We start from the raw sequence: 70,920 nt of genomic DNA, 5'->3' as shown, positions 1-70,920 counted from the left end.
GCTAGATGTGGATAATCATGGTACCGTTGCTGAAGAAACATGATGATATCTGGGCTCCGAGGACTGATTGCGATACACCGTCATATCTATGGACGGGGCAACAAAAATGCAGAATTAGACGATGTAGAGAAAGGGGCGAGTAAAATAATAGGCACATTCAGTTTGAGGCACATGTATTGAGGGATAAAGGGGGAAGGTACTACAGTTACTGGTGGGTTGCACAAGATATTAGTGGTTGATCGTAAGTGTACCAGTGGGCTGTACGGGTTACCGAAGGGCTGTACGGGTTACTGATGGGATGTACGGATTACTGATGGGTTGTACTGGCTACATGTTAGTTGTGCGGGTTACTGAAGGGTTGTACGGATTACTGATGGCTTGTACTGGCTACGTGTTAGTTGTGCGGGTTACTGAAGGCTTGTACAGGTTACTGGAGGGTTGTACGGGTTACTGATGAGATTTACGGATTACTGTTGGGATGTACGGATTATGTACGGGATACGGGTGTGTTGTACTGGATACTGATGTGTTGTACGGGATACTGATGTGTTGTACGGGTTACTTATGGGTCGTACAGACGTATAGTATACCAAGCTTTGTTTTTATATTTTAGGAATTGTGTTAAAATGGTAATATTTCGAAACAATTCGTTTTGTGACGGGGTACAGACCAATAGCGTGAACGTTACAACGTTACTTCATATCCAAGCTGGCATACAGTCATGGGAAGCACTCATCATTATTCTATTCTCTGGGATTTTCGCTTCGTTTATGGCCTGGGGCTTCAGTTTTATTAGAAAATACGTTTACAATGATAAAGTGAGTATTTGTTAGATTTTTTCTTTTCTTCTTTAAAGGGATTGTAAAGAGGACTTTGTATGTATATCGAGGACACTGATAGCATCAATTTGCACCATTCCAATTTTCAATCAGACGTCTGTGGTTCCTGTTATTCCACTAAAACTAAGTGTTTGATGACGTCATTAATCGCGAAGGGCCTCATGTGATAGAGCATAATTAATAACGGCATCAAACACCAAGTTTAAGAGGAATTGCAGGAAGCAAAAACGTCTGATTGGAAATTAGACTGGTGCAAATTGATGTCCCCGATACACGCACAAAATTTAGAAACCTTTTTACAATCCACTTTTTTGAAAGTCTAGTTACATAATTTTTAACTACACATTTTGATTTCAAGTATATTGAGAGTCAACAGTATTCAGAGCTAATTAAATGATTCATTTTCATCATTTTTTATCAGTGAATTTTCAGTGTTTATTTTTCGTAAATCGTTTTTTTTAATTTTCGTTAATTATTTTTTCAACTTGTTTTATACACAGTCATCATTATTTTTAATGATTAAGTTTCATTTTTCATGAATGAAGTTTTTACTATTTTTGTATTCAGTATTATTTTTAAGTTTTTTTTTTAATTATATTTTTATGTCTACCAATTTTTTTTTTTTTTTTTTTGACTTTTTCATCCTGTAATTGTAGAATTCGCTGGATACGTCGTTTGATGCAGGTGGTAAGGTGAATGTCGGTTTGACTGCTACGACTATTGTATCCCAGTGGACCTGGGCTGCTACACTACTCCAGTCATCTACTGTGGCCACCAAGGTACCGATTCGTGTTTTTTAATTAAATGAATGATTCAACGAATGAATGAGCGAATGGACTAATGGCGAATGGGTGATTCAATAAATGAATGATTGAATGGATGAATGGGTGACGAAATGAATGAATGAAGAAATAAATGAATGAATGAAAACGAAGGAACGAAGGAACAAATATACGAATGCTTGGCGATTAAACCTATCATGGAATAGATACGATAAATTCAACAAAATATTAATTAATAAATGAATGAGGGAATGAATATCTCAGTCAGTAATGTGCTCGATGTTAAGTTAAAAAAATTCAATGCCTCGAATGTCAACATTCAACTTGAATTCCACTTTCCATGTCATTGTCCTGAAACTTACATCTGGTCTTTAGGGTTAATGAGATATCAAATCGAGTTTAAAGACTGTATAAATAATAGAATTTTATAATGGTGTTTTCCATAAAAAAGAATTCCCTATAGCTTGTGACAATTAGTTTGGTAACTATGTGTTTTGTGTTTTATAAGCCTCATACAATTAGCAGAATAACCCCCAGGCTACACACCCAGTCTCAAAGTCAGATTTGTGAACCGACATTAACCGACATTCAGGTCCAGAGTAACATAATTCTCTCCAAGACATCAGATAAAAGCCATTTCAATCAGTCGATAGCATCACGAAATTCCCAGTGGATAGGTCATGTCTGCTTGTCATCAGATTCAAAACCAGACTGATAATAGTAATAATGCATGTAATAGTAATGATAATGATGACGATGATGATAATTATAATAATGATAATAGTAATAAAACATGTAGTAATAATGATAATGATAACGATGATAATAATGATTATAATGATAATAATAATAATAATGATAATAATTAAAAAAATGATACTAATAATGATAATAGTAATACTAATAATAATAATGATAATAGTAATACTAATAATAATAATGATAATGGCGATGACGATGGTAAATGATGATGATGGTAATAGAAATAATAATGATAAAAGTAATAATACATGTAGTAATAATGATAATGATGATGATGACAATAATGAATAATAATATAGTAATAATAGTAATAATAATAATAATAATGGCGATGACGATGGTAAATGATGACGATGGTAATAGAAATAATAATGATAAAAGTAATAATACATGTAGTAATAATGATAATGATGATGATGATAATAATGATAATAATGATGATAATAATAATGATAATAATAATGGTGATGACGATGGTAAATGATGATGATGGTAATAGAAATAATAATAATAATAGTAATGATAATAATGACAATAATTATAATGATAATAATAATAATAATAATAATAATAACGATGATAAATTCTGATGATGATAATAATGATAATGAAAATAATAATAATAATGGCGATGACGATGATGAGTTTTTAAATCGACCGTTTATGACTCCGAGAGTCAACACAGAATCTCAAATTACCACCCTTCTTTGTGACACCAACGCAATCGATTGATTGAATGTATATCAAGCTAACTAACTGTGTAAGTTTCAAATAGAGATACATAAAGGATTTTGAATTACCTTTCCTTTGAAGCTAGAGATTTAAAGAGAAATTAAGACCAACATCTTAGCATTAAGCTTAAATTAATTCAAAATGATGTGACCCCGCACTCCCTCCAATTAATTAGCTAAATTAGAAGAGAATTACCAGCAGAATTCCAGAGTGACCGATCAAGAAAGGTCAAAAACTCTTTTTTGTCTATCCAGACTGTACATACATGGACATTTATGATTTAAGAAGTAGTTGGTTACAATGTATTGATATTCCAATGGGTGACTAGACACCCCCACATCCTCCCCCTCTCCTCTGTCTTTTGAAATAACTTGATATAATAGTTTAAGAATAGTTGCAGCTTGCACAATCCCGATGAGATAGTTAAAATTCTGCCTGCAACCTCTGACTCTTTTAATAACTTATTTCAGTTGTTTAATTGATAAACGAAATATGAATTAATATTGCACCATGTAGAATCGAGATAGGATATCTTTCAATTTCTGTTTTGTTCTCGCAGTGTCAAATGAATAGCTTACTAGCTTCTGGGTTTAATTCTCAATATAACTATTTATTATACACACATTTGTGTCCGCTACAGCAGTGATTACTTTCTGTTAAACATTAATCCGAGACCCACTGACTCATGTTTGGCTTCTTTGCAATCTGACCATAGAATACATTGGCCCAAAAACAGTTCTCTGTACCTATGAACACCAATTTAAGACTGGTATGGGCTGATATGACCACATGTATAAACAACATCGATTTAACTTACCTAATCGTGCGATGAGATAGCTATGTTTGGTCATATTTTGAACGTGTATTGTGGAAGTGATATTTGTTTGTATAAATGAATCAAGTGCCAACGATCCGAACCGCAAAACAAAACCCGAAATCCAAACAACATCCTTGCAAAACATTAGTAGCAGCTAATGAAATTTTCATATGAGGAAATATATCAATAATAAGTGAGTACGTATTTCACAATAAAAGTGGTATCAGGTGTCTAGAAGAGTAAGCATACCCTGTCTGGATAATTCTACTTTAAACATGTATGAGAGATTGTGCGTATGAAAGTATGACAAATCTGTATGAATCTAACTACCTCGAAATAGGCCAGGTAAGACCTTCACTCGGACTATATGATGAAGCATGTCGATTTGTAAGGAAAGGCGGAATTAAAATATCAAATAATTTTCCCTACGGCCATGATAAGGACTTGATGAACTTTTTATCTTTTTGATTTATGGATTTTATATCTGAAATTAAAGAGAAATTAAATGAAATGAATTGAGCTTAACACCTTTTCTGCACCTTATTGATCTAAACGGGGACGCCATGTAGTGTGCAATGGAGGAAATTTACTCAGGATATCGGCATAAGACTGTTCTTTTTCGATTTCCAACTGTCAATGGATCATTAACTTGTACATCCTGTACCACACAGAAGACACTTTTTCCATGCTAGCCCATCTTACCTGCATCACAGTCCAAGGTATCATCTCGACCTATGCCAGGATAAAGATAGGATAAAGATCGAGATGATCATTAAGCGCATCCTACAACTCTTAGTTGTTTTTGTAAACTGAATCTTCATTGGTAATGAAGGGAAAGAATCCAGGTATTTGACAAACGTAAATTACATGTGAGTAGGGCAAGGGCCATCTTTACAATATCAGACTAGTACGAAGATTGTGAAGATGGGCAAGGGCGTAAAACTCCTCAAAAAAACTTCTTTTCATTTCATTAACAAACTTGTCATTTTGTGTCGTTACAGTATGGAATCGGTGGACCATTTTGGTACGCAGCCGGGGCTTGCATCCAAATCCTATTGTTTTCCATGTTGGCAGTCCAGCTGAAAACTCGAGCCCCAGGGGCCAAAACTTTTTTACAAGTGATACGGGCCCGATTCGGAAAGACTTGTCATAAAGTCTTCTGCTGTTTTGCTTTGGCTACCAATATCATAGTAACATCTATGCTTATGTTAGGTAAGTTTAATTATTAGGCACCCACCTCCACAAGAGCTGCTAGCCCGTGATAAAAAGGAATTGAAACTCATTTTAGGGACAATCAATCAGACGTCCAACACTACGGTAGCCCAATAGTGACTTTATGTCTTTGAATTTCCAAACTAGAATACCAAAATAATAATAAAGCTTTGTAGACTCTGGACTCTACTGTAGTGTTGACAAAAAAAAGATGTTTACTCTCTAAAGGATTTCTAAATTGACAAACCGAAAAAGCACATTTTAAGCTATCCTGAATTGACAATTCTAAATACCAAATAAACGTTATAAGCTATGTGAACTCTCTGGCAATGATTTGACCAACTTAAGGACCTCTGTGGATATTATTTGTAGGAGGAGCTGCAGTGATAACCAGTTTAGTAGAGGGCATGAGTGTGGAGTATGCTACAATGTTAGTAGCTATGATTACTGGCGCTTATACTGTAATCGGGGGACTCGGAGCAACTTTTTATGTCTCCTACTTCAATACAGCTATAATCTACATCGTTACCTTGATATTTCTTACCAAAGTCTACCACGATGACGATGTCAAAAATCCACTCGGTAAGTAACTCTTTGTGATCTTCTCGTGGCCATCTGTAAAATGCTTTAGGAAGACTACATGAAACCAGTCTTCAACGTTTTGGTGGCCAACGGGTTCTAGCCTTAAATTTACCTTAACATTATTAGCCACTTTTCTTGTATCGTGGAAGTTTGTAAATGCGTTCATTGATTGGATTATACGCTGGCGAAAACAGCCAATCAGAGCCCTCGGTTTTTCTTTAAAACAAGTCTTGAAATATATAATGCAAGAAACAAAAATGTAAAAAAATCATACTTTCAAAAATGGAAATATTTCCTAAACGAGCCACCATAAACGTACGACAGATTCGTGATATTTTTCAGGAAGCGTAGAAAAGGTGTATAATCTAGTCTACTGTAATATGGCACCGGAAGGAAACCAAGAAAACAGTTATTTTACCATCATCTCCACTGAAGGTTTGATGTTTGGTATCATCAATATTATAGGTAATTATTTTTCTCTTTCATTCTCGACACAAGATTGATTATGGTGTCAGATTTAGGACTAGAATTCGATTTTGTTAGTATGCTATTTCTCGATGTAAAATTCCAAATTTAAGACAATTTTATTATGTCCCGGGCCAAAAAATCTAATGGTAATATTTTTCGTAAGTGTGAATTTTTACTGTGAGAAGTAGAACACATGCGACAATTTTTTCTTAAACTACACGTTTACCTCATTGTAAAAAACAATACCTTTCGTTTGTAATGCAGTGATTTGATGGGTTAATAACGATTCAAAATCATTTGAAGTGAATGACCAACCAGATGAAACTGATGCTAAAATTATCCATCGATCTGGTTTTCTGAATAAGGTCCTCTATTTATCAATTCTAGGTAATTTTGGGACAGTGTTTGTAGATCAGTCGTATTGGCAGAGTGCTGTAGCTGCCAAGCCTAAACAGGGCGTGGTGGGGTTTCTCTTGGGAGGAATGGCTTGGTTTGCCATACCGTTTACACTGTCCACCACCATGGGGTTGGCTTATGTTGCCTTAAGCACCAGACAAGGTCAACCGCTATTATCTGAAGCCGAAGTCGGTGCTGGTGAGTCTTTTGGTACCATTTTATTGCTTCATACTCTGTAGGACGTAAAACTCCGTTCAATTTCATATTAGAGCTAAATGATTGACAGGATGAACCTAGGTGATCATCCTTGTAAGGTCATTTGTTACTAAGAGGTTTGGTCAAAGGACCATCTGCTGGACAGGATCATCAAAACCTTGCTATACCAAACTCTTTGACAAAGGACCAGTTGGTAGAAGGATTATCGAAACATCATTTGTCATCCTAGTAAGACCTGTGCAAAAACAAAGGACCAGCTGATAGTCAGGATCCTCTAGAACCTAGGTTGTTTATTAATCATATTATTGTGTATTATTAGGTTTAGTACCACCAATAGTGGCGCAGTCATTACTGGGGAAATCGGGTGAATTATTGATGTTAGTGATGATAGTAATGGCCATCACATCCACTGGCTCGTCAGAAGTCATGGCTGTTACATCGATTTTAATTTTTGATGTTTACGCTCTTTATTTGAAGGTATGTTATGACTTAAAGCCTATATATACGACAGCTTTAAAACAACAATAACTGCGCTGTAGTCCTTGCTTAAATGATGTCATAAAGGAATGTGTTACTCTAGTACATAATATGGAGAGCAATAGGGCGTAAAACTCCACTCATTTATTTCTAGCCGTACAGACTGACCAACGACACCAACAGCTGTATTCTATGTGGTAAAAGCCGGGGTAGAATGGCGAACCCTAGAGACAAATGTAAATGTAATAGTATGACACACTGTTCCTCGTGTTACCAGGACGATAAGTAAGTATCTTCACCAATTTGTAAGCTCGCTTACTTTACTGTTGTACAATTTTGGTAAACCGAGTCCCATTTTCAATAAAGAGTGTCTTGATGAGGACTGATAATCAAAAACAATTATCGACAGCATGAGATGAAGCACTGGTGTATTTAGGTAGTGATTTTTGGGACATATCCCATCCTCCGGGCCGTAGCAGATGAAAAATTTATCATACTTGTACTTTCACTTCCAAAATCCAGTTAGGTATATTCCCACATATCGGGCCCCACCTGACCCCCCACTATGACTAGTGCCCTCCAAAATTCGCTAAGGGGCGCCAGATGCTCCAAGGTTCATGGAACTGCAACCTTTCAATATTGCTCTTCTTCTGATTTATTTTAAGAAACAGGGGTGATTGTAAACGAGCCATCAAACCAGACTATAAGTGTACCATCCACGGAAGCTACAGAGTCTATCTAGATTATTTAAATGGTCTCAAAAACTGGTGTCTTGTCATAGTATCCATCTGTATCGTGCCTTTAACTATATTACTCGACATCATCCAGGTGAGTATTTTTTTCAATTTTCCGTAGTTGTAGCATGGTAGCTTTAAATGGCTAAGAATTAGTTCATCCTTTTGCCTTTTCCTTCCGTTTTTGGTCCTTCCCCTGCTCTTTCCTCTCTTCGATTGCTTTATCACTAGTACAACTTTTCAGAAAAGAAAAGGGAAATCCAATCTCGTAGAATTCTTAATACCGAAAACAGTTTTTTTTTCAAATTTGGATTCAGGAACTGCTGCAAGTATGTTAATGTTATCTTCTCGCTGTTGGGTCTTTCAGTCTATCAGTTGATCTTCACAAGTGTTAAGTGGTTTTTATTATATATAATTGATCCAATTTAAATCTTGATGAATTTCTTTGGTGTTGTTCTTTTGATCTTCGTGTGGACTTATTAAAATACTGATACTTTCTTGCAGTCAATTAACTTACAAATGTTTCAAATGTTGAAGGGATATGGTCGTCTAAATATTTGCTTTTCCACCTTTAGACAACTGAATTGAGTTCTATCAGCTGGTAAACTAAATATTTAGACGACTATACAGATAGTTGAAATTGAACTTTATCAGCTGTTAAAGTAAATATTTAGATGACTATACAGATAGCTGAAATTGAGCTCTATCAGCTGATAAAGTAAATATTTAGATGACTATACAGATAGCTGAAAATGAGCTCTATCAGCTGGTAAAGTAAATATTTAGATGACTATACAGATAGCTGAAATTGAGCTCGATCAGCTGGTAAAGTAAATATTTAGATGACTATACAGATAGCTGAAATTGAGCTCTATCAGCTGGTAAAGTAAATATTTAGATGACTATACATATACTGAAACTGAGCTGTACCTTCTGGGAAAGCAATACATTTGTTGACTGTCTCCCTTTTCAACATAAAAACACATTAAGAGCGGTTTAATACTCTCTATTATATATCTTTGAAGTCTTATCACTAATTGGATTGTCATTTACAAGATTCCCTTTGCTCTCGTTTCACATAAAAGTTAAAAGTTGCGTCCCTTTTAAAATCGGATTTAGAAAAGAACAACAACAAAAATGCCTCTACATATATTCTTCTTTTGATATTACTAATGAATTTTCAGCACCAAACAAACTTTTACATCTAATCAGCATTGGATAAATTTTCTATTAAGTGACTCACTTAATGGTTAAGAATTTCACTATCACGTGAAACTTTGACTGACTGTCGTATCAGGAATACGGGTTTTGACAATGTCTTATGGGGGTGTGGTTTGATCACGATGACAGACAGCTAGCGTTAGGTAAGGTTAGGCTTTCGCTTACGGATTAACAATTTATCATACGTCATATCCTGTTTTGCAGTTGAACCTGGGATGGGTGTATCTGTTCATGGGCGTCCTGATCGGAAGTGCTGTGATACCCATATCTTTATCCATGTTCTGGAACCGACTTACAGGAATCGGAATGGTCTGTGGCAGTTTATCTGGCACCATACTGGCGCTAATAGTTTGGATGTCGGTAGCTTCACTATATGAAGGAGGCCTCGGCGATTTTCTCATTAATACAGGTAAATTAACGAAATGTGGACTCTTTTAAATTCCCTGTATGACTTGCCATCCCCTGTTGTTGTACTTTTGGAAGAAGGGTTGTAGCTAAGTCGCTTTGAACGCTTGTAATATAATGACGTCATTTGACATAATACGTAAGTTAAACTTAAGTCCTATATTTAAGGTAAAGAAATCCCAATGTTATGTGGTAATTTAACGTCTATATTAGCTGGTGGTTTAATCACAGTTGTAGTGTCGCTTATCACTAACCGCCATTACGACGCCATGTTGGGCCGGGAGATCTGGGAAACAACACGTGACATCGATAATCCACTCAACCCGTGGACGGAAACATTCGCCAAGTGAGTGAAAAATTTGTTTTGAGTTTCTTTGTTGATGCATTTGCTTTACTATGTGCTAGAGCTAAGACTCGGTATTACTTTTTAATATTCAATTCTGACATCGGGTTCGCTAAAAATGCAACAGAATAGTAGAAGTTTAGACGCCGTCACTACCAGTCGTGAAACCACTTGTCTAAATAAACCTATATCTAACATTCTCTCGGATTGAGTTTGATCACAACCTCGTTCCTTTTTGTTTTATTATACTGAGCCTAAATTGTATAAATTAAAGAAAGCGACATTTCAAAATTGATATCCCAGATCGAATTCCCCCCATCTTGGACATTTTATAATGTCTTTTTTCCAGGGAGTTAAATCTTAGCGGAGCTCATCAGTTAGACAACCGACCCTCCTTAGAAGAAGTCACCAATACTTTTAAATATGCAAGATATTTAGCTGTCGGAGGTTCTCTAACTTTAACCGGCTCCCTGATATTCCTCTGGCCTTCCATAATGGTAGCTGTCGAAGTTATGGACTTATCAGGCTTCTCGAACTGGGTAAGAATGCTATTGGCACTTCTGTAGAGGGCCATGTATACCTTGCATTTACAGGACTGCAAGTTTATCTAAGAAATATTGGTCGTAAAACCATTGTCCCAAGCACAATCTGCTGATCTGTTAACATGTATACTATAGTTGTATGGTCTAATCGCATTCTGACCACAGAAAACTGTCATTGGTCCAAGCACAATCTGCAAGCTAATTATACACGTTTGGTATGTTCTAGTCCCATTCTGACCACAGGAAGCTGTCATTGTGTCACTACGCATGTCTTGTGTTGTTAACATATACAGTATCTTTCCAGGTCGCTTTATCGGATGTTTGGGCATACCTGGCCACCGTCTCTATGATAGTTATACCTCTTATAAACGAAATTTATGATGTCTTTCATGCTTTGAAGTCCAAACAGCAGCGTATTTCAACTCACGACGAACGTCTCATAGACGTAGAAAAACATGTGAAATCTAGAAATAGTTTAAATTCCAGTTCGCCGCGCTTAAAAAAACCTCACGAAGACAATATGTGTATTAATACTATTGAAAAAATAGACAAAACTGACGAAGCGTCACCAGGAAACCCGTCCACAAACAATCATAGTGCTACCTCTTTAAGAATAGACGAAGAAACGAATAGTGAACTTCGTGTGACGTCTGGCTACATTATTCCTGAGGACACGCCCGAGTCCAAAAGGACGAATCAGACCTCGCCAATATTTGATTAATATTTAAGGTTAGGTATAAAGCTGTGAAAGCGACACCGGTTCGACTCTTGGAAGGACTGATCGTGGCTGATGTTTCTTACCTTCAGAAGGATTCGAGCCCACGGTACCTTATGGCCTAACAGACAACAATCCAACTAGCTACCAACTGAGCCATTTCACAGCCATAAAACGACAGTGTTCCAACACAGTGTCCTAATATTCCATATATTATAATTCGTCCACAGATGAAGGTGAACCTAAGGTGGTCCATGATCTCAAGCCTAAGTGTATTATAAGATTATTGATGGTCAGTAAGTAATAAATCAGAGCCAAAGAAATCCGACCAAAATGTGATCTAGCTTTAAATGATAATGTTGCGAATATACGAGGCACGGTGTCAAGTTCGATTACCGATACAGTAAAAACCGTACCTCGTGTATTCACCTCTACACTTTTCAACTTTATCGATAATGCCGCACCGAACACCTCACTGTACACCTCGTTTATTCGCCTCTTTAATCGTATATGTATCGTGAAATAATCACCCTGATAATCTCCTCAATCTTAATTTACCAAAGAGCAGCATGTAAAATGTTCAAAAAATGTTGCAGATTGAGCTGTGCTCAGTGTTAAAATAACTAAATGCCAAAACCCGGAAGATATGTCCAGTGTAGTTAAATAACCGCATTGACTCATCAAGAAGTATACAGTGAACTCCAGAGATATGGTGAATAGAATTGTCTACAGACTGTCTATGAGGACACTTAAACCAGTACAAAATCGGTAACCTTCATCCTTCTTTCCTACGTGGAAAGGGTCACTGTTCTGTAATTTTTTTCAGTTTTTGAATATGACAAGTTCTCGTGAAGTTGATGGTTGATCAGTTATTTCTTTTGAAACGGGCTACTTAATATATTTAGATAAAATGAAATAACGTTTAGTGGAGTTTTACGTTGGCATCTTCTGCAGATGGAAGGGAATATAGAACTTGAAGTTTTGCGCTCTTTTTTTATAAATTGTGTTGTGTATACCTTGTATATAAATAAATATGGTCCAAATCATTTAAGTATGTATGTATGTATGTCTGTATCAATAATCTTAATAAAGCAATGTACATAATATATGTTGAATTATTTTCTAGTTGGCTTTTCGAGCGAAGTCGCTGAAAGTAACGTGACTTAAATAGACGTTTGTCAAAATCAACATTTCTATGCGGCAGTTGGTATTTAAAGGGGCTGCTTATTTACTTAGTATATTTTTAGTTAACAACAAGTCTAACAGAAGAGTTTTAGATTATAGGGTGTAATTGTGGTAAAGGAATTTTTACGAAAGCACAGGCATGTAGGCATAACCCCCAGTTAGAGTATATTGTTTGTGCAGTCGGGGTGATACTTTGTGAGTGATTTCATGTACTTACATGGCCCCTTTAACAATAAGCAGCATCGATATTTTTATATTTTTATCGGAACTGAAAGAACTTCCATTAGCACCTACAGAAAATATAACATACAATTTTAGGTTTTTGATGAAAATTATTGAACAAATATGATTTATTTTGCTCTTTTAAAGAAATCAAAAGAAATGTATAAACAATTTAAAAGATTTGATATGAGAACTGAAGTGATTGTAAGAATTTTTCGCATAAAATATTGAACATGAGAACGTGCACACTCATCATTCGTTGAAATCGTTTCTCAAGGAAATCATAACAAAGTCATAAGCAGTAAAAACAATTTACATGTGAACAATATTGATTGAAAGATTAATACAAACGGAGACTTGGAAGATAAACATTCGCAGGGGCGTATCTAAATGCCGAAGGGGGTCGGGGAGGGGGGGGGGGGTGTGTGAAGGGTCTCTTCGAGGGCTGGCACGAGGACAGGAGTCTTTGGGCTGCCAGAAGAATCTCCTTCGCCCCTTCCCTCATTAGAAGCTAACGGATTACGGTGGCCTGAAATGGATGTTGAGCATGTATAGGACACTAAAACTTTCACTCAAGATAAAAACCTATCACCGGCCCGAAGGGAATACGCTACTGAACATACGTTTATGTTTAGAAGGGAAGTCACTGAGTGATTCATTGCTTTAGAAAGCTCCACAGACTTTTGGGGAAGTCGTTCAGTTGCCCGGCGGTTCAGTTAAACGTTTGCTCGCTAACCTAAACGTCCAGGGTTAAATACCGCCATACATCGACATAAAACCTTCGAATTCTTCAACCCAGTTTCTCCCTGTCATCGGGTCGGAGGGGCTGACCTGGCAAAATTTCCCTCATTGCATACTGTATGCCGTTGCCCACCCTCATTAGCCAAATCAGGTGCAGAAAAGAATGGCGTAAATCTCCATTCATTTCATTTAATTTTCTACCGCCTTTCGTATCAAAAAGCACTTGTTCATAATTTTCAATACAGGTAATCAAAGGGTCATGCGAAGTAAGACGAAATAGTTTTGAAAAATCTTTTACAGAACCATTAATTATTATTATAGGGCAACAAAACATTGTTTTTCACAAAAGTCGGAAACTAAGCGCCGGTCGATATAATTTGTATAACTTTCGATCACCATGAAATATAGCTTTTGTAATAATTTGACATTTGATATATCACAAACGTTTTTAACAACCCCATGTTATACTGGCTGATATGTTTTATTGATTATGATTATACCATTAATATTTTATTAATCACCATTAAAATTGACTCCGAGAATTCAGATTTGATTTTATTTGACATTAGAATATTGTCGTACGCGACCTGATTGAAGGTCATCTGAACAATGTCAAATTATAACGATCTCCGTCTTATACATTGACATCATTAGGCGCTTTTCTTGTAACAAAAAAGCTGGTCGATTTTTGATTTGACATTGGCAGTATATAGTCATTCAATAGCAGGACGTAAAACTCCATTTCATTTCCTTTTTTAATTTGAATGTCGATGTATTACGAAATTCGTCTAATACATTGACATCAGTATGCATTTTTCCTGTATCGCAGGAGTTTGATTGGATTGTATAGACTTTGGATAGGGAGCTCTGATTTGCTGTAGTGCAATCCAATCAAATCAAAAGCTTCTGTGATACAAAAAAGGTGCCTAATGTTGTCAAGGTATAAGACCCTGTTTGACATACCATGACATCGTGAAGATGACTATAGGTGGGAATGGACGATCTAGGGCGTCTGACAATGCCCCCGCCCCTTCCTCCGAAAAAATGGATTTCCCTCACTGCAACTTAGAAAAAACACCACACCATTGTCCCGGATATATTATTTGCCCCTCCCCCAATGAAGACTGGCTACGGGTCATCAAAGGAATGATTATTTTTTCTTTACACTGATTAATTACTATTAATTGTCATTAAGTGTACTACTGTTAATTTCTGAATTAATTTCTTGACCATCATAACTTACCATAAACCATAGCTGTGACCTTCTCTGACATTTCTTAGCTGGTTTGATCTTATTAATACCTTCAGGTTTATTGGTACTTAGTTTTGGATGGTTGGTTATCTTCTCTGACCGGCAGTGGGGACGCCAGCTTCTCGAGACTGGGGGTAGGGGCAGACTGATGGCATCAGGCAGAGTATGTTTACTCTTCTAGACACCTGATACCACTTTTCATTATGAAATACTTACTCACTTATCATTGATATACTCCCTTAAATGATTAGCTTTTGGCACCAGGCAGGGTATGCTTACTCTTCTAGACACCTGATACCACTTTTCATTATGAAATAATTCCTCATTTATAATTGATATACTTCCTCATGTGAAAAGTTCATTAGCTGCAACCAATGTTTCGCAAATGTTGTTTTAGATTCCGGGTTTCGTTTTTGCGGTTCGGATTGTTGGTACTTGTTTTTTTTATTATTAACCGAGGATCCTCTAAAACTCAATGATGTTCAATCAAGTTTAAGATTTAAGATAGAAGTATTTATTTCAGATAATACAATGAGCTAAAATTCAGATTTATCAAAAGATGTAACATGGTTCAATGTCATGTCGTATTGCATCACTTCCGGTAGAATCAAATGTCCAATCATCTTCAAGGCTTTAACAAACGGACTGTAACCTTCACCTTGGTAATTACCTAGTAACCCTGGATACCATCGTATTGGGGTCAAGGCCAGGTGACCGAGGTTATGATCTACAGAGCTATAGCAGGATGCCATTATGTTGTTGACTACTATAGTACCTTCTTCAGTCAGTGGAACGTAAGCACCTGAAAGCAAATGTTTATTTTTACTGTTAGTTTACATATAGTACGTAGTGTTTTGTGTTTTTATATTCATAGGCTTTGACATTGTCTTTCAACACATCTGAACATATAAGATATATACTGTGTTTCGCTGTGGTCAGTTTAGTTCGTATCAGGGAACAAGTTACAGTGGAGCCGCGTTTATTCGGTTGCCGATAATCTGGAAACCCCGATATCCGCAGGCTTTTTACTGGGAATTAAATATTTACTATGTAAAAGTATATATATATATATATATATATATCCATGGCATAAAGAATGGAATTTTGTCGGTAATGGTCGTGTCTTTATGAGCGGCGGTAAATGTAAGCGAAGGTGGCCCTAAAAAGGGGAAATAATCCATGTTACCTTGTCTGACAGTTCTTTGAATATGTTTAACCTGAGTAGAACAGATGTCGGTATGACAGTTATCAGTAGTGTAGATATAGTCCCCAATGTTCAATCTACCTGCGAACCTGGAATAATGCAAAAGGAATTGAAAAAGACAATAATTTTGACATAGGTGCACCGGGAGCGTGAAGGCAAGTTTCAGATATGGTTTAAGGGTGGATGTAGATGGGTTAAGGGGTAAGGTGCGAAGAAGACCCTCTCTACCAACTCTACAAGGATCCTGTCTACCAGCTGATCCTTAGCCACATCTAGCATTGACCTTTCCAAGATTATCAACATCCATTTACAGTTTGGTCGATAATATATGGCGATTTCTTGGACACCATACGCCGACCGAGTTTAGAGCCCACCAACACCATTTGACAAATGATAGCCTAACTTACGTGGAGGTAAACGATGATGAATTGGATATCGAAGATGAAAAAATGACATGGCTTTCAGATAGAGAAATCATCTGACCATCCACAGTAATGACATCTAAATATACAGCAAGATCTTCTTGTAATCTTTTCAGAAACGTTCTGACTTCAGAATACACCTTCTTACCACCTTTTGTCACTGTTACAAATGAAAGTGAAATGAATGGAACTTTGCATCCTACTTTTATGTTCCTTATGGGTTAGTAAAGACGTGCAAATGGGAAAATTTGCTAGGACAGCGGCATAAGCCTACTCTTTTTCCGTTTCAAACTGTTGAGTGATCTTTAACGTGTACAGCGTGTCGCACAAGGGGTTCACGATATTAGTAAAGGTACAAGTATTTGTCACTTTGAAAGGTCCCATCCTATTTCACATGTTTACCGTGTTTGACCGTAGTCAGGTTATTATATTTCAAGGACCCGGTTATGATGGTCTCCTTCGACAAACTGTATTCAACAACCTTTCTTGTGTCTACAGGGAACGTATGATATTATGTACAGTATTTATAACTACAGGGAGGTAACTACAGTTTATGAAGTCAAATCCTACATTGATGTGTTCTGGCGTCTAGAACTCAAACTTGACTATTTGTGACTGAATAAAACAAACGTGTAACTAGAAGGTGTGCCAAGTAAACGTTATAAGCGATGTGGACTCTCCTAAGGACGCGTCGAGTTGAACAACCAAGTCGTGTAAGGGTATTAAGGGACCACGACCTGGCTTTTCACCGAAAATCGCTACATAATTATGGTATTGGGGCTCTTATTCGTTACTCACCTGCCAAAACTCGATCTTTCGGCTTCAATTCGCTCATTTTGATTTGATTGTCAGGTTCTACAGTTACCATTACGTCGCCGGGGAAACACACGCTCTCCGTCCACGGACAATCGCAGCAATCCCAACCGTCTTTTAGAACTTTGCTGTAACATTTACACTCACATACATACTCTCTCTCCGATCGGTCTCCGGGCTGAAAAGGACCAACATAGAAAGATAAATTAGTACAACTAATACACCAAATACTATCAAGTCGGTACAGATCGGAATCGGAAGCCCAACTACCATAGGGATTGGTTAGACCACGTCTACGGGTATCTAACGCCTAAGGAAGTCCACCCCAAAAACTGTCCTAGAGCATATGTTTAAAAAAAAACATTTACCAGGGAAGGGGGCCCAACCCAATTAAGTTCACCAGCCCCAACTCATCTATTTCTGCCACTAGTTGGAGTTGGGGACACGAGATATGCCCTATGCGTCACAGACTGTGCACGATCTCTTTGAAATGTAGTTATATGATTTGACCTTACACCCAACACACGCTATTTTGCTTATTTGATATTTTGAATTTTTGACCATCGTCTGTACAACTAGTCCGAAAATGTATTATTATTGATACCAAGACAAAGTATCCACGACAATGATCTTAAAATATTTTGCATGTAATGATGAAAACGATTTACTTACGTTTCTACGATTGTATTCCATTTCTACGCCATTGTGTGAAAACCTTATTCCAATAGCTGGAATGTTAATAATAATAAAAAAGTTAAATAAAAGTTAATGTAAGCCGGCGAGAGAAATACATTCCTTTAGCACAAATACGTCACATTTTTACAAAATTTTGAAGGAAAGCAAAGCAAGAGTGTGTGCAAATGCGATAATTTACATGAAACAGTGAGATAACTGGCATCTTTAAATATTAAGAACACGTGTATATTTATCCTGATGAACAAACATTAACTCGATTAGGTGGCGTGTGTTCGAATCCTCCTGCTCCCGGGGGTCGGCTTTCAGACCTTATACCGAAACGCAAATACCGCTACCGGACTTTCAAAGAATTCGAACGATTATTACCTTGGGCCTCTGAAATCCATTGTATAAGTATAAAACACAAAGAACCGAGCACAATAAACTTCATCGTGTTCGCTGAGATCCAAAGTTAAAAACTAAAACTAATAAATTATTGCGGTTTAAAATAAAAATCCGATTCGAATGCCTTGTATTCTAAAACGATCACATTAAAACTTTCGAAATGCCTGATGATAAATATATACTCTGATACACGTCCGAAACATCTGCCTCTAGTACAGCCCCTAAAACCCGTTTTGATTATGACTGTCTTTCGCAATCATTCAGAGGCTTGAACGGAGACAGATGTTTTGGACTATATAACATAATGAGTTTGATATTTAACGTATCTACTGTGGATTATAATTGAATATAATTATAATTCACTCTCATATCCGCAATTTAGAACGTACTACTTGTTGTGGGCTGGCCAAAATTAGGGTAAAACGTACAAAGGGGGATGCCGAAGGTCAAAATCTAGGGTAAAACGTAAAAGAGAGAAGAAGGGGGTGCCGTGGTGAGTAGGACGCAAAACAGCAATCTCAATCTGAACAGTAGCTCCCTAAAATCTATGATGAAATTCAACTAAAATGGAGCGGGCGTTTTAAAGTGGTATAAAATGTGAGGCCGCGGGTCCCAAATCTTGTTGGGGGAGAATGTTGGATGAATTGAATTAAGTTTATTTTGTAAATTCATCAAAATTTTCAAGGATGCCTTAACGTTCATCAATACTGAGTTCACAGAGTTAAAACTCTGCATGCTACCATAGTTGACATTTTAAAATTCAGTATGATATCACCATTTAGTGGGTAAATGGATATGATCATCACAGTTGAAATGATAGGAGGTTTGGGTCCAAACTGGACCATCAGCCGGATGAAACTAGGCAATCCTGGTGTTCCTACTTTGAGCACCACGAACCCAAATCACCACTGCTCATAAACCACGCTACGCCCAATTATCATTAAATAGTTGGGACCAAGGATATTTATGTCTATACCACAATAGATGAGGCGGTGCATCTGTCGAGTGATCTTGCAAAGCCTGTTAGCACACGCAGCCTCGGTTATTTGTCTCACCTTACAGGACGCCTTTCCATATCAGCCCCTCCGACCTGAATCACTGATAGAGGAATTCCAAATGGAAAGTCCAAAAATATATCTCGGCAAACCGTAAAAGTTACTTTAGCGCTCTGCAACATATTCAGCTTTCCACAAACTGCCGAGAATTTCCTACTGATATCTCGGAATGCGAAAGAAAAACAACAATGGGTATTTTTATGTTTTATATCTAGTTGAATAAATATGGTTAGATACATTATTGTAATGGGCCAAATACAGTTAATACACAATAGTTATTGTTATAAGCAAATCAAAGCAGGGTTTATTTGGGGACACACTGCATAGTTAGCTTGCATAATAGCAACCAGCTTCTTTTTTACGCGTACATTTGGTCACGTGATAATATGGCCTACTTAGTCACGTGATATGTTATTTTTGTTGTGAAATAAATTTTTTAGTCACGTGATATGACTCCTTTTTTTGGTCACGTGATATGACTTTCTTTGGGCCACATATAACCTGCAGTAAGTCCACTAATGTGACTTTTTTTGGCAAAGAATTATATCACTGCCATGACGAAGAATAATTTAAATTGATGTTTTCGACTGATCATAAATCCTTATTCACCTATTAAATTGATTGAAAGCCAAGCTTTATTTGTATTGAAAAAGATTTTGGTAATATTTTGTTACATACAATATTGCTTTATATATAAATCCAAATAATTTGGGCGAAAAAAAAAAATTTTTTAATTAGTATTGTTAATTAATAATCAGCATCAATGATACATATCTATTTTGATAAATCCACAAACAGCTAAGATCAAAGCTTGACGTCAGTAAGTTTAATATAAATATGTTAATTTTATGTCAAAATTCTTTAACTAAATGTTTGAATTGGTTGATTAATCATCCCATTCATCATCATCAACTTCTTCGCTGTCATCATCATCATCACTATCAGAATCATCTGTAATATAAATCATCATTATCATTATATTTCTAGCAATGTAATGAAATGATCCATTATCATCATCTTTATTGCTCTGCTCTGTTGCTCTGCCCCTTGATGAAACTGGTGCACCCTATTTGGCTACTGAAATGAAGTGGCGTAATACATCCTACTAACAGGTGCTTCTAAGAAACAAGGTGAGGGAGCCACAGAATTTTGAATGACGAAATTTAAAAGTCTGCAAAGGTGACCTGTCTTTTTTCTGGCGCTCCATGGTGCCCCCTGTAGACACACCACTAATCCTATTGGTCTGTGCAATATTGAGCTATTGACACCTGTTATAGCAAGAAAGATAAAGGGAGATAAGCATCATACCTGAACCTCTTACAGCTTTCTGTCTATTAGCCAATGCTCTAGCTAGAGCACCAACTAGTCCATCTTGTTCATTCATAGAGGGAGCTCGGGACTGAGTCTGTTCAACCTGAAGAAAAGAAAGAAAGAAAGAACTATATTTTACAAGGATAACAACTTATGTTCACAATTAAGGATCTTTTCTACCAGCTGGTCCTTGTCCAAATCTCTTGGCAGATTGATCTTTCCCATAAGCTGGGCTTTTGTTGTTATTTTATGGAAAAATATTCAAAAAATTTAAGAAAAAATGGCCACTTCTGACAATAACAATAATAATAATTCAAACTTACTGGTTTTAAACTCTTGCCAGTTTGAATTTGTTTTAGCAACATGCCATGGCCATCTCCTCCATCATTAGAGCCCTGGTCAGCAGGCGTGGCATTCAGCTTCTTGCCCATTCTTATAGCATCCATCAAATTGGCTCTTCCATCAGTATTAGCGCCAGCAGGGGCCGCTGGTGTAAATCCAGTAGGAGGAGGAGGAGGAGGGGCAGGTGCTTGGGGTGCTACTGGAGGTGGTGGAGGAGCAGGGACTCCAGGGGGTGGGGGAGGTCTGGAGGAAGGAGCACTCATGGGAGGAGGAGGTGGAGCTGCTGCAGGGGGTCGAGCCACTCCTCTTTGAGCTGATGAGGGTCTACCACCTGTCACTCTAGCAGGAGGCGGGGGAGGGGCGTGGTTTATTTGACGAGCAGGAGGGGGAGGAGCTGGGGCAGCCGATCCTGGTGATCTCATTGGTGGAGCTGGTGGACCAGTCTTGGTACCTACAACATTAATCAAAGACTTAATTTAGAAGCAGCCATAGCAGCCAAACTAGAAATATTAATTAACAGAACTGGCTTATTTCCAGGACCCATCTTGCCACTGAAGTTTTTAGAAATTAAATTTTATAGAATATAATAAGATAATTTAACCAAGTTGAAAGTTACTGGCTAACATCTTTTGCATGCACTTTGACAGTTTCAAAGAAAATTTCCCCTCTAATTCAATCCTGACGCTTACCCAAAGAAGTTGGAGGGGGAGGTGGTGCTGGTCTTTGAGCAATCTCCTTTTTGACAGCATCTATTCCACCATGTTTCTCCAGAAAATCATAAATAAACTCCACCGTGTCTTCGTCAACATCAGAGTTAATTCCAACTGATTGAAAGAGATTATGCATATCAGGCTCCAGATTATTCATCTAAAAAGAGACAAAAACATTGAACGTAATGAAATATCATACTTTTCTGCACCTGATGGGGCTAATGAAGACAAGCATTGCCTGCATATTCTAACTCTTTGTCTGTTGAGGGGTTGTGAAAACAATGGGCTGTCAAATTTGAATCTGAATTGATACTTACATCAAATCCCTTATTAGGATCCCAACCAACATGGCTTAGATGCCTGAAAAAAATAAAATTACCAAAATATACCATTTTTGGGGTCAAAGATCTATTTCCTACTGTTCTCAGAAATTTAAGAAGATACAGAATCTCCTTTGACTAATGTAATGAACAATTATTGTAAAATTGAATAAAATGGACATCCTACTGATCTCTAGTATGAAGTTTATAAAAACCCAGTGGCTATGTAACCTACTTGAAGTTTGTAGGAGTACCAATATCATCTTTCGTCAGTTTTCCCTTCTTCTTCTCCTTCTTACTTTTAGATTTGGCAGTATTCAACGCGTTTGTTGATCCATTTAGTTTACTGTCAGTGCTTGTCGACATTTTTGGTTGATTGCCTGAAGAACCTTAAAGGCAAAGCCAATTTCAATAAATAAGATCACATTTTCGTTTCTTTTTGGTTTTCTGGTATTTTTAGTTTACATTGTAATCTAACTAGTTTTCTACCAAACTTCTGTCCAAATGATGTTATTTTTAACCAATCAAAGCATTTCATGCTCATATAAGGAATTGTGGGATAGCAAAACTCAAAGAGGTTGTCATATTGCTCTACTTTGGGATTCAAAATTTATTTTTGCAAAGGACAAAATTCAATGAAAAGTTGGGGTAATTGAAAACTTACCAGGTACAGGTGGAGGTCTATTTCCGGAAGGTGAAGGTCGTTGGGTTCCTTGTCTCTGCTTCTTTTCTGAAACAAATTTCATTATAAGTTTATGTTCTACTCTTCTGTGGTACTGGATGATAGAGAGGCTGCTATCAGAGTTGCCTCATTTTGAATTCAGCCTCAACTGTTGTCCCCCCACCCCCATTGATTCAGTCTGCCCCCTATTTGTACCCCAAGTCTCGAAAGGCTAGCTATTCTATACCTTTTGTTTGTCCTAAATGGACTACCTGGTGGGAAATTTTCTAGAACACCATACTTCTATTCCTTGTAAAATGAATACTAAGAGGCTCAAAGATCAGCTGGCAGAAAAGGATCATCACAATCCCTGTTATCCTTGTAAAAATATGGAATATCCTTTCTTTGGCAAAAGATTTTGGAAGTCAGCTTTTTGAAATAAAGAAAGAAACATACCCATTTTACGTTGGCTTCTCTCATGAAGTTTCTGTTCCACAGCACTCTTAAACAGATTGGCTTCATCTTCACTAGCAAAATTCAACCCAGCTTGTTGTTTCTGTAATACATCATAGGAAATTACTTTGTGACTTTTTATTTGATCTAATTTCAGATAGGAACAGAAGAAACAGACCCAGCAGTTCCAGACCACTTATTCCAATTTCAAAATGAAGTATTTGTTCCATCCTTGGCCTGTACATTTGGGAGAACCCTTCTTTCCCTCAAATATATATTTTAATATTAATTTATACATTTTTTTAAAAGTTTTTGATCTGACAAGGTAGAAATTTCTTCAGAAATATAAAAAGAACTTACCTCACATTCAAATGTATGGAAATAATTTCTAGGAGATTTGTATCTAAACTGGTTATAAAGTTCTTGTTCCCATAACATCTGCTTTTTCTGAAAAAAAAAACAATTTTATTGTGAATTTATCATCTGGTAAATATGTACATGGTGTAAAGTCTTGAAGATGATTAAAAAAACCATGCATGACTGAAAATCAATTTGAGTGATCGTCTTAAGTAAAGAAACACAGTAATCTGATTGGTTAATATCACTGAATTCAAAATTAATTTGAGTGATTGACCAATCAAATGACTGTAACTAATAAAGAATATAATTTATATGGACTCTCTAAAAGGAATGCTGAGTTGGAGAGAGGCATCAGTTGTTCCAGAAAATGTCTGTACCTTGATATCATAGACCCTGATGTAATAGGATCGCTTCGTGTTATCTTTTATTAATGTGGCCACCCCACAGCATCTCTTATTCCATCTCTGACCATCTTGGGTATCAGAAAGATACAGCTGTACAACACCGCTCGCTAAAGTCTGAAACAGAATATCAGAAAATGTTAAAGAAAATGACGACATCAGATGAATGAATATATTTCAATGGTTGCTTCTTTATACTTATATGGCAAGGGAAGTAATGGATTGAAATCGCTATGGCTATGGTGGAGAGACCACTGTATAATTAGAAGCCAACAGGAGCACTTTGATGTTTGATTAGGACAAATTCACAAGGCCTAACAACACTCACTGCAAGGTAAAGAAAGACGTAAAACTCCATAAAAAATAAAAAAGGAGCTCCAACTCACCACACATCCCTTTCCCAAACAACTGAACAAAGTTTCATTTTCATCTGCAGCTAGCAACAATGAATCTTTATTTGTTGGCTTTACTCTGTTGGAAGTCATTTTTTCAAAATAGAGCTGATCAAATGAGTTTTCCTAATTTGACAACCTTCCTTGTCAATATCACTTCCTAATCCTAGTTGACGAGGATGATTAATCAGTGACCAGTACGTATCCAAATGAGCTTAAATCAATACCAGTACGTAGCCACTTTTTTTCTAGACTAAGGGGGGATTGTAATCTTTTTAGTTTTAATTATCGAAGGCACTTTAGCATGCCTTTTCTTTCAAAACACAACATACTAATCCTCCAATGGGTTTGTCAACTTGCATCCATTTCTGCTTAAATCATAGTGGGTACACTACTACAAGCTGCATATAAAATAAAGCTTTGGATTAAGAAAAAAGATGACTCACCTGAAAACTTTCATTTGGCGTGTATATCATAAAGTCATTTAGCTATATATTTATGAATTATTATATAAATATTACATACTACAAGGCTTTTAAGCTGAAAAGTTCAAAATAGAAAATTAAATCCATGACTAGAATTTAGACGCACATATTGCGATTTAATCTTGAAATTCTCCTTTACTTATGCTTTATCTTACACAAGCCGCTGGAAATTTTAGTTTTAATCAGAATACCCGAGAATGTACAATTTTAAAAGCTAAGCTATTGATACTTACAACTGGTAAGTACTTACTTTGTACATGTAAACAATTGTCCACGTTTAGAATCGGAAAACTTTTTTTTATTTTTTTCGGTGTCTATGATTTGCCAATGACCAACCAAGAGAAATGTGATGGGTATTTAGAGTCCTACTTGTCTGCTGCTGGTTGGGCTTAGACAAGCAGTGCCATACAGTATGTAATGATAGAAAACACGAAATTGTAGGGGACTATTATCATTCGATATCTTCTAACTATGAGCTTTTTCAGCTTTGCATGCACAGCTGTGTAGGCCCTACTGTGTAGCATTCACATGCAGTGTCAGTACAGGAAAGGGCCATGAAACTTGGTAAATAGTCAAATCTGAACAACTTGATTCATCTGTCCCTGTCGTCCCTATTTTAACTTATTAACCATGAAAAATATGTAATGAAACGAAAATTTGAAGGTACTGGTTTTGAGAAAGAAATGTTACCGGTACTTTTGTTAGGGTAGACAAGTAATCTACTTATATGCCTACACATTGTCGTATGAACTGTGACAAATACCTTGACAGCAATAGCCACCTTATAAGACGAAGTTTGTAATAACTTTACATTGTAAAGATGATGCTTTCATTGGAGTAAAAAAAGTAAGATGATAATTTATCTTTTGTTTCATTTGTGCTATTTAAAAGAATAAAATAAGACAAGTATTGCAATAATGGTTTATACCAGCTTTAGTGATTGACCAATCAGATAAAGAAAATGCTTCAATCCAGTTAAGTTTCACCCCTTGTTCCCTACATTTGATTTAAAATGATAAACTTGGTACAGAAAGTTCAAACTGGTGTCAATCTTTTATTAAAATTCTCACATTCAATAATTGAACTGGCTGAAATAATAATAATAATTGTGTAAGTCAAGTCAGGTGTGGAATTAATAAGCCTATACAAGTCAGTAGTTATCATGATTGTTATAATATGACTGGCTATTACTGAGACCTGTAGGATTATTGATTGTTAAAAAGAGAAAATTCAGCCTATTAAATGTCTCTGCATATGGGATACCAGGGCATTACGTTATGTAGAATTAGCTGAAACTGTGTTTAAAATTTCAACTCAATTTCAGTGATGTGGGTAGAAGGGGTTGATATGAAAAAAGGGTCTTGTCATTTGGAGAGGGGGCAATAAGCCAAGACCTGGTGTGCTACAATATCTATTGATGATATCAGTTTTAGCTGTGTGAACTCTCTGAAAGGGATAACAAGTATAAAACCTAGGAACCTAGTGGCATCAGGTATTTCAAAGTGTGAGAATACCCTGCCTTTTATTGGCTCATCCAAAAGTACTTTTGTAAGTGGTTTATTTTATTTTTAATTTGCTTTTTTTCTTATTTCAGGTAAAAGAAAGCATCCACAACAATGGCAGCCCCAAAGAAAGGCTCAAATCGAGTCAAAGGGAACCTAAAGCCTTCCAGCAGCAGCCAAGCGGCCTTATTAATGGGTCAGTCCACTGGTTTTATAGGATTTGGTGGCCAGTCTTCGCCCTCGTTCGTACCTCTTAGTTCCATGCTGGAAGATGTTGATAGTAGCTTAGATGCAGATGTACGCTTGGTTTTAAGGAAGCTGTCTAAGAAGGATTCCACCACGAAGATTAAAGCTCTTCAGGAACTGAGTGACTTGAGTCAACAGAAAGACACCGAGGTGTTGAAATCGATGCTTCCGTTCTGGCCGAGACTTTATAACCGGTTGTCTATGGACGTGGATTGTAAAGTGCGTGAAGCCGTCAATAATACGTTTCTAGTAGTTTCGGTACGAGTCGGGAAAGAAATCGCTCCGTATTTAAAATCTATTATGGGATGTTGGATTGCTAGTCAGTGTGATACCTACCCGATAGTTGCTTTCTCAGCAATCAAAGTCTTTCAAAACACTTTCCCTGGAAATAAACAAAATGATGCTTTAACTCTGTACAGGCAGGAAATCGTGGACTTTCTAGTGGACAACTTGATTAACCAGACTCCACAGTCGCTGAGTGACCCCAAGACGACAGACCAAGTTGAAATGGACAGTAAATATTCTAGGGTAATAGCATCATCTTTGGCAGGTTGTAGAAAACTGTTTACTTCCGTAGCAGAAGGAAAACTTTCCAGTTTGGATTCGTCTTTGACTGAATTATTCGAAAATGGAAAATTTTGGAAACACAGTAAATCCACAGTTCCTGGTATTAAAGGAGGGTTTTATTCCTTTTTGGCAGTCATTTGTCAGCGCTTCCAAGAGTTAGCAACGAAATACGCTAGCAAAATTACACCTATAGTGCTTCATAATCTGGATATATCCAACCCAGTTATCGTTGCTCCAATGTGGGAGGCCATCTTGTCACTGGTCAACCATGTTCCCGAATGCTGGAAACATGTCAGCTGGCAGAAAGCTTTTTGGCCGAAGCTTCGAAAGAATTTAGAAAATGGATTTGATGGAAATGCTGCTTCAATTTCACTTAACCTGATGCCTCTGTTAAGTAAGATTCCAGAGTCAGCTGTCGAGGATCAAGATGGTTTTTATATCGAGTTTCTAAGTGCATTTCGTAAGGGGTTCAATGAAGACAGTGTATTAAACAGTGCTTCAGACTGTGCAGCTTTAGTCAAGAGTTTTGTAGAGTGCTGTCAGTATTTAATTGTCCAAGCTGGTAAAAGAGAGGATCAGGAATTGGCAGAGAAGATTTTGGACCAGTTTTTAGTGGAGATCGTAAAATCAGCCATCTTGGATGAAAAGCCAACATTGGCTTCATCCCCTGTGTTTTCTTGTGTTGCATCCCTTATGGAGTCTTTTGAAAAATCAGTCAAGATGCTAAAATTGGCCGAATTGTTCTGGAAGCATTTTGAAGACTTTGCTTGCCAGTTGATTGAAGATGAACACAAGTCCAATAAGATTCTGAGACTTTTGAAGCTTATTAAAGGGTTTGTGACCAAAAATGCACAATGCAAGAAATCTGTCAAATTTGATGGAGATATGAAGGGTCCAACGATACCCACATCGGAAGATTCTGTGGAAATAGGGTCTCAGAATATGATGAAATTTTATAACAAAGTTTTAGGAGAAATTTTCCAAAAAATTGATGTGAAAGAAGAGGTGGATATTTTCTTTGATCTTTTCACACAAATTTTCCTATTGTATAGTAACGAACTCATAATTTCCTCGTTTTTAGGCAAAGACCAAACTGGTGATAAAGATATGTACTTGTGTTTTTTTGATGATTTTATTCTACCTCATTTGAAGCAGCATAGGAAAAACCTGGAAAGGTCCTCATGCTTGATGTCGATGTCTTTCAAATGCATCAACGATAAACTGAAAGATGCGGACCTTGCCTCTGCCTTGTTGGACAAACTGGTTGAAAACTGTACCTGCGTTCAATCCAGTTTGTACTTTGAGAAAATGGTTGAGATGCAGAAGAATCAGAAGCTGCAGGACCTGAAACTAAATGAAGAAGCTGTGTCCAACCAGTTGGTGGAGCTAGTGAAAGCGACAAGCTTGCTGAGTTCTAACAGTAGCGAGCCAGCGAACGTGAAGTTAGTGGATATGGGCTGGACAGTCATTAGCTCGGTCTTGGCTGTATGCGAAGAAGAATCAGTTTTTAACTCCCAGTGTGCCGAAAATATCTTGTTCACCATGGGACAAGAACTGGTTGTCCACATGAAGAATTCCAGGAATAAAAGCACTGTGAATCAAGCCATCCAGTTTGTCACCAAAGCTGCTTGTTCATTTTTTGATAATTTAAAGGGTATTCTTTGCCAGACTGCTACCGAGGAGCTCATGATATCGTTGTTTGGAATAAGCTTTGATGCCAATATCAAGCTTGAAGAGTCTGTCATGGATAGCTGTGAGGAAGCGTGGACCAAGGGATTAAAAGCTTTATTGAAGTATAACAGAAGTATGATTTACAATGGACCATTTGTTGAGACGGCTTGTGATGTTTTAAAACAGACCACCCTGTCCCAGGACACGACTTCTGAGTTGTTTGAACGAGTTTTAAAAAATTTAGAAATTTTGTTTGAGTTACTTTTTGCAGATTTGAAGGATGATGAACTTGCTGAGGAGATTTTTGAGTTGTTGCTGCAAAGACTTTTTATTGACAAGCGGTATACTCCTGAGTTGAAGTACCTACTCAGTTTGATCTATGTTCACCAGAACGTGGTGTCCATCACTCACGGGTTCACTAATCACTCTTCCAAGTCTTTACCCAATCTGCTGGTCGTAATCCACCAAACCATGTTTAATTTGAAGTTGATGAAACAGATGTTCACTGTCAGTTCGTCTAGTGATTTAAATAAACAAGGTTCAGACGCATTGAAGACTTTTGAAAAAAGATGTCTCTTGAGCGTCTTCAGAGGCTTGGCTTTAGTAAAGAAAATAATGAACTTCGAGTCTTCGAAAGATGAAAAAATACTGGCGAAGCACTTAGATGAGTTAAAATCAAACGTGGATTTCATTATCGGAGAGATTTCGGAACAAGATGTCAAGGAAATTTTCCAGGAAGCGAAAAAATCTGCTGTTGAACATGGCGAATTCGATGCTGTGTACCTCAATTGCATGTACGAGCAGATAGTTCCGAGTTTTTTCGATCTTGATGAGGCTGAGTTGCTGAAAGACGGTGGGATGCCGAGCAGTGGTATGTTCCACACTCTGCAGGTCCTGCTTCCATTGTTTTCTGTGGAAGGTGTACGAGTCCTCTTGCTCGCACAGGTTACGAACTTTTTGAGGTCTACGAAGACAACTGATCTTTGGCAACCATCAAAAAGCTTGTCGTTGTCTTTATCATGCTTAAGAATTCTGAAGGATCATCCCGAGGAGAAGCCATATTGGGAGAAGCTGTGTAGGGATATATTACAGCAGCTGTTGATATGGAGAGAATCGGATGAAAAGCTCTTTATAACTGCCGAAGACGATACTGAGGAATTCGTTAAAATTGTTAATAATATTGAGATCATGAAGTTTCTGTCTTTCGTGGTTTGTAATTGTGTAGATCTTCTCTCTGATAAAGATTGGGATTGCATCCTCTGTGCTTTGGTGGCCTGGGTTGGGAAGGTTACCAGTTATGACTCTTACGACAACTTGGAAGTCCACGCGGTTCTTTTTGCGGTCACTGTCTGCAACCTTCTTACCAGAGTTTCTCATTGCATGCTGGGAGCTTCAAAGAGCCGGCCGATGTATTTCCCACCGAATCTTTTAACGGAGTGGGACGATTTCTTCAGTGAAGGTCTATATGGTGAATTGCTTCCACGTTACGTGACACTCGCATCGGATCAATCAGAGTCGGACGATGTGTTCAAGAAGACCGTAGTAGACTCTATGGGCGCAGCTCTTTCCAGATGTTCCAGAGACCAGATTTTAAAACACAAACTACCAACATATCTTTCTGCAGAAGACGATGCTACACTTTCCCAAAATACACAAACTCTTTTGAATCACGTCTGCCCACTGTTGATCAGTTCCCGCTCGAACGTCCAAACCACTGCCTTTAACATGATCGAAAAACTCATGAACGAAGAGTCACTGTTCTCAGAGAAACCGGAAGAGGACCCAACATCGTTTGCTGAGGAAGCTTGCGTGAAATCTCCGCCTAAAGCGATCATAGATGTAATCAAGAAGTGCAGCGACGCTTTAGAAATTTTGCTGGTTGATCACTCCGTAGGTGATTATGTTACCGTCGATGACAATACTGAAGAACACCAGTATACTTTTGGGTACTTGTTGTCATGGAAGCTGGTGCTTTACCTTTTTAAAACCGCCAATCCACAATTTAGGGCCATGTACGCAAGTTACCTCAAGGAATCTAATTTGTTTTCTAAGTTTCTTAGTCACCTGTTTATACTTCTTCCTCCCGAGAGAACTGCATCTGCTGGAGACTTCAAAATCTTCGCGGAACATTTCATGGAGAATGGAACGCAAGATATTCAGCAAATAGCTTTTGAGTTATATTACCAATGCCTAGAGACGACTCCTGCGCTGGTTCGTCAATGGTGGACAGATTTGGACCGTAAGACCTCATCACACGTCGAGAAGTTCACCAGCAAATTTATGAGTCCAATGCTATGTTCGGATGAAATTTCGTCCGTCCAGCCATCTTCGGAAGATTTAGAAGGCATCACCATTAAACCACGTCCATCAACTAGAGAAGTGGTTGCTACCTACGTCATGGCGGAAGTTAAAATTGTTGTCACGATCACACTTCCGGAAAACTTTCCACTGGGTGTAATAGCTGTCAACAGCGACAAGCGAGTTGGTGCTACCCAAGCGCAATGGGACCGCTGGCTTCTGCAACTGAATATCTTCCTTCAGCATCAGAACGGTACAATCATTGAAGGTTTGAAACTTTGGAAGAAGAACATCGACAAGCGATTCGATGGAGTGGAAGACTGCATGATCTGTTTTTCGGTTCTGCACGGTACAACGTTTCAGCTTCCGAAGCTGCAGTGTCGTACCTGCAAGAAGAAGTATCATTCAGCTTGTCTTTATAAATGGTTCAGCACAAGTATGAACTCGACGTGTCCTTTGTGCAGAAATTTGTTTTAATCTATCTATTTGGAATACAGAATCAAGATTTAGTCTTTGAGTTCCGTTAAAATATTGCGTTGGTGGTGCTCACAAACTTTAATTAAGATCTGCGCCATTCCATGTGTGTGAATTTACATATGTTTTAATTAAGGAACATAACTCAATTGTTAGCTTAAAGGGGAAGTGTGTGCCAATCCTTAATCCCTTCTCCTAATATTTGGAGATTTTGTCGATTTAAGTCAATTTTTGTTACCTGTAGAAGTTGTAATCTCTGGTTTTTTTTTTAACTTCTTGATGCTTTTAAACCATTCAATTTTTTTTTTACCATTAGCATTGTTTTCATCTATTCCGTTCAACTGTGATACACATAAGATTTGTCCAGTAAATAAGCACACACCTTCTCTTTAAGTACTTTATTGCTACCTCGAAATTTGTACCAAGAGTTTTTGAATTTATTTGAATCTGACAAGATTGTTATGAAAAATTTGTTCTTTGCTTGTAATAATTCAACCAATCAAATGTTCTACTGATTGGGAAATTCACTACCACACTTGTTTCACAATTGTAAGCAGTAGATTGGATATAGATTTATTGATATAAATTATTTACCTCTGTCGTATTTTGTATGATCACGATTTGAGTGAAGTATTCCATAGAAAGTTAAGCGAAAGATCTAGAGCTTCATTCTGATCACCGGTGTTTTAGTGCAAGCTTAGCTTCAAGAAGGATATTATCAGATCAGATTATATAGAGTTCTTAACCTAAAATCTTGAGCTGCACTCGGCTAACAGGTGCTTTAGTCCAAGCTGGGTTTAATACATTGTGTTGTCAGGTCACGTTTTGACTGAAGTAAACCATAGAAACTAATGAGGCGAAATATATTGAGTTGTATTATAAACAGAAGTTTGTTATAAATTATTGAGTATATAATAAGTATTGTTATCATGTCTGTTTTACCCAAAGAAAAGATATTGCTATAATCATGGAGTTTTGTAAATTCATCCCGAGGTTATCCCCCATTAATAAGCAATTTAAAGTTGACATATGAGCAGACGACGATCCAAGTAGCATACGACGAAGTCTTCTCAATGTCGTGGCAGATGAACGTTCATCGAGCTAACGATTGATCTATTCCAGTGTCATAGCAGACAAAATCCAAGTTGCTTACAAAGGTTCTTTCCCACCACCTAGCAGACGACAATCCATCTCGGTTACGATTGAGATTGTCTCTATCCTAGCAGAGACAACATCAAGCTAACGTTTAAGATATCTCTCTGTCCCAGCACAGACAATCCATCTAGCTAACGATTGGGCTATCCCACTATCTTAGCAGATGACAATCCCTCGAGCTTACAACCGAATTTTCCCACAAGTACATGTAGTTAGTCTTCAACATCGAATCCTTAATTCAACAAATCCGTCAACGAGATCATGATTGGGTTAGATTTCTTAATATTTCGTCCAAGGTTTAACAAGCTATTGCCCTTATAAAAACAATAATGATATTCATAGAAATAATTTATTAACAATGGCATTTTCGTTTATCAGCTTGTGGTAGATTGTTGGTGTGTACCAGATGAGTGAGACCTATAAATAGATACAAGGAGTTGTATATAATAATAATAATAATTGCAAGAACCGTAAGCATAACGGTATTGAAGTGGTGCGGTCCATCCTGGAAATCGCTCATATAATGAAAGGTTTATCAAAAGATTCGTACTAATAATGGTACATCTCACAAGTCTTTTTTGAATTCATCACATATCCTCCCGCTTCAAAGGATGAATAACCGACCAAAACATCTGGGGGAGTGCTGACACAACTACCCCACCCCTTGCCCAGATTTGATGCTTACTTACCTGCAAGAGCGGACTGGAAACCAGCATTGTAATCACAAGCTACCTCATTGTGCACATAGTCATCTCGTTTGTCTACATACTTATCGTGTTCATCAGGACCACCTACTAGAGCTCCGACTAGGACATGTGGACTGGGGGCTGAACTGTGTAGAATACTAGAATCACAATGGGCATGACAGGACCTGGAAATTAAACCATATTGAACATTGAGTTAACATTGTTGTTGGGTGGTTTTACCAGTTTCCACACCGACTTAAACTTACAAGAGATTTTCTGGCGTTTGTAATTATGTATAGATGGGTCATCTATACCTTCTATTTGTATAATGTATACTTGTGGTCTAGACTAGACTATGACGTGACTTTCGTGATTTCCATAAGGCTTGAACTGAACACTCGTACTTACGCTCCTCTATGATGTGGTCTCAATGGATAATGTTTACCAAAACCAATCATGTAGCTGAAACATTTATTGTTGTCGCCCAGGATATAGTTAATTTGACCCTGCGCCCATTTTCTTAACGATAGAGCATCTATACCATGATCGGCAGCCATCAGAGCCATGAAGGCAGTGTTTGCTAAAAATAGAAATGGATACCGTCATAAGACCACTGACACCCCCTCAAATATCTCTACTTTTGATTACAGGTCAGCCTTGAGTGCTTCTGCGGGGATGTTGTCTGGTCCTACTGCCTTGCCGCTTGTCAGCACCTCGAGGACTTTCCTAATTTCCATCTGTTGTCTGCCCAAAATTGATGTTTAGGTCACTGTAGTTGTTTATTGTAAACTTAATTTCAACAAACCACAAAAATATTTATCCAATCGTGCGAATAGGTAATGAAAAATTATTAATATTTGATTATCAATTTGCCTACTGGTATTTGAAACTATTTGTATCTGCGTTACTCTATTTGCTAAGTCTTTGGAACTTGAAAATGCCGAAACGTTTTGCTTCTAAAATGATTTTGATGAAAAAAGATGACAATTGGACAGTACATACCTGCATATCTGGTCGAACCCCACTGGTCTCTCCAAGCTAGTCCACAAGGTGTGTATTTGATTCCACCACCAGGCTTCCATCCTTTAAAATATCCCTCAATTTCCTGCTTGTATTGGTTGTCTTTAGTGGCTTCATACAGCAGCATCTATAATAGATAGAGCTTATGCTCAATTGTACTTTATGATATGGAATTGACCTTCGCGTCTTACTACATCTTTGTGTTCATCTCCTACTGCTTTTGTTTGAGATATATTTTGGGTAAGGGACTTACCTGGCAAGCAATCTTCTTGTCGTCCCAAGACAGAGCCCAGGCCCAAGCGTTTTCATGGAAAGATTTAGCATCATTCAGATATTGGTGGTCTTTAGTTGCTTTGTATAACCACATGGCGGCTTCACATAGTTCATCCTTATACCCACTTGATCTGTAAAGACATGCCACGAAATTGAATATCCAAAAAGATATTAAAGGGATAGTCAGATGGTAAAGCACAGTTTAAGCTATCCATAACACTCTTCACTATCCGACAGTTTTACTCAGTTGCAGGAAAAAACAGGAGTCAGATTTGAATGCAATATTGTCCATGGGTAGCTGGAAATGAACCTCTTTTATAGCAAATATTTCGACGATTGTATCCCTTAAAGTGATATAACCAGGATTAGTACATAATTAAATTGAACGAACGACGAAAGAAGGAAACTAAATCAGGAATTAAATTCCAACCTGTAAAACTGAGAGGCTTCAGGAATGCTGGAACTGTAGATTCCTTTGTGATTCTTGGCGAATTGGTACAGACTTTTAGCCGAGTTCAGGAGTTTAGAAGAATAACCATGATCTGAAATCAAGGAATAAAATCGAATCGTTGTTCTTGTTGAGGAATTACTACTGGGTCTCTCTGTAATTAGTGATGGGCGATCGGGCCTTCAAAATGAAACAGCGCACTGGTCTAATACGCCGAGTCATCGTCGAAATTCCAACGCCCCCTACCATTTCATGCCACAAGACTCTTTCACTACCTTTTGACTTGAAAGCAATGGATCCAGCAGCGAGGGCAGCAGCAGTTCCACCAGCTACGTCGCTTCCGGGTTTACTAGCTGTCACTTTGTAAGCTGGACGTGCCATGGTCATGTCTTCCGGCCTTCCCCAGAACGAATGATCTGCGTTTCCATTACCGACCTGAAATTTCAAAATGCATGTTATTTTTTAAAATAATTATACTTAACACGGTTTACCTGTAACCTAGCACCAATTAATTCCCGGTGTCCATTAATATAAGTTTTATCGACGAAGCCAAAGATTTACCTGTGCATAGTACGTCTGACTGTGAGGGTTCCAGCACTTCAAGAAATAATCCAGTGGCCACTTGACGCTATCATACATCTGATTGATTTGATGGCTGGATTGGTAGGCGTCTTTCCACTGAATAAATCCCCAGAGTAACAAGGTAGTAGACGAAGCCATTGGCAGGTTGAACTTTACATTGTCTCCAGCTATATACATGTAAAGACATATTTATGGAATTAAATCTCTACGTGTTTGCATGTTATGGAGAAACATCATTCAATATGCAACTAGAATAAGTTGGCTGAAACAGTGGCATCACGCTGACAACCGCAATCGTCATGTCTGCTAGCTAGTTCGACACAGTGTGTCGTATGCGATGGAATAACTTGCTCTTTAGCGACTTCTATGGCTCTTGCATGTCCACAGCCGAAAGACTTAATACATTTTTCATGTTACCAATGTCCTCGCCGACAATAATGTGTCCCTAAACAACCAATGTCGTGAATTGCGACTTACCATCATACCATCCACCTGTAAGATCTTCACCATGGGAGCCTTTATCATGCAGAGCTGAGTCTCCTCTCCATTTGATAGGATTGTTGGACGGTAGTTTACCAGAACGTTGTGCGTCAAAGAACAGGATGGATTTCCCCAAAGCATCACCATAATTATAGGCTGGCTTACCACCTCCTGCCAATGGTATATTAAAGTAATAGCCATTCTTACCACAAGAACTGTCGGATTAGCTTCTCCCCATAACCCACACAGACTGTAGCACAATGGGCATCGGCTTACTGCCCCATCCGAACGGCTAGCCGCTTTTTTCAATTCAGTCCTTCCGAATAGCATCACCAACAGGGGAAAACCTAGATTGACAAAACTGAAGGATTGAACCCTGAGACAATCGTCTAACTCACTGAGATATTGCCGTTCCTGATGGTAACTTGTAGGATTTCGAGGATGAAATAGCTTTACCTGTATGCTGACCACTCACTACTGATAAACCAACAACACAAACTAGTAGTACGATCATCATGGGAACTGTACAATAGAGGGATTAAAAACTTAATTCATAGAGTCCAACAAATTACATGTATGCACATCTGGTTTTCAGGACAGTAACTTTAGCCTACTCTTTTCTTTTTAATTCTACCTGAAGAAATATATTTAATGTGCACAGTCTGTAGACCACGGGACTTCACTTCATTGTCAGTTCAACGTTTTTCATGTCATTCCCTCCGACTTGCATCACTGACAGTTTAGGATTTAATCTTTGATTTTTGTGTTAACCAGCGAACATAACTACCGAGCCACCACGGCTCAAATGCCATAAAGTTTCCTCTAACTTACCTGCCTCACTAACGGCCTTCCTAAAAACTACTGTATCTAAACCGTGTCCTGTTTTTTAACTACAATCTAATCGAAACCATGTGCTGAACTCTCACGACCTTGACCCAGTGTCATTAACACTGCGTAACAAGAGTGCAGTGTTTTAAAAACTTCTAGACGAAAGTGCTACTATGTTTTTCTTCCAGAAGGTTACAGATTACTTTGTACCATAGCGACATCAATGGTTACTACACGTTCTCTAAACGTTTTCAACGAGAAGATGCAAGGCAAAATCGTACAAAATGTCTCAGATAGTGAACAAAAGTACATCAACGATCCGGCATCAGACAAAAGTACAACAGTGATCCAGTCTCAAACAAAAGTACAACAGTGATCCAGTCTCAAACAAAAGTACAATAGTGATCCAGTCTCAAACAAAAGTACAATAGTGATCCAGTCTCAAACAAAAGCACAACAGTGATCTAGTCTCAAACAAAAGTACAACAGTGATCCAGCCTCAGACAAAAGTACAACAGTGATCCAGCCTCAGACAAAAGTACAACAGTGATTCAGCCTCAGACAAAAGAACAACAGTGATCCAGTCTCAAACAGTAGTACGACAGTGAACCATTTTAAGTCATTGTGGTAATATTGTGATCTTGTAAACATCTTTTGTAAAAGTTTTGAAGTGCTGTTAAATTTGAACTGTATCAAGCAAAACTAAGTTGAAGAGGTAAGGAGATACGATTTGTATGATGTCAGTTGAAGGTCAATAAAAATCTGTTTATTAAAAAAACGGGCGAATATTTAATCTCTTTTTATTCATCTTTATGTAACAGTATTTATTTCTAATGTATACCTAGTGTATCATCTCTAAGTATTACCTGGTCAAGGTTACGTAAATACGGATTTTGGGAAAAAAAAACTTACGTACTAAGATCCCACTAAGTGGTCACATTCTTTTGAAATTTCGAGATGAAGTACGTCACCTAGAGGGGTTGTAAAGGGGTTTTCTCAAATTTTATGTGTATCGGGAACTCTGATCAATTTGCACTATTCCAATTTTCAATCAGACGTCAGTGGTCCCTGCAATTCCACTAAAACTAAGTGTTCAATGACGTCACTAAGGCCTTGTGTGATAAAGCATATTTTGCGATTTTTCGAGGGGATGGTCACCTATCGTTTTGATCGTCACCGTTCTTTTTCAGCGAAATACTTCACACGAACTACAAAAATGGATTGAAATCAGGAATTTGAGACAAAAGTTTTAATACGCTATATACAAATAGATGATAACAAAATAATAAATATTTCTAAGTTCATCAAAGTACAAAAATTATGAAAGTTCAAATATGAAAGTTTATTTAGACAAAAAATGAAGTTTTATCGAAGTCGTTTTGAAAATTAAAGTTAATTTTACAGTGTGTGAGAAAATTTGCCACCATTTTGGTGTAAAAACTCATTGAAAATTCGCGGAAGAATATTACATTTCTGTAAAAATTCATCCAAAATGGGATGTCAACTTTTGCAGTAAAAAAAAACACAAAAACTCACAGAGCATTCTTAAGTTTCGATGTTCGAATTCGTGATTATGAAAAATCGCGAAAGAATCACGGTAATTTTTTACAGTGTACATATAAAAAACTTATTATGGCAAGTAAGTAATATAATAATGATATACATGATTCTCGATATTGATGGCGGTTATCATTATTCAAAATTCATAAATATGTCGAATTTTAGTTGCCGAAAAGGGTCTTAGAATCAACGTCAACGCATTCTTTCTGAGTTGGTGAAAAAATTCTTGGTGAACCACTTCGAGATCGGGCACAAGTACCAGCTTCTAGTGTACGGCCATCCTGGCAGTTGGCGTAGTACGGGGAAAATGAACGACCTTCCCACTCTTGGAAGCCATTGCGTTTACCCACACAGTTAGGGTATCTTACCCCACAAGGGATACAGTGAGCTCGTGGACACTGGTTTTGTAATTGGTCACCTACAAAGAAACAAAATCCAAACTGATACATGCCATGGTTCGAATACAAGGTGCATCCAAATGAGTGCAATGGGATTTAACATACATAAGACATTGGTTAAAAATTCTCACACAGATCTCCCAAGCTATTAAGAACGAAACATAACAACTTAGGTTCACTAGGATCCTTTCTACAAGTTGGTTCTTTGGCCTTTACGTTTGGCCCTAATGATTTTATAAGGATAGCAATTTAGATTCACGAGGATCCTTTCTACCAGTTGGTTGTTTGACTCTAACTCTTGGTAATGATTTTATAAGGATAGGAAATTAAGATCCACGAGGATCCCGTCTAGTAGGTGGTCCTTGACCAAGCCCTTGACGAGGATATCATAAGGATAGCCTCTCAGGTTCTCGAGGATCCTGTCTACTTGGTGGTCTTTGGTCAAACCCTTGATTTCATAAGGATAGCTTATTAGATCTTTCTGGGATTTTTCCGAATCCCCTTTTCAAGTATACTTACATGGACTGGGTTTAATCTTTCTACTACCACACTGTGGTTCAATGGTGGTGTAGTCCATATCACATCGTTTGTTTATTCTATCGAACAAGGCTGGGTAGGGACATTCGTCTCGGAATGGAGGGAGGTTGCCAGTGTCATCTACGACAACTTTAGAGCAGTTGTAAAAACCGGCGCAGTTCTCCTCGTCAGCGAAAACAGCGGTTGGATCAGTGGCACAGATTGATTTGCCTTCATCGTAGGATCGAGCTAAAATAATAATTGGAAATTCCATTAAATGATAGTTTATACCAAGTTGATGAGTTGCGAAGAAACGTCGTGTGTTTCCTCAACGTAGCATCAGACTGAAATTACAAAAGGGTAACCAATAACCAATAGAGCTAACATCATAACCTATCTCAACAACTTTAGTTTCTTGAATAGTTATTGGGCGTTAGAAACAGATTTTCAGATTTTTCAACCTGTTTCCCATGTCAGTGATACTGTCCAGAAGGGCTGATATGAAAAAAGATAACCCATTGTCAAAAGTAGCTTCATGCCGCTGTAATGGTCATCTCCACTTGCGTAAAATGCCAAGTCATTTTGTCCATTTAGTTCTTCAAATACAAAGATACAAAGATTCACTTAAAGCCCTTATTAATTCAAATCCCATTTGAAGTCAATTGAGAAGAATAACAGGGTTATTGATATTCAAACAGCGTACAAGGCTATTTGTTCTTGTTTTTTTAAGATATTCTAATAGTCCCTCGCCATCTCACCACTAAACCAGGTGGTCCAACTGTCATAATAGTGGTAATACCCTTAACGTACTAAATATTGACTTAAGTTTTCTAGATACTTTCTTATTGTTACTTTACTTGTTCAAAGGGCGAGACAAGATGTCATAATAATAGTCACTGGCCATTCGCTAAGACGTTTACTTTTTTATATGTTCTTCTGATGATTTTCAATTACGTTATCCGACCACGATATCAAGGAATTCATCCTACCCTGATATCATGACGTTATCCGATCTACATATCCATGACGTTCTCTCACCTGGATACCCACGACTTATCCGACCACAAAACCCATGTCGTTCTCCGGCCTATACATCCACTATGATTTTAACGGACATTGATATCCATAGTTGCAATTACCTGAATTTAACGTGTAGAATGACATTATCCGACCTTAATATTCATAGTGACGTTATCCGAAATTGGTATTAATGGCGCTATCCAACCTCGATATCCACAATGGCGTTGTTAGATTTTGAAATTCGTGATGTTATTAACCTCGATATCCAAAATGACGTTATCCGACCTCGATATTCACAACTACGTAAGGTGCGATAACGTTATTCACAATGTCTTTATGAATGTAAACATTGAAGCGCCAAAACATTCAACATCGCGGTAGCCGTTTGGTGGATGTTTTTTCAGCACTTAATGACGTAAAATATGGCTCTCAAGATATTTTCTAAGACATAAACTGAACATTTTTATATATCTCTTGGTATAGTTAAGTTTTGAAAACCGTTAATGGACAAATATTTCGGAATAATGAAGGGTTTCCAAAGTTTTACAAATGAAAATAAATATAATCATGTACTAACCTATGAGTTCTGGTGGTGATCGCATACTGCAGTCATCTAAACGACCAAACTTTGTAACACATTGCTTGGTGGTGGCTGAAAACGTTTGATCCTTGCTACATTTCAACTCGAACTTGAAGACGGAGTTGGGACCGATCTGGAAATAGAATTTAGTACAATCCCCTTCGAATGGTAGTAACTGCCAGGTAACGGCGGCGTTGGATAATCCAAGACAAAGCACAAGAACACTGGTTTGTAACCACATTTTGGTTTGATAATAACTCCCGCGTTATGCGAGCGACTTCGTTTAAAATCTGCTTTCTGAATTAGAATTCAGTCACACTTTTTATATACCGAAGTTACGAACGTAACGCCCTCTTTTGTGGACTTTTATAATACGTCATCATTGAGATACACCTTGTATTTGATTTAATCCAACCCAATAAACGTGAAAAGTTTATTAATCAACACATTTCTATAACAAATCAGGTTACATTTTCTTTTGTGGCGTAATAAAAGCTAAACGTTGATCCAGTGTTCGTGTTTTCGTCTGTTGACAGTCTAGATCATTCTGCATGTTTTAATTGTAATTTGTATAGTGTCGGGTACATCTCCGCTAGCGTGACCTTTACAGTCCACCTTTTTCACTTATTTTACCTACAAATACTTTTTTTTTAGTTCGTGAAATCACAAATTCTTATCAACTAAACATAATGAATTGAAACTTTATGTTTCCGTGTAATGGTTTACATCTAAAAACGTAGTTGATAATACAACTGTAAAGGGACAGGTTCGCCATCCGTTTGAACAATCGGAATTATTTTTTTAATTAAGCAAATCAGTTATAGTGTTCACATCTCACCTTCGAAATTTTAGCCTTCAAATCGAATGTGTGTCCAGAATTATCAGTAATAGTATTTACAAACTGTCGAAATTTGAGTCTTCAAAGCCATGTGTGTCCAGAATTATCTGCGTTTAGATGTTAAAATGACGACTCGTCAATTTCAGATACTCTGTGATATATAGAAAAGACGTATTTTGAAATAGAAAGTGGAATTCCTAGTTTTAGATATTTTGTTGGTATTTCTGAAGACTATTTACTTATATTCAAATATTTAAGTTTGAATGATTTTTCGTATACCTTTTTTTAATGATGTTGATTTTAACTTGAAAAGTTGACTTTTTGCTTTCATTTTTCATTTTGACAATGTCTTTCGATTGTGCTTTTCAATGACAAATCGCTACTTCTTTTATCCTAATATTACAGTGGTAAAGAGACCATTTTAAAGTTGCTTATTCTCTTGCAATGTTTTATGTTAATAAAACAATATGAAAGGAGTGCAATTTTTAAGTATTTTTTACATATTTTTAAGTGCACGAATTCTAATATCATATCATGTGGTTTGGTCTTTGTGTACCACAAAAATACTTCAATCAAACTCGACCTTGTGGTGAGCTAAAAAAAACAAAAACAAGTACGACCTTTTTTCTGATCTCCTCTACAATGTCATTTGATAAACGATTTAAAACGTGTCCGAATGACGATCTCGTGGTTTATAATTTATAAAATTCGTTTGACCCAGCACTGGCCTTTCCGGTCAAAAATGGTTTATTGATCAATTTGGAGTTATTTTCGTCGATTTTCTATTCCGTATTTTTGGTTTCTTTAAAAGTCACTCAATGTATACTACTGTGATATAAATTTTCACAAGATGGTGTTACGTGGAAATCAGACATCGTTTTACAATATTAAAATAAAATTAACAAATCATAAGATGTGGATTATTGCACTATCACAATAAAAGTTTGTTTGTACTTGGTTTGGTGAAATTCGTTCAATTTTGTATTTGAATTGGAACGCATAGAACTTCTTAGAGCAAGCCCTATGGTGGTAACGAGGAGTGTCTAGAAATTGCCTGAAAGGTGGTGGGTGGGTGGGGGAGCGAGGTGTCTCTAACAGAGTAGGTCGGAGCCTGGGGGCTTTCCTAGGAGCCAACGAATTTCCGACGTCCTGAAATGAATCTTGAGCATGACTTAATTTAATCTACCCCCCCCCCCCCTCCCACCCTGGGGGCATGCCCCTCTAAATACGCCAACTGGGTGGCAACAACCCCTATAGTGGTAACAATCCCTTATTTGGTAAACAGTCTTCAAACAATACTTGCCATTCAAAAAAAAAGGAATTGCGTTTGTCATTTTGATTAAGTATTGGTCATGAGTTTCTATTTTTAGATTTTCTTTTCTTTTGTTACAAATTTCACGACTATTTTGAGTAATTCAAATTAAAATCTGTTGCCATGGTAACGTATGTAGGTATTTATTCTTGAAGAGTTGTAGTCTAGTCTATATGTTTTACGAGTGTTTACATTCGGCGTAACAAAATTGAGTAAAAGCAAATACTCAAGCCTTTGAATGTGTTGGAAATTTTGGCCCATTGTTATTGTCTTCAGATGACACAATATCAAATTCATGAGAATATTTCTGAAAAATTTAACAATAACTATTTTTCGAGAGACTAATTGTTATATTTTTGAAATAGAATAATGATTATATGCTGTATAAAAAGGATATTTGCGCATATCTTTATTCCATTGGGCCTAAATCATACATTAGATATTCTTACAAAGCAGGTTCGCCATTTTTGCTTTGTGGAATTTGTCTTGAAAATAGTCTTAAGAAGTACTGGAAATGTACGAAAATCGCATAATTCCTCCAAAAATATCCCAGACAAGGAATTTTTTTTAAAATATCTTTTCTATATATAGCAGTGTCTCAAGAAAATATAAGTCGTAATTTTAACTGTCAAACGCGGATTATTCTAAATTACATGGATTTGAAGGCTCAAATTTTGACGGTGAGCTGTGAACACTATTACTGATAGGTTTAGCTAAAAAAAATTCCGTTCTGAGACTAAGGTACGATTGGTCAAAAAGAAAAATGGCGCACAGTCCCTTTATCGTATATACGATAAGAAACCATATGTGACTCCGATATGGTTCAATGGTTCAATGGTTATGACACTGCAAACCTCTTGTGTGTCTTTTTAACGTTACAACTCATTATGTTGGTATGGTAAGGTTTGAGAGGGAACAGTGGATGGTGTAAGAGCGATACAACTACAAGTATTTCTATTGTAGTCAACAAACTCGACATTCCTCGTCGTCGACATGATGAAAACATCTGTAGATAATTCACGTGGGACCAACCCTTGAACTTATGATTTTTCGGATTAATCTCCAATACACTGTAAAGATGTGCTGTAAAATACCTCCCCGGCATTAAGGTGTGTATTCTCTTTTCTTCTTTGAATTTGCGAAATATGATTAATTTATTTACGATGTCCATTAGTCCAATAAGATATAGAACAGTATGATATAAAACTCTATTTCATTTCATTAGTTCAATAAGATACAGAACAGTATGATATAAAACTCTATTTCATTTCATTAGTCTAATAAGATACAGAACAGTAGGATATAAAACCCAATTTCATTTCATTAGTCTAATAAGATACAGAACAGTAGGATATAAAACCCAATTTCATTTCATTAGTCTAATAAGATACAGAACAGTAGGATATAAAACCCAATTTCATTTCATTAGTCCAATAAGATACAGAATAGTAGGATATAAAACTCCATTTCATTTCATTAGTTCAATAAGATACAGAACAGTAGGATATAAAACTCTATTTCATTTCATTAGCCCAATAAGATACAGAACAGTAGGATATAAAACTCCATTCTATTTCATTAGACCAGCTAAAACAAGAAATACACGTGCTAACTGAAAATCATTTTATTTAAATATATCATGAATGTGAACACAGTTGATTCATCAACAAGAACACAGTCGAATCATTATCAGAAAGTTAAAAAACCACAATCATAGTTAAGAACAAAATAATCAGGAATCTTGGAAGTCTTCGTCGAAGATCCACAGCCAAATGTCACTTAGCCGTTGATGCGTTGGTCACACACTATTGTAGGTATTATCCTTTTCTAGAAATGTCCCCCGGTTCGTTCACATGACGAACTATAATAGTACTGCAAGCCAAGCCGATAGCTTCACAGATGGGAGCCAAGCAGCAGTTAACGTAGGTACCAAAGAACTTCTGGAGACAACCCATGTTGATCATCCAGTTGCGGAGGCAAGGAGTAATGTGCCAGACGTGCTCGAAGGTAATAACAGCAAACATACATCCCCAGCATAGCGAAAATGGTAACGCACAGATCAACGTAAGGAACTTGTAGCAGCAATTTTTACTGCAGTTAAAACACAATCTTGTGCAGGTCCAGCAACATTCGAAACTGTGAGCTCCATCAGGTTCGGCTATAACGTCTTCAAATTGGACCTGAAACGGAAGGAATGGGATTTAGATAAGAATTGACTGTTTGTTTTTCATGTGCATTACTACACATGTCAGTCGAGATCTGACGTAATTCTTCTGCGAATCATGTTCACTGTGGAATTTTTAGCCAATAGCATCAAAAATTGTTATGATTTAGACAGACTTTGAAAGAGAATTTCTCGCTCATTAATAGAAAATCTTATATTGAACAGAACATAATGAATGGTTGAATTAGAAGCATTCGTGTGTCGTAAATTCGTGGATTCCTATGTTGTCGTGGTAGATCAAATTTCTTGTTATGTTTTACTACTGTTAACAACTATGTTTTTTTTCTCTGTTCTAATTGCCTACATTAACATAACTATTATTGAAACATTGTTTTTTGACCTTCTGAAACAATTTAACATCATTCATTCTTGTTTTTATTTTATTTCGTGCGATCATTAATTCGTGGTTTGGCGGATCCACGAGTCCCCGAAAACAAAAGTCGATGAAGAAATTTAATGGCTAACCTTCAGATGGTCGTTGATATCATTGGGATCTCTGTTAAGCATATCCATCTTGAATCGTGAAATGAACACTGAGGATTTAAACGAAACAACAAATACGTCTTGAACCAACCGTCTTATAAACAGGGGCACGATTTTTATATTTGACTTTTGCTTTTATATTGAGACCTTATTCATCGACATTGGTAACCAAAATAAATAGATCATTAAGGATGGTTGGTGTCAGTAAGGTTCTGAAAAGGGGGCCTTTGTTGGGTGAATGGGGTTCTAAGAGGGGCAAGGGGCTGTGACAAACCTGAGGGTATCAATTCCTATTCTTTCATGGGTAATGAGTCAAAATTGAAAACTGAATCCAATGTAGATGTCACATCTGTGATAGCGTTTCTTGATAAAATGAGTTATTTCCCTTCTTGTGTTTCGGGAAATTCTGCAGATGTGATGATATGATGATGCTCTGCACCTAACTCTTGTCCCTCAATATTACACCCCCCCCCCTCTTTAAAAGGGAAAATATATGCGCCCGTATTCGCACTAAGTCATTTTGTCACCCGATTTTGACTATAAAGGATTCCATTATTGTCTGCAATGGCGATATTGTGATATGAAAACGCCTCGTTATGTATGTGAGCCATTGTTGGTAGTTGACAAAACGAAGACACCATATACAATGGCGGATACAATAGCGAATAACAATAACTATTGTATTTCAAAATAAAGAAATTATTGAAGTAATAAATACTATTGAATTGTGCATTGTATAATATAAAGCGAAAGTCACATTGACGCAAGTAAAAAAAATCGATTTCAGACAAGTTTTCGTTATTAGCCTTCTATACAGCAGTAAAGTAGGACGTAAAACTCCATTTCATTTCAGAGTCATGTATTTCATGTATTGATTTTGTTTCATTTAGCTCTAGATATTTGGTTTCATTTATTTTATGTGGGTTACTTACCTTCGTTAAGTTGGGTTCCAGCTTTGATATTATTGAACGTAAATATGTAATAGTGGCTGACTTGTTGAAATGAAATGAAGTATATACATGTACTGCTTTTCTGGATGACGTGTTGGAGAGAAATGTTCATGGGCTAGAGCATAATTAGATAGAGCGATATTTGCCAGTGTGAAGTAGGCTTTACAGATATTAATAACCTTTACATGGAGTACAAAATATCTGCTTGATTAAAAATATACCCTTGAAGGTACATTGAGCATTTGTAATATAGCAATAATATATTATTCAGCTATTAAAGGAATTTCATACATTGAAATTCGGTCGATTTTCTCCTTACTTTAAAAGGACAGATTCGCCAACCGTTAGACCAATCATACCTCATACCAAAGGGGGTCAAAAGTGGCATTGGGTGTCCCAAGGGAACACTCTACTAAGTCAAGAGTCAGATTTGATCACAATAGTTTTATTTACATTTAGGTGACATCATTTATTTGGGAACCCAAACTAGGGGTTTTTTACAATAGAAAAAGTATTTACACATTGTACAGTAAATGGATTAAAGAAATTACGAACCAAAAAATACTATAAAATATCACAAAATATGCCGATGGGAACCCAAAATGGGTATCAAATATTATTTACAAATATCACACAATATGATGGGGTATGACCCTTAATTAGTCACATTTGGGTCATAAGTGGGGGAAAACATTACAAATATCACAGAATATGCCGATGGGAACCCGAAAAGGGTCCAGGGGTACAAAGATACATAGAAAAATTAGAAAATATCACAAAATCCAAAGAACATAAAATAAAAAACAAAATAATGCAAATATCACAGAATATGCCGATGGGAACCCGATAATGGGTATACAAAATTACAAACCAAAAATATTACAATTATCACAGAATATGCCGACGGAAACCCACAAAATGGGTAGAAAAAAATAAAATCAAATATTCATGTACATTTATATACAAATATCATAGATTATGCCGATGGTAACCCAAAACTGGGTAACTGGAGAAAAAATATCATCAAATTATGTCGGTAAAACCGAAATGGGGTAAAAATAGATAAAATATTACGAAAAATATGTATTTACAATTATCACAGAAAATGCCGATGGCAACCCAAAATTGGGTGAATAATCCTTAGTACTGGATTTGAGGTAAAAATAATTTCGAAAAATGGTCAATTGTTCCTTTAAGATAGTACTATTCCTTTTTAAATGCACTAAACATGAGTCCTAAAGATTCACAGCATGGATCTAAACAACAATGGACACACATTCCATAAAATTTCTTTAAACAGCCACATTCTATTTCTAATACTTTAAATAATGGAGTAATAAACCAAACATGAGTAAAGGCGATACTAGCAAATTCACAGCCCCATTCAGCAGCTATACAGATTCCACAACATAGAGTAGCTAATTTATACCAGAAATTCTTCCAGAAATTAAAACAACAATAAGAAGCTTTCCAAACACAATCTATACTGTGAGCACCATCAGGTTCGGCCAAGATATCTTCAAATTCAACCTGAAAATGAAAACAATTTGGGCATAAAACTTCATTTCATTTCATTATACAGAACAGTAGGATATAAAACTACATTTCATTTCATTAGTCCAATAAGATACAGAACAGTAGAATATATAATTCCATTTCATTTCATTAGTCCAATAAGATACAGAACAGTAGGATATAAAACTCTATTTCATTTCATTAGTCCAATAAGATATAGAACAGTAGGATATACAACTCTATTTCATTTCATTAGTCTAATAAGATATAGAACAGTAGGATATACAACTACATTTCATTTCATTAGTCCAATAAGATACAGAACAGTAGAATATATAATTCCATTTCATTTCATTAGTCCAATAAGATACAGAACAGTAGGATATACACCTCTATTTCATTAGTCCAATAAGATATAGAACAGTAGGATATACAACTCTATTCCATTAGTCCAATAAGATATAGAACAGTAGGATATAAAACTCTATTTCATTTCATTAGTCCAATAAGATACAGAACAGTAGGATATAAAACTCTATTTCATTTCATTAGTCCAATAAGATACAGAACAGTAGGATATACAACTCTATTTCATTAGTCCAATAAGATACAGAACAGTAGGATATACAACTCTATTTCATTAGTCCAATAAGATATAGAACAGTAGGATATAAAACTCTATTTCATTTCATTAGTCCAATAATTACAGAACAGTAGGATATAAAACTCCATTTCATTTCATTAGCCCAATAAGATACAGAACAGTAGGATATACAACTCTATTTCATTAGTCCAATAAGATATAGAACAGTAGGATATAAAACTCTGTTTCATTTCATTAGCCCAATAAGATAGAATCTTAAGAACAGAAGAATCTTTTGTAAACTTACCCCGATGTGATCGTTGATGTTGTTAGGGTCTCGATTGACTAAATCAAGGTTCTGCATTTTGTAGAGGAGCTGCTTCAAATGGTTCCAAAAGCTAAAACGAAAGTTCTTTTAGATCTTAAGTCCTTCAGATTATGGTCACTCTACTTTTAGTGAAGAAAACCGTCAGCTATCTAAGGATAACGTTGCCTGTTCGCAAACGACAAAGTCCAAAACAAAAACGTCCCTTTCGGTGCTATAGAGCTATACAAAGCTCATAAAACGATGTGATGCTTGTTCTACTGATCTTGAAGCCTTATATATCACAATATACCAAGGTGTATCGGCCATCTTGTTTGTTGACGGTCGTTGGTGGTTGATAATATGTTTACATGTAAACAATTGTATCGCTGTTTACAATGATTACACATTGGTAATGAGCTTATTCTATTTTCTACCATTCAAGTGGCTAATTAGCCCCCGGATTATCGTTAACCCTTGATTATCCATTGTGTTTATTATGGACCATTTGTTACCAGTACTGTTACGATTAAGACGTGTTTATGCCCGTATCGTAAATGTTAGAGACGTAAGAGACGGGGCATCTAAACGGGGTCCTTTTGGGGCAGCTGTCGAAGAAATATTGCCCCTCCTAATTCAAAAACAAATAGGGGTTACTGTCCCACAGAATTTCATATACAAAACTTTTCACAACGTTTCTACAATTTGCATTGCAACTCAAGTTTATGCTAAACTACTTCAGCATTTCTCTGTGCGCAACGTTTCTACAATTTACGTTGATATCATGTTATGTTTAGAATATGGTATACTACTACATTTTTTTTTTATTGAACACAAGGTTTCAACAATTTACGTTGGCAGTCTCAAGTCACAGAGATTAATGAATTAGAATACAATTTTATCACTTTCTTGAATTTAAATAAGTACAACGTTTCAACAATTTACAATGTTTGCGCTTGATAAATGATAATATTTACCAAAGATCTAAACAACATTAGTCATAAAGCGTCATATGATCAAATTGGAGTGAAAAATGGTATAAATTTTTAATTTCATTTGGAAGATTTGATTAACTATTGGTCATTTAACGACATATTTGCCCATATTGATGTATAGTTATGATTCCAGTGGGAATTCGTGCTTCTGTTTAGAGAAACAGATGGCTTCGGGACTTGGGGTTAATATGGCGAGCCTTGTGGTCCAAGGCCTGGAGGACAGGCAAAGACATAGCCCCTTGGGTACAAGACCTAATACACCTTTTAAAGAATAAAAAAAATATATAAATGGTTCTGTATCTTTGTATGTTCCTTGGCAAATTCGATCTATAAGAATCTGTTTTTTTTTTTGTTTCGGAGGGGGGTGGGGGTGCTTGTGTAAAACACATGTGACGACAGGATGACATAGATTAACGTCACGTCCGGTCCCAAACGACGAAATGCCAAAATGATCAATCCCTCATTTATTAGTATTTTTTATACACAGGTAAGTGCACTTTCCAAAGCATAAATGGATTGGATTGAACACCCTTCCGCTTCTTGCGAGCTATTATCTAAGAGTTAAAAATGTTTTTTCTTATTACGAAAATTCGAACCGACGTACAATAAAATCGTCTAACAATTCAAATCTTCAAGGTCAAACAGATTGGATTAATTTGCGATTGATCGCATTAATAGAAGAAAATACGTAAATCTCGCGATAAATATGAAACTTTAATCATAACGGGATTATAGCGTTAATTAATCCGATTCCATTGATTTGATTACGTCATTAGCTTAATGAGGGTCTGTCCTGTATTTTGGTTACCGATGGTCATGGAAACACACAACAGAAACAACTTCTGTCCATATTTAAGGCTCATGTCGTGGTAACAAAAATCATACAGCAACTTTCCAGCCCTCAGTCAGCTCAGTGGATCTTTACGGAGTTCAAACAGTCACTAACGCAACCTCCATTAAATTTCGGAGCTAACTTAAGCTTTCAGAGCTCAGTTGATACTATCGGAAACACTTCCAACATTTAAAGAAAGTCAGTTCGTATTGTCTTGCTGTTTTAGTTTTGAAAATGGAAAATCTTGATTTAGTCAACCGAGATCCCAACAACATCAACGATCACGTCGGGGTAAGTTTAATAAAATATGTTAAAACTCAAATAGTCCAAGAGGGTAATATAACGGGAAACACAATAATAGACGAGATTTGCTTTGGTAAAGGTATTTATTTACGATGAGTTAGTTTAAAAAATGAAATGAAGTTTTATATTCTACTGTTCTGTGTCTTATTGGTCTAATGAAATGAAATGGAGTTTTATATCCTACTGTTCTGTATCTTATTGGACTAATGAAATGAAATGTAGTTTTATATCCTTCTGTTCTGTAACTTATTGGACTAATGAAATGAAATATAGTTTTATATCCTACTGTTCTGTATCTTATTGAACTAATGAAATGAAATGTAGTTTTATATCCTTCTGTTCTGTAACTTATTGGACTAATGAAATGAAATATAGTTTTATATCCTACTGTTCTGTATCTTATTGAACTAATGAAATGAAATGTAGTTTTATATCCTTCTGTTCTGTAACTTATTGGACTAATGAAATGAAATAGAGTTTTATATCCTACTGTTCTGTATCTTATTGGACTAATGAAATGAAATATAGTTTTATATCCTACTGTTCTGTATCTTATTGGACTAATGAAATGAAATGTAGTTGTATATCCTACTGTTCTGTATAATGAAATGAAATGAAGTTTTATACCCAAATTGTTTTCATTTTCAGGTTGAATTTGAAGATGTCTTGGCCGAACCTGATGGTGCTCACAGTATAGATTGTGTTTGGAAAGCTTCTTATTGTTGTTTTAATTTCTGGAAGAATTTCTGGTATAAATTAGCTACTCTATGTTGTGGAATCTGTATAGCTGCTGAATGGGGCTGTGAATTTGCTAGTATCGCCTTTACTCATGTTTGGTTTATTACTCCATTATTTAAAGTATTAGAAATAGAATGTGGCTGTTTAAAGAAATTTTATGGAATGTGTGTCCATTGTTGTTTAGATCCATGCTGTGAATCTTTAGGACTCATGTTTAGTGCATTTAAAAAGGAATAAGGCATCGAAATTAACCATTTCGACCACCAAAACCAGACAATTTTCGAACTCTTTTGAATCATAAATCAAAAGGGAAAACTGTATTTTGCTTTTCAAAAGTTTAAAGTTAAATTTCTGCTTCGTATGGCCTGATTACTCCTTTGGATACCCGATACCTGTTTGTGATTTGGCTTCTCGTCTCGGCTTTGTTTTATTGTATTTAGCCTACGGGCCGTTTTTGTGATATTTTTTTTAGTAATTTTCAGTTCTGTATTATTAATTTATTATATTTTAATATTAAATCTATTTATTGATAAAATTTCTTATATTTCTTGAAAATTTGATCAAGATACTACCATATTAGATCTAACGACAGGGCGTAAGAAAATTTGTGAAATTTCATGAAGACGACCTCTGACACTTCGTTCATTATCCTCAGACATTCGCTTGGTTTCAGCACACCGGCGACTGCAGAAGCAAAACTTTGGACTCGAGGGACCCATCGCCAAATTATATTCTGCATTTTAAGTAATTTGAGAGAGTTCTCTTTCAATATTTCCACATTTTAACAAATGTTCCACCAAATAAATATAAGCGTTTATCAAAATATAAAGCAAATGCAGCCATTCCCTAACCAAGTACTGCCTATTCTACCAGTATTTAGTTAGGGGTTTAGGGGTTTTATCTTACGCTTGGGTAAATTTGAAAAGGAAAAAGGCCACATTAGACTTATTTTAATCCTCTTGCATTGTCAAATTAGCCCTCAGGCTAAATCTATCCCATTAACACCTGTCGGTTTCCTTAGCCAATGGCTGTGGTCTGTGCTAAGTGATTTATAGCAGAGTTATCTTTCTTCCGTCTCGCTCTTCAGTGACACGTTCTCTTTCAAGATGGCAGCCACCACACACAAGATGTTTCTCGTAGCTTGCCTTGTTTTTCTACCAATTTTTGCTTCAGGTATTGTTACAATTTTTTTTCAAATCATGAATGTTTAGTTTGTAATGTTTGGATTTCGATGAGGTTAGAATTGATGTGTTATTTGCAGGATTGAACCACAAAACAGTGGTTGTTTTTATTTTGTTTTGTGCTCAGTGCTTGCTTGCGTGGCATCAATATCATAGGATAGCAGATGATCGCATTCTGAAAAGCCTTGTTTTGGCATTAGTAATTCAGTTATCTTCTCTGAAACAAGGAAAGCTATAAAAGAAATTCCCTCCTTTGTAGAACTAGAATAAAGACGATTTTTGCATAGAATTGATTACCAGTACATAATAAGTAACATTGTAGACCCATAATCTGGACCTTCTGGCTTCTGTGCACAATGCAACGAAGGAATGTTAAGTTTTAAGGTCTTTGGTCTGAACTTGTAAAAAAACCTTTCAAAAACTTATGGTTAGAAAATCTGTAAGTGTAGAAATTTACATTGAGAAACACCATCATACTGTACTTAAAACAAAATGGTTGGTACAAATGTTTGTCTAAGGAGACCCTTAGTTAATATTCATCATCATTTTATTTGACAATATAATCTATTTTCAGCGGACACCTGTCTAGGTCCCTCGGTCTCAGCTGAAACTTATACCACCTCAGAAGTGACAGTCTCTACAGAAACAGTTTTTATTGCTCAGTTTACTTTGACTTGTAAAAATGGTCTACAGGTGGGAGAAAAACTTGATATTGATATAGCTCATAATATTAAAATATCCATACGTGGCCAGTCAATTCTAGTCATTTGATGATGTTAACAAATATGGAGTCTAAATTTAGCCTTAGTTTGTAATTCTCTTCTAATTTAGCTAATTATGAATAAATTATGAACATGTGAGACAAATTGGTATTTTTCCAAGTCATTAGAACACCTCTACTTTCTATTTGTACAAGTATTAGCATTTTCATTTTCATTTATGAAAATAAAGGAACCCATCTTTAATATTTCACATGCATAAGCTTACCACATCTATATAACTATGTTGTACTATGTTGTACTATGTTGTACTATGTATATATTGTAGAATGTAAATCTTTATGCTGAGGTAGCTGGTAGAATGATCCCCGCTGTAAAAACCAGTAAACCTAATGAATATCAGATCAGTATTACTGATGAATATAAAGCATTAAGATCAGGAACTTATGAAGCTAAATTTTATGATGAAGAAAGTTTCTCTGCTCTAAAGAAGGTAAGAGTGTTTGCTAACGAGGTTTATTTGTAGGTAGAAACTATACAGTCTAAACTTATATTGTGTCCAAAAGTTTTCTTTTGAATTGAGAAGATTCGCAATTACATTCGGTGTTGTTAAAAGAGAAAAAAATTAAATACATCTGGTTGTGGTCTGTATATACTGATGTAAATTGTAGTTGTCTCCCCTGATTAGTTCTATATCTGTATTGTTTGTTACAGGCCAAGAGAAACAATGAAGATAGTAACTCAGTAACACCATTATTTTCTATTAATATTAGCCATTCTGTAAGTTTAAATTTTACTTAGTCTTAGTATCTTCAATACTCCATTGATACTGCTTGCTTCTCAAGCGCATAAATCCGTCTTCATTAGCCCACATGGTGCAGAAAAGTAGGACGTAAATCTCCATTCATTTCATTTCAAGCACATAAAGATGGAAAAAGCTTGGATTGGACAATAAACCGAGACTCTGTGAGCTACAGACTTTTGCAGTTTTTGTAGACTGGAAATTAGTACTTAATATTTGCCTCCAAGTCAACAGACACATACTGTGGCAGTTCATTGTCATTTAGGCACAGATATTTTAAGCACAAGTCAGACACAATACTTTAGGCAGGCTTCTTTTAGGCTAAATTGATGTTGTGCCTAAATCACTTTGTCTATATGACCTGTGCCTAAAACACCATGTCTAACTTGTGCTTAAAATATTTGTGCCTAGTTACCACTGCTTACCACTGTGGCACATCATCTCATTAGCCCACATGTGGCAATTCCCTGATGTTTAGCCAGTGCTTTATTCTTTAATTATAATTTTTGTGTGTTTTTTTCAGGGTCTTTGGCAAGGAAGTTATATACAAAGTGAATTTGTAGCTGCATGTGTAGCCATCTTGGTCTGGTGGTTAGCTTTTTCCGCAAAATCCAAACTCAGCCCTTAATTTAAAAAATACATTTTCTAGTTTCATTTTGTAAAATATTTTAATAAAAATAAATTCATTCCTTTTAACTGTAATGTGTGTTCTTTTTTTTTTATTTGAACCTTGATATATTATGTGGGTGTTAGTGGACTATAGTATAGTCAGATTAAGGTGTTAGGATTTTACACGCACTCAAACTTGGTCATGCTTTTGGCGCTAATAACCAGCACATATTATGACAAATATTAATTCTTCCAGCTAAGCCAACTGAATTTGATATGAAAAAAATTGTTGTTTTAAATGTTGAAGATATTAATTTCTTCTTTTTAAAAGAATAACAAACTCTCAGTATTTAAATTTCTTGGCTGTTTTCCTTGAATACTTCTTCAGTCCATTTCCTTTCAAGATAATACAAATTTCTTGGACATCTTCCACTGATACCAACTCCCCCCACTCCCCTTTTCCTAAGTGCATTCCCTTCTGGTATAGTCATATTGCACTTGGTTTAGTTGACATAGAGTGAAATCACAGTATTATTTCAATATTGAAAGACCCCCAAAGTGGTTTTTTTTTTACGTGTTTGATATTGACTCATTGGTTGTGTTGTTTTTTATCAAACATCATAATCAATGTTACCACTAGCTCGTACCAACAGAACTAATTTTCTTTTGTGACGTACCAAACCTTCAAGAATGTTCATGTTTGTTTCAATTAGACTAAAATTTCGACCCCCAAAAAAATGATATGTACCCCCACTTCATTTCAAACACATTAAAAAATGTGATTTTTATACGATTTTGCCCTAAAATATGTGTCGGAATGAACTTAATCAATTCAGTTTTTTAACATTTATTGGATACGAACCCTCTCGGACGCGCCCTAGGTACCGCATTTAAATTGCAATCGTGACAGTTGTTCCCCCATTAGGTCAGTTTGCCCCCTATTTGTACCGCCACTGCCCCTCCCCACCATTCCTGACGTTCCCAGAGTAGAAAGAATTCAGGTGTTGTATTAATGAAGTAAGTATTTTAAGAATCAGAGTAGTATATGAATGAAAAGGACCGTAGTTATATTTCTATTAAAAGTTGTTGGACCAGTTTTTTACAGTGTAAAATCATTCATGTCTTGTAAAGTATTATCGACAATAATAGAGGTTGGTGTGTTTTGCCCACATTAATTTAATGATTGGCATACCCTTTCCTTGAATATTTGAGGTTTCGTTTTCCTCATTGTGAGTGATATAGTCCTCGTAGCTTTAGGGTTTTGCCTTACATCTTTAGTAAGGCCACTACATCCACCGTAGCCCTTAGTTATGGACCCGGACTTGACATTTGTGTCAAGCACATATATTTAGTTAGACGTTTTATATAGAACTTTTTGATAAAGCTCAACTATGACCACCCGTAACGCTTTTTAAAATAAAAGAAATCTATAAAGACAGGACTTTATCTAATTCATATTAATGCATCAATAATAACGTTTTGTCAATTCAGAAACCACCAAAAGGAAGAAAGGCATATCAGTGCTCCTTTAATACAAATCGAAACCTTCCTTCAAAATTGCAGTACAACTATGAAAACAATTTCAACAAGGGACGAAAAGCATTTCAAAGCAACCAACTTGTTATAATGAAAAATTTCATATAGATATAACTCTTATAGTTCGAACTATTTCTATTGATCACGACTCTACAGTTATTATATAATATGTAACGTCTAATAGATAATACCGAGGCGTGACGGTTTGAATATTTCCACTATTCCGTTTCACAGGTAAGTTTACATTTTTATTGTTCATTTCAAATTATTAGCGTACTGGATGATGACAGTGTAAATTGTTGAAACATTGTGTATCATTAGATATAGGAGTAGTATGCCATAAAATTTTGTTCCGTTATTTAATGGATTTATTCAAACGAAAGCGTTCTTGAATACGACGTAGTTTTGTCAATGGACAGGGCATGCTTTTATCTTTTCATTTTTTTTTCTAATACTAATTTCCCTGATTGTTCACTGTAGAGTGTAGCAATAACCAAGTAACTTGTGTAGAAGTGTAGAGATAGCCCCACCCCCTCTGTCCGTTCCTAATTTTTATCATCCAATATTGACCTTCCCACGGACATTGAATAGTAAATATAATACTAGAGTGGACAATAGTGGTCTACTATAGAAAATATATAAATATTCTTATTGAAACCAGTATTTGAATTGAAACTACAGACCACACTTAATTTTAAATTACCTAGTCCTCTAAATTCTTTAAAGCCCTTGAAAGAACTCAATGTCAGTTACCTATCAATGTGGACAATGCTGTAAAAATTAGTTATGTGGACTCTCTGAAAGGGATGTCGAGTTGACAAACCTAAATACCAAATAGATGTTATTACATATGTGAACTCTCTGAAAGGGATGCTGAGAGGACAAGCCTAAATACCACATAAGAATTACAAGCTATGTTGACACTCTAAAAGGATATCGAGTTGACAAACCTAAATACCATATAAACATTATTAGCTATGTGGACTCTCTGAAAGGGATGCTGAGAGGACAAACCTAAATACCAAATAAGAATTATGTGGACTCTCTGAAAGGGATACCGAGTCGTATATAGTAAAACAATGTATGAAGTCTGAAGGTAGCTCGACCAAACCCTAGTTCTTTACAAATCGTTGATAATGCCCTATAATATTTTTTTCTATATACTACTACATGTTATTGTATGTATACTAATATTACCTATTTTAAACAACCCTATTTTACCCCCTACAGATATTTACCTTGTTGTTTCTTAGACGAGGAATTTTTTAAGTGAGTTCACATACGGTTATAATCTAGCCCGAAAAATCTTTCCCTACCCGTTCCTCGGACGTGGTAGGCCTTTTATAGGGATGTGATTCCGTCAAGGTAGGTTAGAGTTAGATGTGTCGGGCTTTATCATATCTTAAAATTTGTACATATAAGTGCATTTTGTGTCACATTAAGTGCTTTTTGTGATAATATCTTTGAAATTTAAAACTTTTTGAACCAAAAAATAAATAAAATTGCCGTCACCTATAAGGTGCTTTTGAAAATACTTAATAAGTTTGGGGTTGGGGCTTCTCCCCGGGAAAGTTTTTTCAACGTATGCTCGCCTGTTTATTGTTCTAGAGTGGGGCCCCCCTATGGGGCGAGGACCCCCGTTGGGGTGAGGACCAGTGGAGTTGATTCAATCAGTCTCTGCGGTAGTCGAGCCACTGGAGCTAATTGAAAGTAGAGCGGAATATTTATTAAATTAATGAAATATTTGAGATGTGAATGACAATGTTTCTATTATCTAGTATTTATCTATTGTCAGTATATAGCTCTAGGGTGCTAGTTTATTACCTATAGTCATACTACTCATTAGACTGAGGTCAATACAGATCTTTCAATGTCGCTTGTCAATTCACTCAACCGTCTAAACTAGACAGTTATTGTCTGTGGACGATTATTGATTTGGGGTCTCCGACTGGCTAATTTCTAAGTATTTTGTAAGGTATTGTCATTTGTAAAACGTCGGATTTCATTCTTATCCGTGCTACGGGTAATTTTCAATTTATTCAAAGGATAGACACCTGTGGGCTACAGATTGGCTGGTGGTGTTCGAATGGCTAATTTTGTTACAAATATCTATAAAAGCGTTTAAGGTAGGGTAATATTATTTGTAAAACGTCAGATTCCATTTTGGTATGTGATACGGGTAATTATTGAACTAGACACTTGTGTTCTACAGACGCTAATTGAGATATTCAACTGACTAATTTTTGAAATTCTAAAAAATGTTCGATGATATAATATTTCCCAATCGTTCAGAAAACATTATAAAAATGTCTATTCCTAAAAAGATTTATATTAAATTTCTCAGCGATGCATAAGAACGATGTGAGATCAAAGACACAGAAAAATTGCCGACCGTTTTATTGTCTCGATACTAACATAACAATAGTCCATTGCCAAATTCCATCATTTAATGTCCAAGATCAAGTCAAATAGTTAGTTTGAAGGGATATAGCCACTTACAGGAAATATTCTTTATCCTTTTGTGCACAAATTTGTCAATTTTTGTTAATATTGCGAGGTCATATTTTTTTTTTTTAGTAATATCTGTAGAAATGAAATAAAATGAATGGAGTTTTACGTCCTATTTATCTGCCCCTGTGTGGGTTAATGAAGACTGGCAACGCTTCGCAGTGTGCATTTTTGCAAGGACTGTGGCATTAGCCTACGCTTTTTGGATGTCCATCTGTTGAGGGATGATTTACGTACCCAGCCTGTAGCGCACGGGGCCGAGAGCTTCATTTCATTCCAAATTCTTGCGATATAAACAATCTAAAATATTTCGATAATTTGGTTTCAACTATTTTTTTTAAACTTTTCTATTTTATTTTATTTTAGGGGGAGGGGGTGTCTTTAAAGATTAACTGAGAAAGTATAACTTGTTACAATTTGTATAAGAATGTTTCAATATTAAACTCAAGGCAATGTTTAGTATGGGCCTTTCTCTAATATTGACCGTAAACACAGTCATCAGAATTATTGAACCAGTCTAACTACCTGGTCGCTATTCTCATATTGTGTACTCTCTTAATTTTACTCCCTGGCTGATATTTCAATATTGAATGTTGTGTAGGTCGGACGAAATTTGTCAAGATTTTTTGTTAGAAGGATACAATTTTTCTTAAGAGGTGAGACGATTTTTGTTCAGAGATGTTTTTTGTAATGAATTCGTAAAACTGGAGTCTGTGTTTCTTCGTATATTTTGGAAAAAATCTCGTTTGCTGTGATTTGGATTTCTGCTTTTGACTTCAAGTTCGAACTTTGATGCAAATTTCATAGAGAACAAAGAAATAGTTAATAGTTTATGATATATGTGAAACTTTGATTTGTATTTTTGGATAAATACGTATTGTTGTGATTAGGATTGATGTGTTTGACTTGAGACTGGATTTATGTCATTTTCGGGCGTAAGTTCAATCTTGTCGTCGTGCTTTGTAATTGGGATTTGTGGTTTTGGTTAGCATTAACTTGTTATTCTTTCAGAGAGTACACATAGCTAATAATGTTTATTTGATATATAGGCTTGTCAACTTTACACCCATTTCAGAGTGTCCACATAGCTAATAATGTTTATATGGTATTTAAGTTTGTCAACTCAGCATCCCTTTCAGAGAGTCGACATAGCTTGTATTGTTGTCCGTTTTTTTTATTTCATCGGACTAAATGGATATTATTATTTTTTTATTTTTAGATTTTAATTTTTTCGAATCTGTAACTTCGACTCTGAAAGACCTACCAAAGCCGACCATTATATCAAGCTTTCGCTGAGATGAGATCCTAAAAGACATTCAAAATGTCGAGTGTGACGGTAGCGTTAGTGTTACTCGTGGTACAATTTTGTGTCGTGTTAACGGAGCATATATTTCGCGTACCAGGCGAACAGGAAATCGTCTGCCTTTTTGACATCCATGCCAAATTTCAAGATGGCCGCTGCGGCGATTTCAATGAGCAGACGATGGAAATGGCCTACACAACTTTATGGAAAATGGAACAGTTGAACGTAACCAATCCTTCATCCGTCTCTATAGGTAAGAAACCGTTCCATGCTTTCTATGATCATAACCAAGGGTTACTCGAGTTTTTATGTCGCTAGCTAGGTAGGACATGCTCACCTTTCAAGAACACCCGATGTCACCCTGAGACTGGGTTTATCAGCTAGTTCACAAAGCTAACATTGTTAATTTGGTTACTGTTTTTATTATTTCCTCATCCCTTTTGGAGAGTTCACAAAGATAACATTATTTTTTTGATATAATATGCATCAAATATAAGCAAAATGTATGATAATAACATTTCAAAACATCAACGACTGCCAAAATATTCCTCGTACAGCGGCCAGAAAGAACGAGAAGATATGTTAAGCTGTTGACATGTGATTGTGTATTTTTACTGACCGCAAGTCAATACAAATATTAAATATTCAACTTTCAATATTAACAATCAACAATCGACACATGCCTGTCATAGTTCACTGCTATAACTATCTCATAGCGTGCCAACTTTTCTTGATAACGACCTCCTTATTTCTGATTAGAATAGAACTTTACATTTCATTGACATACTGAATATAATTATAGAGCTATATTTTAATCAGATTGACATAGAGCTACAGCTTGTTTTTGCTTGAATATACTTTAGTCTCAGAAACGGGATTAATCTTTTTAGCTAAGCCAATCAGTAATAGTGTTTACAGCTCACCTTCGAAATTTGAGCCTTCAAATCCACGTGTGTCCAGAATTATCTGCGTTTGAATGTTAAAAAGGCGATTTCTTGAGAATCTGCCATATATAGAAAAAAAACATATATAGAAATAGAAAGTAAAATTCCTAGTATGATTTCGGGTAAGGGAGGGTTTGATTCTCCCAAATGTACAGGCCTAGGGTGGAGCAGACACTTTATTTAGAAATTAGGATTAAGGGTCTTGATATTGGGTTTTCTTCTGTTCTTATTCTGATCTGAAATTAGAAAAAATAACTCGACCAATTGGCGAGAAGTATAGTATCTGTTATGTAGCCTACTGATTGTTTTTTTTTTGAAGGGATTATGCGATTTCTAGTATTTCTGAAGACTATCTACATTTATTCCAAAATTAACCCAAGATGAGCGTGAATCTGTCACTTAAAAACATTTCAATTGAATCTCTTTTTCCATAAAAATATTCTAACCCCATTTCTAACACAGTGTATACCTTAAGAAAGAATTTAACTAATGACATTATTTATTCGAAAATCACCATTTCTCATGGGTTATAAAATAAGGTAGCAATTTTCTAAATTTACCCCAACGTTAAAGTGCCAAATTCAAATTAAGAAATACTCAAATACTCAAGATAGTTGTAAGTGTCAATATTTCACGAGTAAAAAAAACCTGACTTAATTTCTATTGCTAACCTGGTTAAAAACCTGTAGAATTATATGTCTGATTCGACTAGTATTTATTCAGTTAACAAAGTGAAATAGAAAGGTTCAATACAATAAAACGTTAAGTAAACACCTTACTACCGTTAGCGATTGATATCTCAACTCTTATAAAGACAAAAATCTGTTAAAGGCTCGCCATTTTTTAAAACTGATAAGAGAAGATTTTTCACGAACACCTTACTACAGTTAGCGATTGATAACTCAAGAACTACATTTCATTTCATTAGTCCAATAAGATACAGAACAGTAGGATATAAAACTACATTTCATTTCATTAGTCCAATAAGATACAGAACAGTAGGATATAAAACTCCATTTCATTTCATTAGTCCAATAAGACACAGAACAGTAAAATATATAACTCCATTTCATTAGTCCAATAAGATACAGAACAGTGGGATATAAAACTACATTTCATTTCATTAGTCCAATAAGATACAGAACAGTGGGATATAAAACTACATTTCATTTCATTAGTCCAATAAGATACAGAACAGTAGTATATAAAACTACATTTCATTTCATTAGTCCAATAAGATACAGAACAGTAGGATATAAAACTACATTTCATTTCATTAGTCCAATAAGATACTGAACAGTAGGATATAAATCTCCATTTCATTTAAAAAATGTCTGCTTTATATTTCAGGTCTAAGTGTATATGATGTCTGTGGTTCAGATAAGAGAGCAATAGAGATTCTCAGTCAGTATGTCCGAGCTGGAACTTCAGAAGGAAATGACACAAGATTAGCAGGTAATTCGATTTATTCTTATTAGACTCGATATAACCTTTTTTATAATTTTGGCATATAGTTCATCTACAATTGGATTTGGCTATTATACTATAAAAATCATTTTACTAGACCATTTTAATCTCGTTTATACCAATATCAACTGAATTATGTCTTCAATCAACTCGATCGGTTTTAATTAAACACGAACGCAAAGTAAGATAATCATTTTGAAAAATATAAAATAAGCGTTCCATTTTTTTTTACAGGAGTTATAAGTTATACTGGCACTAAAACCGGAAGTGCCATCTCCACTATGTTGCATCATCTTCATATCCCACACATACAGTTCACTGATGACGTCATAGCAGACGAACAAGAAACTTTTGATAACAGAAAAATCTTGTCGCTTACACCATTGGCCAGAATTGAAGTAAGTGTAATTATTCAAGCTTAAAGCCCAAGCTCAGTTTAAGCTTCTGTTGTGTGTTTACTTGTACATATGTGTTCAGATCAGGATCACGATTCGATACCCCGGACAGTGTTTTCGAAGTATGGTTCTTACTCAGTTTAACAGTACGTTGGTGATACTGCTAAATACTCTAGAATAGCAGACCTGTGCTCATGAGTACAATAATTCTCAGAATACATCGATTGAAGTAAGCTTTGGGGTTCTGAGAATGGGTTCCCCATCTTTCTCAGCTTTTAAAAATTCCAACAACAAGCTGATCCATTGTTTTGTATATAAAAAATACGACAACTTTTTGTGTTGTATTTTCAGGCAGCTGTTGACGCTCTTGGTCTCCTGAACTGGACGTACGTATCAGTTCAAACTCTACCCACAGCTCCTGCCAGAGCAGAACAGGAATACTTTACTAGAAGGCTGAAAGAGGTCGGGATCTGCCAAGAGAAACTGCAGACCGCATCTGAGAACAATGGTACTTTAACGATACACAAAGCTGTTCCCAAAGCCGTTGTTGCGTTTACTGGAGACCAGTTAACAAAACAACAGCTGTTAAACGTCCGAATGGATCCCACAAACAAATTGTTGTTGGTTGGTGATATTGGAAACGTGTCAGGTTCAAATTTCGGAGACAATATTATGGTTTTATTGGAACAATATACTCACATAGATGGTTTAGCGGAATACATTTCGGAAAAGCAAAACTTGAATGAACAGCCTGGTCGCCTTTTACCAAGATTCAACTGCTCGGAGGGCGAAAACGAGTGCAGCCTTCCAACTATGTCCTCTCAGCGTCATCATGTTACCGGAAATGCTGTACGGACTCTATATAAAGTCATTGAGACGCTCGCTGTCATGGAATGCACTACTGACAACGACTCCTGTTCACCTGCAAGCCTCGGGGAACAGATAGAGTATCACAGTAATGGTGGACAAGCTGAAAATTGGAAACCTTACGTCCAGTTGGTGCCTTTGTCTGAAAGCTACCAAGAGGAGGTAAGATTCTTATGAGCATAGAACAGCCAACAAGCATTCCACCAGTAGAATGGACTCTCATAACCGTTATCCATTGTTTGCCACAGTTGAAGGTAAAGGAAGATGCACTAGAAAACTACTTGGTACACTTGTGTGGCTCCTACCACCTCCTCACATCTCATGATTCAAAGAAACGACTCTTTGATGAAAATGGATTCTTCCTCCCTCCCCTATCACTTAGTTTTGCGTCAAACATACATAAGACATGGATGTTTTGCACACCAGAAGTACTTGAAGTTGCTAGGTTCGCATGCTCATGGCTAATTTAATCCTTTTTTCAGACTGATTCTACATTTTCAAATCTCCACGGCAGCGTAAAAGTTCAAGGTCGTCTGTCGGAAGATGTGTTCGGTAGTAAATGTGAAGAAAACTGTTTGGTGTGTTCCATGTGTGATGCCAAATATTCATCGAGTGAGCGGATCATCATTCGGGATGCTGACATTTTTATCGTTGGATCGTTTCCGATTTACAAATCATCAATCGGTAACAGATGTGGTTCCGCAAATCCCCGAGGTCTTCAGGCAGCCCGGTCTTTTCTTTCCGCCATTGACAGCTTCAAAACTAGGTATAACGATACGATTGCTCTTCAGAACATTACTATTGGCGGAGTGGTGTTCGATTCATGCCCTTTTACGGACAGTCTCAAATCCAGGATTAGTGACGTAGAATCCTGTATTTATAATTATAAAGATGCCTCTGGTCACATGGTCAGCCTTCCACCAACCAGAACTACTGGATATTTTAACTATTTTGACGATATTAACAATATGGCAACCACTTCCGGTCCGAAAATCACTGGTACCGTATCCCCTCTCGGATTTGGACTCGATGAGCAGCTGAACTACATCAAATCATTGATCAAGGTCCTTCAGAAGGTCAAATGGACATATTTTAGGATTATTTACTCGGCGAATAAAAATCTAAAATCAATGGTCAACGAATTTCATGAACGAATCGTCGGAGAGAGTTTGTGCGTTGCGGAAGTGATCGAGATAGGACCGAGTGTGGACGACTATCTTCCTCAAGATACCTTGATGAACACGAAAGACGTTGGAACGATCTTGTTCACCACTCTGGACGACACGGTAAAGATTCTGGACTCCTTCCAATCCTTCAACTCCTCCAGTTCTAAACAAAAGTTCTTCATGTTTCCGTGGAACGTTGAAGCTCTTATTGCGATTAAATATCCAACATTTTTGGAAAACGCGTTAGTGATTCGACCTCGCACGTGGCTGGAAACTCCCGGCATAAATGACACTTTGTCAGATGACGTCATACCATGGATCGAAGAATTCCAAACGACATCGAACGAGACCGATAAATCGAACGCAGACAAAACAGTGGTGGTTGGCGTTGATATTCTTATGTCCACTATCAACGCGGTATATAGAGAACTATGTCCAAAACAAAATGGCGTCTGCAGTGAGTTTTCCGATTTCAAAGCGTTGAAGCCACGATTAGAAGAAACGTTCAGTATGCTGATTTCCGGCATGGAGTCGCCATTTGAGGTGTATGACGTCAGAACAGTGAACGGTAAACTAGATTCTGTGCAGGTAAGTGAGAATTCTTGTTTACTTCTGATCTTGGTCAAACTCCCGGTAATGCTTGGTCACACTTCCGGTGACTTCTATGGTGCATGTGAATCCGTAAGAATCCATGTCGTAGGCTACTGTAGACCAGGATTAGAAGCTCTGTTTCATTTTATTTCGTAATTTTTTTCTATTTGATTTCCAGATAGGTGAAGTAGACGTTGAAGGTAATGTGAAACTAGAGTTATCGAACGTTGATAATGCTAAACGCGGTTATCTAGACATACCATCCAGTGTTTGCCAGACGTGGTGTCCAGAGTGCTACGTATGTTCACACGGGAGACAATCCGGGGAAGATTTGTTGTATTTGCCTGGTGAAATCATCATCACCGGTGTTCTACCAATACATCAGAGTGGGTTGTCACCCTTTACATGTGGTGATGTCGCAGACGATATTTTCTCTCAACAGCTAGCGGAAGCGTTCATGTATGCTGTTGAAACTGCTCAAAGGCGGTACCCTTATTTGCTAGGTCGCGTCAGTGTTGGAGGAATGATTATTGACAGTTGTTCAAATCCTCACAAATCGACTCAAATGATCGGAAATTTTGAGACTTGCGACTTCAAATTCCCCAACAGTGATCTTCTGATCCCTTCTCCTAAATCGAATCTAGCCTACATCATTCACGGCGAAAATTCTTCTATGGACAGTGCCGTGAAATCCGCTCAAGATCTTGGGAAATTAGCTGTTGCTACATACAACTCGATTGAGAATCCTCAGCAGATCAGCGGTGATTCCAGCGTCCAGCAGAAAAACATGGCGATCGTGGATCTCCTCGTTAAATTAAACTGGACCTACATCTATCTCGTGACGTCAGAGGATTCAAGTTATCGCGATCCTCTCGAAGAATTTCTTAAAACAGCTTCAAATCGTGGAATTTGTGTCGGAAAAATTCTAGGATTAGGAGCTACTGTGGAGTCCATTGTTGAAGTCGCGAAGTATTTGACGGAAGACAACACTGCTGTGGTCATGATGACGAAAAGATCCGACATTAAACTTTTTTTCAACAGTCAGAGCACGGATGTTCCCATCCGTCCGTGGATAATCGACATTTCCGGAGACGATTGGAACTCGGAGAACGTTTTAGATGTAAAAGTTCCACAAGGATCTTTGCTCATTGACAAAAATGGAAAACAAAATGTCGCATTTGAAAAATTTATGTCAGATGTTGACGTCTCGTCGTTAAGGAATTCTGATTGGTGGAGACAGTATTGGCAAATAAAATTCAACTGCAGCGTGTCATGTGACTTTAATCTTCAGAAGATTTCTTGGCGGCCTTTCTCGGTGAAGGCAGCTAGGATGATACGGTCGGTTGATATTGCTCTACACACTATTCATCAACAGTATCTGGCGTCATGTCCGTTGACTAATGGTATCTGCTCGAACTTTGTGAAATCCGGAATGTCCTTGATCCCTTCTAGAGCGTTAGAAGTGTATTTTCGGGAAGGAGAGGAGAGAATGGAATTCAATGAGAATGGTCAAATTTCCCAAAAGTATCAGATCAAGACGTACAGCTCTGATCAACAGTATGAGGTAGGCCAACACACATGTCCACAGACTTTATAGGATTGGCTTCAGTATTGTTATGGGTGTTTCATGCTCACCTTTCCGAAACACATGATGCCACTCTTCGACTATGCATCTCTTTCCGAGAGTCAACATATCTAGTATTGTTTTCTGTTCTCAAAGTTTCTATTGCCCCTGTCCATAGTTCTATTTTCTGTGTATAGAAACATCAGACATATCCCAACTGTGGGTAATATTCCAGAGAGTGATCCACAGTTGTACTATTGTCTATTTATAGATACAACACACATGGATTATAATCCATAGGGTCGTCCTCTGTACTGTAGGCGTCATCTCTTACTCAAAGTCACATACCAAAAGAATGCCGAACTCCTTGTGTGCAAAGGTTTCAAGCTTAGTCTGTTTTTTTTTTCAGGTCGGAGTATGGAGAGACGGTGTCCTGACTTTACAAACCTCATTCTTCCAATATCTTTCCTCATCCACTTGCACAGTAGACTGTAACTGTGAGAATCGGGTCAAGTTCACCAACGTCACTAAGGTGGCGGAGCAGCAGAGCAGCCCTGATCGCTTCGTCTACTGGAGAAATAGTGGAATCTTTACTGGGAAACTGTGGGCCACGGTGTTAGTGGCAATAGCCGCAACCGGAGCCTTTATTTCAGTTGTTCTTATCGTTTATGTTGTTCATAAAGTATGCAACAAGACGCTGGCACGTCGCTATGTTGGTTTGGGTATCTTGCTTCTTGTGGGAGTCATGCTTTTGTTTCTGTCTATTGTGCCTTTTGTGTTTACTCCCTCGGAGACGCTGTGTGGATTAAGGTTTGTGATGCCTGGTTGTGCCTTTGCATTTTGTTTTGCTACCATTCTCGTGAAATTGACGTCGCTACGGGATTACCGTTTGATTGGATTAGGAGGCGAAGTGTCCAATTTAAATCAGTATCTGTTTGTCGTGTTCGTTACCGTCGTGCAAGTCGGGATCGCTATTCAGTGGTGGGTGCTCAAGACACCACTAGTGTTGACGAAAACTATGGATAATGTAGTGTTCTATGCGTGCCATTATGGACAATTGGAGTACATTCTCCATCAAGTGTACATCATGGTGTTAATCCTGTTGTGTGCGACCTACGCCATTACGGTGCGTCACGAGACCAAAAACATGGGAGAAGCTCGGCTTCTGTTGTGGTGTTGTTGGTTATGTGTGCCGGTTTGGATCGCCTGGATCATAGTGTTCCTTATCCAAGATCCAGAGTATTCCGATCCAACAGTGTGTGTTGCCATTGTGTCGTGTGCGACTCTGATGATGACTGTCATTTTCATCCCGAAAATTCACATGGTGGCCAAAATTAAATACAGCATATCTAAAGGTGCCACCAGTTTCCAAAATGGCTATAAACTGGATAGCGAGTTCTTCTATGAGAAGCCTTACTCTTTACCAGGGACCCTGACTACCAATTACTCCACGATGAAAACAGGATACTCAACCACCAAAACTCATCCGAGGAGCATCTCCAATTTTGATGCAACTTTAAGCTATTGAGCGTTCACATCTTTTACAATACTTCCTAGTCCCTGTCATATATATAACATAGTCCTTATGTAAACCTTTAGTGACACTTTGATCAAGGGATCAGTTCGTCCGGAGTATGGCGGTACAGTATACTTCTATGTGTATGCATGATACATTTTGTGTTTAGTTTGTCCTATTCTACTAGCAAATACAAATTATCGAAACGTCAGTCCACATCTTTGGATTAAATACAAAATCGAACTAACAATAGGTTTGAAGAAGGCAAGTATACATAGACAAAATCAAAAAGGAGTAAAGGTGAGATGAACGTTTAAGAGAGACTTGTTCAGAAGTTACCGAAGCTTTGCGCTTAATTCTTAGAACTTGTTCTTATCTAAGGTTAAGTCCAAAATGGTCATTTAAGCTTGAATTAAGCTTTGATCTTAAACTGAAGCTTAAACTATATTTGTGAAGCATGAAGCTTAATATTTCAGCTTAAATGACATAACTAGCTCTTGGCCTAAAATAAGCTTTGAGCTTAAACTATGAAAACTGCTTCTGATCTGAACTAAAAAAAAGCTTAAAATCCTGTGGGAAGCATGAACTGAGCTATGAGCTTAAATTGTGATCGGTTGTGTATGGTGCTTGTATTAAGCATTCTCTGACCCTTTGAGCTATTAAAGTGAACAGTAAGTCTAATGCATGGCCATTACTTTATCCATGTACTTTATTTATGTGTGAGAGACTAACTTTGAATCCATGTAAGAAATTGTACGGTGCTTGCTTGAGTGTTGTTTTGGATGAAATTTGGTGTTTGGCTCATCAAAAGCTTAAAAAGCTCAAAGAGCTTAAAGGTACAGTAATGCTTCTTATGATTGACAATGTATTTTGTGAGCAATTGTGCCATTAATGTATGTCTCTATTGTGATGCATGTCTACAAGGGTCCCATCTAATTAAAATTAAGAAACAATTTAGTATCTTCTTTGTTTTCTGGTATTTTTGTATCCATTGATAACTTAACAATTTGTGAGATAGTGAAACTTAAAGAGGTTGTTATATGACTCTACTTTCGGTTTTTCTATCCCACAATTCGTTATATTATCAAAAAATGGGTTCTACATGAAACGCTTTGATTGGTTAAGAATAACGTCATTCGAACGAATTTGTGGTAGAATGCTTGTTAGATTACAATGGAGAAGAAAAATCTTAGAAAACAAACAAGGAACGAAATTGTAATCTGACCGACAACTGTCTTAATTTGTCAGCTTATTGTTGCGTGTTTGTTGTACAGTGCTTAACACCATGCCCCTCGGCCTCTCTTCTCTCGTTTCAGATTGCAACGTTTCGACAGATTACTCTGAACTGATAACACGTAGAGAGATGGAGCCATAACATTCCAGAAAGAAGAAGGACTGTGCAGTGAATTGAATCATCACTGATGGTGAATGATGAATGAATATGGAGTTAAACGCAGAATCTTACACAACAAATATCCAATTAAGGGAATACCATTTAATAAAATGTCTTGTAGTCAAAGACTATCTTGATACATGTAGTAGTATTTATATTTAGGACTTGGCGGATAGTTATATATTTATATGTATGCATACAATAAGATACCGGTTGTTCGAGCAACACTCACCTTTCGGGGGGAGGAATCGACAGCATAATATTCTCTTTAAATTGAGGTTTATTGATAAAGGGAGGTAACTATTATTGTAAACATGCATGCCGAT

At 36.7% G+C, this 70,920-nt stretch overlaps 11 protein-coding genes across 11 annotated transcripts; 6 read left to right on the top strand and 5 right to left on the bottom strand.

The window, feature by feature from the left end:
• Positions 1 to 2,708: 2,708 nt before the first annotated feature.
• Positions 2,709 to 11,249, top strand: LOTGIDRAFT_169159 (hypothetical protein; the record flags this gene model as incomplete). The annotated part of the gene is made up of 13 exons (XM_009067458.1): positions 2,709 to 2,859; positions 4,219 to 4,277; positions 4,934 to 5,144; positions 5,517 to 5,726; positions 6,069 to 6,191; positions 6,582 to 6,788; positions 7,126 to 7,283; positions 7,438 to 7,568; positions 7,949 to 8,111; positions 9,443 to 9,647; positions 9,812 to 9,989; positions 10,336 to 10,525; positions 10,833 to 11,249. The coding sequence occupies 13 exons, from the start codon at positions 2,709 to 2,711 to the stop codon at positions 11,247 to 11,249; spliced, it is 2,403 nt and encodes an 800-aa protein (XP_009065706.1).
• Positions 11,250 to 15,137: 3,888 nt separating this feature from the next.
• Positions 15,138 to 18,296, bottom strand: LOTGIDRAFT_236513 (hypothetical protein). Its single transcript, XM_009067457.1, has 6 exons — positions 18,145 to 18,296; positions 17,755 to 17,810; positions 17,068 to 17,260; positions 16,255 to 16,429; positions 15,830 to 15,936; positions 15,138 to 15,445 (listed from the first exon to the last, which is right to left on the bottom strand). Exons 1-6 carry the CDS (start codon positions 18,206 to 18,208, stop codon positions 15,180 to 15,182), a joined length of 861 nt encoding a protein of 286 aa, XP_009065705.1. The 5' UTR covers positions 18,209 to 18,296; the 3' UTR covers positions 15,138 to 15,179.
• A 1,807-nt stretch (positions 18,297 to 20,103) lies between these two features.
• Positions 20,104 to 24,260, bottom strand: LOTGIDRAFT_169157 (hypothetical protein; the record flags this gene model as incomplete). Its single annotated transcript, XM_009067456.1, has 10 exons — positions 20,104 to 20,168; positions 20,526 to 20,631; positions 20,852 to 21,321; positions 21,560 to 21,737; positions 21,898 to 21,940; positions 22,136 to 22,280; positions 23,018 to 23,117; positions 23,375 to 23,461; positions 23,752 to 23,892; positions 24,162 to 24,260. 10 exons carry the CDS (start codon positions 24,258 to 24,260, stop codon positions 20,104 to 20,106), a joined length of 1,434 nt encoding a protein of 477 aa, XP_009065704.1.
• Positions 24,261 to 26,268: 2,008 nt separating this feature from the next.
• Positions 26,269 to 27,675, top strand: LOTGIDRAFT_133152 (hypothetical protein; the record flags this gene model as incomplete). The annotated part of the gene is made up of 1 exon (XM_009067455.1): positions 26,269 to 27,675. A coding segment is annotated over one exon (1,407 nt), but the record flags the coding sequence as incomplete, so codon positions are not given.
• A 2,085-nt stretch (positions 27,676 to 29,760) lies between these two features.
• LOTGIDRAFT_53406 (hypothetical protein) lies at positions 29,761 to 31,410 on the top strand (the record flags this gene model as incomplete). The annotated part of the gene is made up of 1 exon (XM_009067372.1): positions 29,761 to 31,410. A coding segment is annotated over one exon (1,650 nt), but the record flags the coding sequence as incomplete, so codon positions are not given.
• Positions 31,411 to 32,899: 1,489 nt separating this feature from the next.
• Positions 32,900 to 36,898, bottom strand: LOTGIDRAFT_197134 (hypothetical protein). Its single transcript, XM_009067454.1, has 11 exons — positions 36,886 to 36,898; positions 36,511 to 36,576; positions 36,052 to 36,225; positions 35,554 to 35,741; positions 35,268 to 35,427; positions 34,975 to 35,086; positions 34,525 to 34,675; positions 34,254 to 34,398; positions 33,660 to 33,831; positions 33,255 to 33,436; positions 32,900 to 32,982 (listed from the first exon to the last, which is right to left on the bottom strand). The coding sequence occupies exons 2-11, from the start codon at positions 36,569 to 36,571 to the stop codon at positions 32,918 to 32,920; spliced, it is 1,410 nt and encodes a 469-aa protein (XP_009065702.1). The 5' UTR covers positions 36,572 to 36,576; positions 36,886 to 36,898; the 3' UTR covers positions 32,900 to 32,917.
• Positions 36,899 to 38,603: 1,705 nt separating this feature from the next.
• LOTGIDRAFT_236509 (hypothetical protein) lies at positions 38,604 to 41,491 on the bottom strand (the record flags this gene model as incomplete). The annotated part of the gene is made up of 3 exons (XM_009067453.1): positions 40,954 to 41,491; positions 39,360 to 39,605; positions 38,604 to 38,860 (listed from the first exon to the last, which is right to left on the bottom strand). Exons 1-3 carry the CDS (start codon positions 41,195 to 41,197, stop codon positions 38,604 to 38,606), a joined length of 747 nt encoding a protein of 248 aa, XP_009065701.1. The 5' UTR covers positions 41,198 to 41,491.
• Positions 41,492 to 44,923: 3,432 nt separating this feature from the next.
• Positions 44,924 to 49,419, bottom strand: LOTGIDRAFT_222526 (hypothetical protein; the record flags this gene model as incomplete). The annotated part of the gene is made up of 2 exons (XM_009067452.1): positions 49,169 to 49,419; positions 44,924 to 45,286 (listed from the first exon to the last, which is right to left on the bottom strand). The coding sequence occupies exons 1-2, from the start codon at positions 49,223 to 49,225 to the stop codon at positions 44,924 to 44,926; spliced, it is 420 nt and encodes a 139-aa protein (XP_009065700.1). The 5' UTR covers positions 49,226 to 49,419.
• A 1,618-nt stretch (positions 49,420 to 51,037) lies between these two features.
• Positions 51,038 to 52,646, top strand: LOTGIDRAFT_151079 (hypothetical protein). The gene is made up of 2 exons (XM_009067451.1): positions 51,038 to 51,283; positions 51,944 to 52,646. The coding sequence occupies exons 1-2, from the start codon at positions 51,227 to 51,229 to the stop codon at positions 52,268 to 52,270; spliced, it is 384 nt and encodes a 127-aa protein (XP_009065699.1). The 5' UTR covers positions 51,038 to 51,226; the 3' UTR covers positions 52,271 to 52,646.
• Positions 52,647 to 53,117: 471 nt separating this feature from the next.
• Positions 53,118 to 55,437, top strand: LOTGIDRAFT_204770 (hypothetical protein). The gene is made up of 5 exons (XM_009067450.1): positions 53,118 to 53,206; positions 53,789 to 53,907; positions 54,262 to 54,426; positions 54,648 to 54,713; positions 55,259 to 55,437. The coding sequence occupies exons 1-5, from the start codon at positions 53,140 to 53,142 to the stop codon at positions 55,361 to 55,363; spliced, it is 522 nt and encodes a 173-aa protein (XP_009065698.1). The 5' UTR covers positions 53,118 to 53,139; the 3' UTR covers positions 55,364 to 55,437.
• Positions 55,438 to 60,709: 5,272 nt separating this feature from the next.
• LOTGIDRAFT_169148 (hypothetical protein) lies at positions 60,710 to 69,213 on the top strand (the record flags this gene model as incomplete). Its single annotated transcript, XM_009067449.1, has 7 exons — positions 60,710 to 60,944; positions 62,986 to 63,090; positions 63,337 to 63,500; positions 63,849 to 64,526; positions 64,847 to 66,118; positions 66,300 to 67,685; positions 68,095 to 69,213. The coding sequence occupies 7 exons, from the start codon at positions 60,710 to 60,712 to the stop codon at positions 69,211 to 69,213; spliced, it is 4,959 nt and encodes a 1,652-aa protein (XP_009065697.1).
• Between the last annotated feature and the right edge of the window lie 1,707 nt (positions 69,214 to 70,920).

Source organism: Lottia gigantea (genome assembly GCF_000327385.1).
Source record: "Lottia gigantea unplaced genomic scaffold LOTGIsca_82, whole genome shotgun sequence".
Lineage (NCBI taxonomy): Eukaryota > Metazoa > Mollusca > Gastropoda > Lottiidae > Lottia > Lottia gigantea.
This window is presented reverse-complemented; position numbering and strand designations above follow the sequence as displayed.

Excerpts from the sequence above, each read along its gene's own strand:
- LOTGIDRAFT_236513 (XM_009067457.1), bottom strand. The coding sequence starts at position 18,208 with ATGAAGTTTATTGTGCTCGGTTCTTTGTGTTTTATACTTATACAATGG. Across the intron at positions 17,811-18,144 it reads ATGGATTTCAGAGGCCCAAG|CTATTGGAATAAGGTTTTCA; the intron begins GTAATAATCGTT and ends TTAACATTCCAG. Across the intron at positions 15,937-16,254 it reads TCATCATCGTTTACCTCCAC|GTTCGCAGGTAGATTGAACA; the intron begins GTAAGTTAGGCT and ends GCATTATTCCAG.
- LOTGIDRAFT_197134 (XM_009067454.1), bottom strand. The coding sequence starts at position 36,571 with ATGATGATCGTACTACTAGTTTGTGTTGTTGGTTTATCAGTAGTGAGT. Across the intron at positions 35,742-36,051 it reads TACAGGTGGATGGTATGATG|CTGGAGACAATGTAAAGTTC; the intron begins GTAAGTCGCAAT and ends ACATGTATATAG. Across the intron at positions 35,428-35,553 it reads GTCAGACGTACTATGCACAG|GTCGGTAATGGAAACGCAGA; the intron begins GTAAATCTTTGG and ends TTGAAATTTCAG.
- LOTGIDRAFT_151079 (XM_009067451.1), top strand. The coding sequence starts at position 51,227 with ATGGAAAATCTTGATTTAGTCAACCGAGATCCCAACAACATCAACGAT. Across the intron at positions 51,284-51,943 it reads ACATCAACGATCACGTCGGG|GTTGAATTTGAAGATGTCTT; the intron begins GTAAGTTTAATA and ends TTTCATTTTCAG.
- LOTGIDRAFT_204770 (XM_009067450.1), top strand. The coding sequence starts at position 53,140 with ATGGCAGCCACCACACACAAGATGTTTCTCGTAGCTTGCCTTGTTTTT. Across the intron at positions 53,207-53,788 it reads TCTACCAATTTTTGCTTCAG|CGGACACCTGTCTAGGTCCC; the intron begins GTATTGTTACAA and ends ATCTATTTTCAG. Across the intron at positions 54,714-55,258 it reads CTATTAATATTAGCCATTCT|GGTCTTTGGCAAGGAAGTTA; the intron begins GTAAGTTTAAAT and ends TGTTTTTTTCAG.